The sequence below is a fragment of the Lycium barbarum genome, chromosome 11, assembly GCF_019175385.1.
Source record: "Lycium barbarum isolate Lr01 chromosome 11, ASM1917538v2, whole genome shotgun sequence".
NCBI lineage: Eukaryota > Viridiplantae > Streptophyta > Magnoliopsida > Solanales > Solanaceae > Lycium > Lycium barbarum.
In genome coordinates this window covers 101920848-101981795 of record NC_083347.1, presented here as the reverse complement: position 1 = coordinate 101981795, position 60948 = coordinate 101920848, and the positions used below count along the sequence as shown (strand labels likewise).

Below are 60948 nucleotides of genomic sequence, written 5' to 3'. Positions count from 1 at the left end.
AAATTAATAATGTCAAAAAAAAAAAGTGCACTCCATATTAAAAAATCAAACAATATTCATGTAATTTCCAAAGTATCTCATTAAGTCAATAATGATGGATTCATTGCCACGAGCGTATCAATTCATTAGTGGGAGCAAATGAAATTGCTTTTCTTCAAAAAGTTAAGTAGTCAAACCATATAATTTTTTTTTATATTAGCCTGAGATCTAATCTAGATATTAAACTGTTGTATTTGCTATTCCACCATGTCATTTATTTGTTATGTTCACTAAAATAAATATACTTAAAATATTTATATTTTAAAATAAGATAGAATTTAATTACTTCTTTATTTTTATTCTTACTCTAATAAATATAAAAAGAGATTAATGTCGTAACAAAAAATATATCAAATGGAGATCAAATAATGAATAAGGTAAATTAGTCAAATTACAATTCTAATTGACGTTTTCTTAAAAAACCATGCAAAAGACAACATGACAAGTAAAATGAGCTAAACCGAGAATATTTACCAAAAATTAAAAAATAGTATTTCTTCGTTTAAATAGAAAATCAATTTCTACTTTGTTTCGTCTTAAACATGTAAAATTAATTTAATAATTTGAATTAGAATTATCCAAATTAAAATTTGGTAAAAAAGAAAATAGTTTCCTTTTAAACAAGTCTTCTCTTTTAAAAAATATTAATAAATTTACCGATTTTATATTCGTAGTAAACATTAATATAATAAAATTTTAGATACGGAGCACAAACTATAATGTTATATTAATCGTGTTTTGAACATCATATATATATATATTAATCACTATTTAAAGATAACTACATACACATAAATACATTATAATCTAAAGTGTTGGGCCCGTGCCCGTGCTGTCGTCTAGTATATATATATATATATATATATGTAGTGGCCGTTTTAAAGGGAGTAGCAGCAAGTACTTGACAACACAATGGAAAAAAAGTCAGAATTTTCGGTGGAAGATAAGGAGGAAACCATAGTGAAAGGCACCTGTCCCATCATTTAATCCATCATACTCTTTTCAGCTGTTCCTCGTACACATCATCATGGAAAACTTTATTACGTACTTTACACGACCTACACTAATTATATGAGATATTTTTTTTATCACTAAATTATGAGATAAACAAATGCCCAACACAGTTAGTATTAGTGGCGCCAAAAAAAAAAAATCCACTCCATCATGACTTTATGAAGCTCATTTAATTCTTGATTTATGTGTTATACTATTCATAATGTATAAAAAAAATTATCGTGATTTAATTAACTAAATAATAGTTGATTATTAGCTTATTTTTTTAACTTATCATTTCATTTGTCACAATTTATATAATACTCTTTGTTCGTTCAAAAAGATATATCATACACTCATTTTTTTTAAAATAATATAATACTTTAAAACTCTTATTTTACTCTTAATAAGATAATTTATAGTCACATAAATATATATTTTTTTAATATATAAGCAGAAAATGTTTCTATTTTCCCAAAAATGCTAAGAGCCTAAAAGATGCTATATACAATATGTTCACATAGATTTAGGCCCCGTTTGGACATGGTTTAAAATCATGGTTTCAAACCATGTTTAGACATGCAATTTGAATATTTTAAGTTATATTTTCTCTTATAGATATAAAAACCCCACAAATTGTGAAAACTATCAAAACATTCTCAATTCTTATACAATCTTACCAAATGAGCAAATCATAGTTCATAACAAAATTAGTACACTACTAGAAAGTCTTTCTAAAAAATACAACATCAATTAATCAAACTTTAGTTCAATAAAAACGAAAGTTTAACATGAATAGTAATGTAACTACTCTTTAATATAATCCTCTCACATAAATTAAAGGTTGGTAGACATAAATAAAGGTTGGTGGAAGTTAATGATATTAGTAAATGGTTGATGGGGTAATTGTTAAAAATATCTACCAACTTATAGGTCTTTTTTTAATAAAATATAAACTTATAGATTAAATTTTATATTTAAAAAAATTGAAATTATGATTTTAAACCCCAAATTATGTCTTTTTAAATGATTTGAAATTTAAAACCATAATTTAAAATTATGAGTGAAAATGCATATCCAAAAGCTGATTTGAAATTATGATTTCAAATCATAATTTGAAAACCCTTGGCCAAACCGCTATTTAGATGGAAAAAAGGTATGCACGTAACAACATGAAGCGGTCAGCTAAAGAACCATTCAGAACTCTAATTGATGCATTTATGAACCAAGTCATAGAGCCGATATTTCCACACATATATGTAACACTTCTCCAATTTCCCGACTGCCAACGGAACTTAATCTGAATCATCCTCACCCACAGAGACAATCCTTGCCACACACAGCAGAAGTTTCTGGCGTTCGGCTGCAGGAACAAAATATACCATCATCTTCCAGACGTCGCTTTACCTTCTTAGTGAGGTATATATTGCGCTTTATAAAGGTAGAGGGCATTGATTGCCATTTATTTAACCAACTAGTCTCATCAGGCCCGGGCTTAGATTGCCAATTATTTAACCAACTAGTCTCATCAGGCCCGGGCTTACTCTATATATAAAAAGTAATATTTTAATTAAGGAAATATAATTTATGTTGGTAATAATTAAACTTCAAATAAGTATATTTTTAATATATAAAAGCAAAACTTTCATTTCACTCCTTTAATATCTTAACTTTTATTTTGATGCTTATTTATTACTTCAAATTAATGCGGAACCATAATTTGAAATATATGAGTTTCGAATCCTAATTTTGTTAATAATTTGTACATATTTAATGAACTTTTAAGACAAATACATAATTTGGACCAAAGTGCTACCGAATCTGATCAAATCGGTGGCTGACACTCTAATTCTGCTCTACGTCAAACTCATTTTGTGTTTAAAGGATTAATTTTAGTTAACCAAACAAGAGATTTTAAAGATAACCCGATTAACTGATAATATTGTCTTTATTTTAACATTATATGACATCATTTAATAATTTTTAAAACTATCTGAAAATCATTTTTGTACTAATCTTGGTAAACACATATGAGCTCATTAAAGTATAAATACAAAGTAAAAGAAACGCTTACATGTAAAAATCTATAATAAGCAACAAACGAAAACGAAGAAAACAAAGAGCAACAAGAAGCAAGAATATCTAGCGAAGAAATGACCATTTTTTAGGTTAATAGATAAGATCAATAGAAGAAAGCAACATGGATAATAAAGTGCAGCGGATGAGGTTTTTCCTCTCTTAAACAGGGGTTTCGGGGTCGAGCCTGGGTATGAAAAAATTCTTGGTAGGGAGCACTGCCCCGATTTGGCCCTATGCTACACGAATTTGGATTAGGCGAGCTCCAATGGGTACCGGATACCTAATAGAAAACAGGTAAGTAAGCAGAATGTTCGACAGCTTTTAAAAAGTAGACCATAAGAACAAAAAATAAATTTGGCTTTAAAAAATAAAATTATGACCTAAAAGTAATTAATTGAAAAGTTTAATATTTTTTGGAAAAGTTTTGTGAGGACTACAAAAGTCCTTTAGTTCTCCCTTATATATAATAGTAATCTGGAAGTTCAAAATCAACAAACACTATATCAAAAGAGACTTTTAGTAGCAATATATTTTCTTTTTAGCTGCAATAGTTATTGTCACAAAAATCTTTACCAGCAATTGGTTAATGCCATTAGATCTAAGCCTTTAGCAGCATTTATTATTAGGGCTAAAGTTTGATATTACCAGTAATAATTGATTCTAGAATATAATTACCACAAATTAATTGCTGCTAAAAGCATATTTTGTTGCAGTGAGGATCACCAATCTCCTTTGTTAGTTTGCTGAATACGTGCCCAATCCCACCATGAACATCAGTCTTCATAGCATGTCTCACTTCAACTGTTGACTGGATATACAACCTGAAAAGATGATCTGACCTAATGACCATTTAGCCTATTATTGCTCGTCCCAGTTAAATGTCAACCTTGACCGTTTTCCGGCGGGCAGCCGTTGGAGAAATGAAGTGTTGGTCGGAGCAGAGTTGAATATAAACGCGGGAGGTTACATTACATGTTCCATATCTTCTTTAAATTTTATGAGTTTTTTTTTTTTTATTATTCTTAAGTATAGTGCTAGACAAATAACTTCACTTAAATTAGAACAGAGGAAATATATTGGATTTTCTATGAAAAGTTACTAGTCTATTATAGATGGACCTAGTCGGATGATATAAGAATCTATAGTATAGAGAACTTACGATCTGTTCGGTATGGAGAAAAATGTTTTTCTCGAAAATGTGCCTTTGGAAAATAAGTGAATTTCTTACTTATTTTCTCATGTTCAGTTGGTTAGTGGAAAATAAGTGAAATTGCTCATGATAAATCCAAATGCTTTTTGTTTTGATGATTGTCAAACTAATTCAGAACCAGATAGAAACCTGATCTGTGATCTGCTCTCTGTGTATCTTGCACAGTAAGCAGAGACAGCTGTAAAGCTGAGCTACTCACTGCACACAAGTACAACAGTTGAGCTGGCCCATGCTTTATGTCAAATATTGAATGAGTGATCTCTATCCATCCCAAATGCTTCTCACTATATATACAATATGTTGCAACATGTTGTGTAACACTTGAAAAATCTAAAAATCACCCAAAAGGTGCAGTCGTTACAAGACTCTCCAAGTGTTCAACAAAGCCAATCACAAACTGAAGGACCTAATTCCAACACTAAAGATGCTTTAGTCTCCAGGTTTATTTTAAGCTTTGTTTTATGTGCTTTTACTTGTAAACCTACTCTTCTCTTATAAGAAGCTGTTGTAGGTATTTCAAATTCTTAGGCAGTCTACCTTTTAATCTATTAAGTAGTTTCCTTGGCTAGTGTTAGTCTAAGGTGTATTAGTTGGGTCCGACTAAGAGGTAATCGACCTTAGTTTCCTTGGCTAGAGTTAGTCAAGTGGAGGTATTTTCAATCGGAGTATTGCAAAAGCTGAGGGACTATGGGAGTTAGTTCCTAGGTTGCCACTATTGTAAGGGTTGAGGGATTATGGGAGTTAGTTCCTAACTTACAATATGTTGTAATCTGAAGTTGCTCGGTTAGTGGAAGTGAAATCCTACTGGGTAGGTCGTGATTTTTAATCCTTTGAACAAGGAGTTTTTCACGGTAACATCCTGTGTCCTTTACATACTATATTTCATAAGAGAACTGGTGCACAACCAGATCCCTCCATACTGTGTTTGGTGGACACACAGCCTACAACAGCTTACGTTGTCAATGTTCTTTTCCGTAATTGTTGGATTTTAGCGTTCACAGTATATAGGGAATGTAAATTGACAAAATTATATGAAAGGGGACCGTTTCGATCTATCTCTCCGTCCCAAAAAAAAAAAAAATGAACATAAACAATTTCTTAGATACGGTTGACCCACTTTCGACTAATCATTACACATATTTAAATTTATGTTCATAAAGTTAACAAGAAGAAAAGAAATGCAAGGACTAAAAGAATATGCAAACAATTAGAACGGCAAATGTCAAAATATAGAAATGCTAGAAAGGTACTCCCTCTGGTTCAAAATTGATAAATAGTGTAAATATGTAGTAAAAGAATATTTTGTAAATCTTCTATTTTAGGTTAGTATAGTTTGTATCCTAATAGGACATTGTAACTATGATATATTTACCAACTCAATCAATGAGAATGATCACGGAATTAATCTCTTTCATGGTATCAGATACTAGGGTTTCTTTTCCTTCTCTTCCGCTGCCCTAATTCTCCGACGTCCTCTACCCACTTTTCCGACGTCTTCTTCTTCTTCTTTGATTTCCGTCCATTTTTTCTTGCCTTTCATCAATGGTGATGTGGCGTGAATTTACACCATAATCGATGCTTTTTAACTATAAGTTTTACTTGTTTTTGAGCAAGTCTGTGTTATTTTACGTGGTTTTTGTCATGTTTCAGGTTATATGAGGTCCCTAGAGCCTAAGTGTGGAAAACAAGCAAAAAAGTTGCAAAACTGGGGATAACTGGAAGTTCTGGAAAATTTCGCGGAAAATTACTCTGCGCGATCGCGCCGTGTACTCACGCGATCGCGCCATAGCACGAAATTAATTCCACGCGACCGCGCCGAGACTTCACGCGACCGCGCCCACGCGCTATTTAAATGACACGCGATCGCGTCGACTCAAACCGCGATCGCGATTGAGGGACAGGGGACGCTGACGTCATGAACGCGATCGCGCTGTCTCGTGGCGCGATCGCACTGAAGGAATTATGAGCGTTTTCGACCAGAACCTGGGATTCGCCGATTTCTTCCATTCCAGTTCATATAAATAGAAAACTAGGGCAAATTTTCAGTTCATCTTTGGCAGTTTTTCATCAAGTTTGGAGACTAGTATTTACAACACACTTTGGGGTTGAAGATTTGAAGATTTGGTTGAGTATTTCTTAAGCCTTTAATTCATTTCTTCAATTCCTTGCTTTGTATTGTATATCTAAGTGTGTAGCTTTCTATTCCATAACTTGAATCTCGTTTATGTAAGTATTCTTGATTAAAGTTTGGTTTGAAACTCTTGTTGTGCTTATGTATTGAATGGTTCTTATTGCTATTGAAGTGGGTCTTTGTTGATTTAATTAATCTCGTTCTTGAATGTTTCCAAAGGGATTAGCTAACCCTAGGACTCACCCATTTACTTAGATTGAGCTTGGAAAAGGAAATCTAGGTTGGGAAAGATTAATTAACAAGAATTTGGGTCATTAAACTCATCTAATAACTTGAGCTCGGAAGAGGATAGTTACTTGAGGTTAGATTGATTGTGCCTAATATCACACTCTAAGGCTTGGAAAAGCTTAGAGTGAAATTCATTGATTTGGTTGGAAGACTTTCAATGAGATTTTAGATATCATTATCTATTGACACAAACCCGTTCTTAGTTGTAAAATCGTGAAATACATTGGATCGTTACTTGAGTGTAATTTCCTTTGTATCCAAACTTGTGGCCATTGATCATTTTACTCGCTTTCTAGGTTAGTTTACATTTCCGCATTAGTTATAATATTTCTCAAAAACCTAAATATTATCCATCGTTTGGCTTTAGCGTAGTTGGTGAAAGTTCCTTACTTTCTTAATCGCCTAGCATATTGTTCCCTGTGGGATCGACCCCGACTCATAGTTGGGTAAATATATTGCATACGACCGTGTACACTTTCTCTTTGAGGAGTGTATTTGGACGTTATCAAAAATGGCGCCGTTGCCGGGGAACAATTTGGCGTATTTGAGTTAGTTTGGGATTTAAGCTTGCTTGCTTTGGTCCAAATTCGTAAATATTAGTGTAGTTGTTTTCTTTGCTTGATTTTATTTTTATATAAAAAAAAATTTAAAAAAAAAAAATATGGCATCATTCCATGAAAATGGGTCGGATGGAAGTTGTTTATACTTTGATGACCCTTGTCCCTATTGTGGAGGACCCCACTCTTGGCAAAATTGTTTAAAGTCTCCCGGGGGAGGATTGTGCGCACAATCTCGAACCCATGAGTGGAGCATATGTGATAGATGTGGTGGTCAAAATGGCCATTGGGCTAATTGTGCTTATTTGTCCTTCCCTTCCCCGAACCCCCACTATGACGATTCTACTTTTTGTTGTGACAATGATAGGGAAATGGAAGTGGAAGAAGTTGAGAATGGACAAAATGGAGAGTTCAAGCTCATGATGGAATGCCTACTTGAAGGAGGAAATGAAAAGCAAAAAGCTTTGGAGGAGTACTTGGAAACTAGTCTCCAAAATGGCTTGATGAATGAATACAAAAACCTTCCGTGGGCATTTGAACAAAATCAAGAAGAATTCTCAAATGCTCAATATGAGGAGAGAATGCCCATGTTGGAGGCCAATCATGAAAAGGAGGAATCAAGAATTGAAAATCCTCCAAACGAATCCATTTTCATTATAGATGCCAAAGAAGAAAAGAAATTAGAGTCAACAGTTATCTTGAGAAAAATGGTGGAAGTTGACTCTAGTTTGGGGGAAAATGAGAATGTCAAAATCCAAAAAGATTTGCAAATTGGGAGGTTGAAGTCTCATTCCAAGCATTTTTCAACATTGGATTTGTATGTTGATATGGGAATTAAGCCACATACATCCATGTTGGATGGTGAAGAAGAAAGACAAGTGCCTTACATCTTGCAATTCGAAAGAGTAAGAAGGCAAAATGACATTCCTCATTTGAAAGCCAAGAAGTGCAAAATGAAGAAATTAACGTTTGGCTTGTTCATCTACTTACCACCCCCCATCGCTCGTGGTCACAAACTTGATTCCAAGTTAGGTGCCCAATTCATAAGCTCCAAATGGCGAGAAAAGCGGTAAAGTTGGTATCCGTCGTGCCGCGACGTTAACTTAAGCGCTTGGTGGGAGGCAACCCATCGTTTTTAAATTTTTTTTTTTTTTTTTTTTTATCATTTTTGAAATTTGATTTTTTAAAATTGTTTAGTTTATGATTTGTGACTAATCTGCAAAATTTCACAATTTGAATAGGTTGAGTTTTCAGAATAGCCACAAATCAGTAGTTGCTGGTTTCTGCTTATTTTCTGAACTGCTGGTTGTTTGCCGAATTTTACTCTAGGCGATCGCGCCACAAAATCACGCGATCGCGGCACAAAAAAAAAAAAAAAAAAAAAAAAAAAAAAAAAAGGACGTTACCCATCGCGATCGCGCCATAAAGTCACGCGATCGCGAGGAAGCCCGATTCCAGGTAACTAAACAGATAAAAGAAGGCAAAACGGCTCAAAACACTAATTCCTCCACTTTTCCTCCAAAATCTTACTTTTCTCTCAAACTCAACTTCAAAATTCCGGTAAATTTCATCAACTTGCAACCACAAGGTATGTGATTCCTCCATTATCTTGTTCCTAGGGTTGTTTTTATCATCTTTCCATGTTAGAAATTGTGAGTTAAATTTTTTTTTTTTTTTCTCCATTTATTTAAGCTTGAAAAGGTGATGAAATTGTTGAAATTCTTGTGATATAAATTGTTGTTTGTTGTTGAGTGATGTGAGTTGAGTGTTGGTTGCTGATATAAAAAAAAAAAAAAAAAAATTGGGCAAAACACAAGCTTGAAATCGTTGAATTGAAGGCACAAAATTGATGCCCATAACCTGTTTGTGAAAATGCTTAGCTGAATCTGTAACGATTCAGCGCGATCGCGGCTTGTACTGGCGCGATCGCGCTGAGTAAATGAACAAAATTGCCGCGATCGCGGCTGTTCCTCGCGCGATCGCGATTGAGGAATAATGCAAAATGGCGCGATCGCGTCGGCTCTTCACGCGATCGCGCTGAAGGAAAAGTAGCAGTTTTCAGACAGAATGCTCGCACAGAGCTGTTACAAGCTTGGGTGCCCAAATGTCCTTAACCCAACTCCTCATTATACATCATTGTAGGTGCTCATATGCATTGTGTTTGTTTTGTAGGTACTTAAATTCACAAAAATGGCTTCATCATCCAGTGCTGCCCAAGTACCATTGATTGAATATTATGACACCACCACCTTCCAGTCAGCAAAATGTTCAAAGCTCTATGATAGACTGCTGGGAAAGAGCTTCATTGAAGAGAGGGGCTTTGTAACAGAGAGTTTGGAAGAAAAGATGCCCGAGTTCTATGGAAGGTTGGTGACAAGCGGCTGGATACGCTTTGCAGATGAACCAATCAGGGCAAATCATACCCTGGTACGGGAATTCTACGCAAATGCTGCAGAGGCAGACATTACACATAGGGCAATTGTCAAGGTCAGAGGTGTAAATGTTCTGTGCAATGCCTCAAGAATCAATGCCTATTATAATCTGCAGGATGGTGACAACAGCGAGATGGCACAGATGTACGAAAACCTGCGGCAACAATGGTTTGTGACCCACCTTCACGGTGGGGAACAACCAAAGTGGCTCAATACAATGCAGAAAAGGATTGACTCTGCAGAGTTCACCGCTGAAGCCAAAACTTGGCTTGATATTGTCACATCCAGGGTGCTGCCTTCAAAACATGATTCAGAGGTGCCGCTTGAGAGGGCTAAAGTAATTTGTGCTGTGATGGAAGGATTGCCTGTTGACGTGGGGAGGCTCATTATGCAGGAAATCCGGGAGGTGGTGCTTGAACGGACCAAGAGCTTATTCTTCCCATCACTAATCACTTACTTGTGCTCCACTGATGGAGTGCCCACAAGACCAGGCGACAGAGAAAAAGGGCCTGGTGGACCGATTTATCCGTTGAAAAAGAGAGGGCCTGGTAATGTACAAAAGAAAAGGAAGATTAATATAGATGCATCATCATTTGAGCAGTTCACAGCTACTGCATCAGATTCTATGGGTGGGGCATCTGCCCCTTCCATGGCTATACCAATCTTGCCACCATTACAAGAAGCCGCCAGGCCTTTCCAATATATCTCCACCCAGGTCCATGGGGTGGACAATCGGATCCAGCAGCTAGTAGCTAGTCTCCCTGCGGGCCCACATGGCGAAGGCACATCTACAGCTCCCTCAGTTCCTATTGGTCCGACATTAGCAGGTGTGGTGGAGGACATGAAGCATATCAAAGAAAAGCAAGGAAAAATTGAGAGGAGGCAGAAAAAGGCGAGGGAGCATGCGAAGAAGCAAAGCAAATTCCTGAACAAAATGATGAGCATTCTGAGGAGTGTATGCGGAGCGCAGCACGACGAGGAGGAAAATGAGGACGATTTTGTCCTGCCAGAGCCCAGCAGCTCCAGTTCAGAGAGTGAGCAGAGATGATCATAGCACGCAGTGCTAGCAGGTATAAAAAAAAAAAAAAAAAAAAAAAAAAAAAAAAGTTTTTTTTGTGTGTTGATGTACTGCAGTGAGGACACTGCAAGTTTTTTGGTTAGGGGTAGGAACCTCCTCGGTTTTTCTTTGCCAGAATTCTTTTCCCGAGGGGAGTTTATTTTGTTGAAACTGGCATGTTTAGGATGTTACTTAGGTTGAATAGAATAATTTTGTTTTATTTGGTACGACTTGATAACTAATGGCATGTATTGTGTTTGTGCAAATTGTTGGACCCCTCGAAAATTTTTTTTTTGAAAAATGCATACTTAGAACAGTTATTGTCTGACATGATTGATTCTTTATATGACATTGTGATTATTGGGGTGTTGTGTGTGATGAATTACTACTTAGGAGGTCACAAGTGTGAAAATTATTGTCCTTATGCCGATGTGTGTGTGAAGTGTTAGTTTGATTCTGTTTATGCATGTATAATCTAGAACTTGCCCGGTTGGTCTTGTTTGAAATGCGAAAGTGAGTTTGGTTGTGAAATGATCTTAGGCTTTCTTTGTGTAAATAAGTCACTGTGCCTAAATAAGCCTCTCCAAAAGCTGAAAATACCCCTAGTTTCCCTTTTTGAGCCTTTTTGACCTTTTTCTTGGCTAGCTAATTATGAAACCTTACCCTTTGTGAAATTAATCCATCTTCACACCCGTTCCCTCCTTGATGCTATTAATTAGATGAGGCAAAATGTCTAAGTTGGAGGTGAAGTAAATGTGAAGTACATGTTCAAAACATAAGTTGGGGGTGGTGGAGTTTGCTAGTGAAGATTCGATGTGGTAGTTGCGTATATACAAAAAAAAAAAAAAAAAAAAAAAAAAAAAAAAAAAAAAAAAAAATCAGAAAACTGTAACGCAAAAAGAATTCTAGGTTGGTTAGAAGTAAAACCACATCGAGGTTGAAAACTGAAAGAAAATAAAGGGGTGGAAAGAAAAGAGGCGAACTAAGGTGACAAGATGTTGTAGTGTTCAAGGAGGGTGAGTCACTAATATCCAAAAAGTATCCGACCCGTCCCTAAACCTACATTACAAGCCGAAACAAGTCCTAATGAGATCACAACCGAACAATCCTAGGATGAGAACATAGAAAATAAGGGCAAGCCTATGGTATTTGCATGTGTAAATATGAATTTTCTTTGTGAGTGTGAGTGTTTTTCTCTTCTCTTTCGTCTTCGTCCCATTCTTGTCGTATATATGTGTGTTGGGACATTTTTTTGGTCTATGTGAGGGCATAAGGATGAAAATTGAACAAAATAGAGTGACCGCCTAAAGTAGCGTTTGTGTGCACAATAATATGTTCGATAATATGATGTCATTTATTGAAGCTTCATGGTTAGTTGTAGTGTTCTTGAGTTGTTTATGTTGCTTTAAAACAGAAATTGGGGTGGTCCTTGGAAGAAAAAAATGCATGCCGGTAGTTCAGAGTCAAAACCAATATAGACATTGTTATTTTATGATATCTAGGTATTAGATTGAGTCGTGGTTTTGTATCGCTTGCTTGAGGACAAGCAAATACTTTAAGTTGGGGGTGTTGATGTGGCGTGAATTTACACCATAATCGATGCTTTTTAACTATAAGTTTTACTTGTTTTTGAGCAAGTCTGTGTTATTTTACGTGGTTTTTGTCATGTTTCAGGTTATATGAGGTCCCTAGAGCCTAAGTGTGGAAAACAAGCAAAAAAGTTGCAAAACTGGGGATAACTGGAAGTTCTGGAAAATTTCGCGGAAAATTACTCTGCGCGATCGCGCCGTGTACTCACGCGATCGCGCCATAGCACGAAATTAATTCCACGCGACCGCGCCGAGACTTCACGCGACCGCGCCCACGCGCTATTTAAATGACACGCGATCGCGTCGACTCAAACCGCGATCGCGATTGAGGGACAGGGGACGCTGACGTCATGAACGCGATCGCGCTGTCTCGTGGCGCGATCGCACTGAAGGAATTATGAGCGTTTTCGACCAGAACCTGGGATTCGCCGATTTCTTCCATTCCAGTTCATATAAATAGAAAACTAGGGCAAATTTTCAGTTCATCTTTGGCAGTTTTTCATCAAGTTTGGAGACTAGTATTTACAACACACTTTGGGGTTGAAGATTTGAAGATTTGGTTGAGTATTTCTTAAGCCTTTAATTCATTTCTTCAATTCCTTGCTTTGTATTGTATATCTAAGTGTGTAGCTTTCTATTCCATAACTTGAATCTCGTTTATGTAAGTATTCTTGATTAAAGTTTGGTTTGAAACTCTTGTTGTGCTTATGTATTGAATGGTTCTTATTGCTATTGAAGTGGGTCTTTGTTGATTTAATTAATCTCGTTCTTGAATGTTTCCAAAGGGATTAGCTAACCCTAGGACTCACCCATTTACTTAGATTGAGCTTGGAAAAGGAAATCTAGGTTGGGAAAGATTAATTAACAAGAATTTGGGTCATTAAACTCATCTAATAACTTGAGCTCGGAAGAGGATAGTTACTTGAGGTTAGATTGATTGTGCCTAATATCACACTCTAAGGCTTGGAAAAGCTTAGAGTGAAATTCATTGATTTGGTTGGAAGACTTTCAATGAGATTTTAGATATCATTATCTATTGACACAAACCCGTTCTTAGTTGTAAAATCGTGAAATACATTGGATCGTTACTTGAGTGTAATTTCCTTTGTATCCAAACTTGTGGCCATTGATCATTTTACTCGCTTTCTAGGTTAGTTTACATTTCCGCATTAGTTATAATATTTCTCAAAAACCTAAATATTATCCATCGTTTGGCTTTAGCGTAGTTGGTGAAAGTTCCTTACTTTCTTAATCGCCTAGCATATTGTTCCCTGTGGGATCGACCCCGACTCATAGTTGGGTAAATATATTGCATACGACCGTGTACACTTTCTCTTTGAGGAGTGTATTTGGACGTTATCAAATGGCAGACACCAAGTTCCATCCTGCTTTGGCTGTCTCCAACATCAAGAATCACATCCCAATCATTCTTGAGATGGAAACGGATCATTATTCGGCTTGGGCCGAATTATTCAAACTTCATGCCCGGTCTCACCGTGTCCTTTCCCACATTCTGCCAACCAGAAAGGAGAAGGCTCCTACCACCGACGACGAAAAGGAGTTGTGGTCCACTTTGGATGCCACGGTACTTCAATGGGTATATGCAACCATCTCCACGGACTTATTGCATACAATCATCGAAGAAGACCTATCGGCAAAGGAGGCCTGGGATCGCCTCCGTAATCTTTTTCAAGACAACAAAAACTCTCGTGCCGTTGCTTTGGAACATGATTTCTCTCATGTCAAGATGCGGGATTTTCCAAACGCTTCGGCGTATTCCCAACGTCTCAAGACCTTGGCCGATCAACTTAAGAGTGTGGGGGCTCCGGTGACCGACAACCGCCTCGTTCTCCAACTGGTGGCTGGACTCCCAGAGGCATACAAGAATTTGGGTACCTACATCCGCCAAAGTAAGCCTCTTCCACCATTCTCCGAAGCTCCGTCAAGTTTGTGCCTTGAGGAAAAGGCGTTGGCTGAAATGCACGATGACTCGCCCGCGGCTATGGTGGCTAATTCCAAACGTGATTTTGATGACTCTTCTCATCTGGAAAATTCTGGTCGTTCTCACCATCATCGGGGCAAAAAATAACAACAAAAACCGCGGCTCTAGCGGCGGGAATAATAACGGCGGTGGCCGTGGTTCGGGCGGCGGCAGTGGCAGCCGACGCCGTGGAGGACGCCCCTCAGGTGACCAGCAGCAGTGGCAACAGCCCTCCTCACCGTGGGAGTGGGGTTGGATGCCTTAGTGGGCTCCCCCTTGCCCGTATCCTACCACGCAGTGGGCTCGGCCACAGCAGCAGTGGCAGCCGCCATCTTCTTCGTCTGGCCCGAGGTCGCTGGCCCAGCCTGGCATTTTGGGCTCGCGACCACAGCAGCAGGCATATGCAGGCGCGGGCCCCCCGACGCAATGGACTCCGACGGATATTGAATCGGCCATGCACACGATGACGTTGAACCAACCCGATTCGAATTGGTATATGGATACCGGCGCCACGTCCCATATGACATCCACAAAAGGTACTCTCTCGTCTTATTTTAATTTGAGCAATTGTAATACTGGCATTGTTGTTGGTAATGGTAATTCAATTCCAATTCGAGGTTGTGGTCATGCTAAATTGCCTCCCCCGAACCCTCCTTTATTGTTAAACAATGTCCTTCATGCGCCAAAACTCATAAAGAATTTGATATCGGTTCGTAAATTTACTACTGATAACTATGTGAGTGTTGAATTTGATCCTTATGGGTTTTCTGTGAAGGATTTCCGTACGGGGATGGCTCTCATGAGATGTAATAGTAGGGGTGCTCTCTATCCATTGTCCACCTTCAAATTTTCCACCAATTCACCGTCGACTTTTTCTGCCTTGTCTTCTACCCGTTGGCATGATCGTTTGGGCCACCCGGGAGCTTCTATTTTGGATTTTCTTAGGCGTAATAAAAGCATTGAATGTAATAGTTCTAGTTCATCTAGTATTTGTCATTCTTGCGTTCTTGGTAAACATGTTAAGTTGCCATTTGCTAGTTCTATTTCCGAAACTTTGTTTCCATTTGACATTATTCATAGTGATTTGTGGACTTCTCCAATTTTGAGTTCTATGGGCCATCGTTATTATGTTCTGTTTTTGGATGATTTTACCAACTATTTGTGGACTTTCCCTTTGGCTAGAAAATCTGATGTTTACTCAAAATTCATGGATTTTAAGACCCATATTTTTACTCAATTTGAACGTCCTATCAAGAATGTCCAATGTGATAATGGGAGGGAATATACTAATAGTCAATTCGGAAAATTTTGTGCATCCAATGGGATGTCTTTCCGTCTTTCGTGTCCTCATACATCCTCTCAAAATGGGAAAGTAGAAAGAAAAATTCGTTCACTAAATAATGTCATCCGGACTCTTCTTGCTCATGCTTCCATTCCTCCGTCTTTTTGGCATCATGCATTGCAAATGGCGACGTATCTCATTAATATTTTACCAAGTAAGCTATTGGGTCACAAATCACCTTTAGAAGTCCTTTACCAACGGAAACCATCTTATTCTCATCTCCGAGTCTTTGGGTGTTTATGTTATCCCCTTTTTCCGTCTACTACTATTCACAAGTTGCACCCTCGGTCAACTCCATGTGTATTTTTGGGATATCCACCAAACCATCGTGGCTACAAATGTTTTGATTTATCCTCAAATAAAATCATTATTTGTTGTCACGTTTTATTTGATGAGACTCAATTTCCGTTTTCCAAAATCCATACTCCGGCTCCCACCTCTTATGACTTCCTTGATGATGGCCTCTCTCCTTACTTGATCAATCATATAGCCGCCAGCCCTCCACCGCTGCCCTGTCCCCCTCCGTCGCTACCCGTGACTCAGGACCACGCCGACCCCTCCCCACCTGGGCAACAACCTCCATCGTCCTCTACGCAGGACCAGTCCGCCCCTCTCCCCCACCAGCTTCCCACCACCCTGCAAAACTCGACCATTTCTCCATCTGTCCAGCCCAATACCCATACATGCATGGTCACTCGTAGTCAGCGCGGGATTTTCAAACCCAAGCACCCATTTAATCTACATGCGGCGGTTACCAAGTCCCCCATACCTCGTAAACCGTTAGATGCGCTACGTGACCCGAATTGGAAATTGGCCATGGATGATGAATATGATGCTCTTATTAAAAATAAGACGTGGGATTTGGTACCCCGTCCACCTAATCTGAATGTTATTCGGTCTATGTGGATTTTTACTCATAAAGAAAAGTCTAATGGTGATTTTGAGAGGCATAAAGCCCGTCTTGTAGGTGATGGCAAAACACAGCAGGTTGGCATTGATTGTGGTGAGACTGTCAGTCCGGTCGTGAAGCCAGCAACGATCCGCACTGTCTTAAGTCTAGCTCTATCTAAACGTTGGCCCATTCATCAGTTGGATGTCAAAAATGCATTTCTTCATGGCGAGCACAAGGAGACGGTTTATATGCATCAGCCTATGGGTTTTAGAGACCCATCTCGTCCCGATTATGTGTGTTTGTTGCGCAAGTCCTTATATGGGCTTAAACAGGCACCGAGAGCTTGGTATAAAAGATTTGCTGACTTTGTTTCTTCCATTGGTTTTGCTAATAGCAGGTCTGACCACTCCTTGTTCATCTATCGCAAAGGGCACCACTTGGCTTACATTTTACTATATGTGGATGATATTATTCTTACTGCTTCTTCAGATGCTCTCCGCTGTTCTATTATGGGCCTTCTTGGCTCAGAATTTTCTATGAAGGACTTAGGTCCTTTGAACTATTTTCTTGGCATTGCGGTGACCCGTATGTTTCTATCACAACGAATTTATGCTACGGACATTATTGAACGTGCAGGAATGTCCTCGTGTAAGCCTTCTTCCACTCCGGTTGACACTAAACCGAAGGTCAGTGCCTCTTCTGGCGATCTGTGTGACAATCCCACTCATTTCCGGAGCCTTGCAGGTGCTCTTCAGTATCTTACCTTCACCAGACCGGATATTTCTTATGCCGTACAACAGATTTGTCTTCATATGCATGCTCCACGAGATACGCATATACTTGCTCTTAAGCGGATTATTCGGTATATTCAGGGTACTCTTGATCATGGTTTGCATCTCTACTCATCTTCAGTTACTGATTTGGTTTCATACACTGATGCTGATTGGGGGGGGGGGGGGGGATGTCCAGACACCAGACGCTCGATGTCGGGTTATTGCGTGTTTTTGGGAGATAATTTGATATCCTGGTCATCTAAGCGCCAACCTACTCTTTCCCGCTCTAGTGCAGAAGAAGAATATAGAGGGGTTGCTAATGTTGTCTCTGAATCATGCTGGATACGTAACCTCCTCTTGGAACTACATTGTCCGATCCCTAAGGCTACTTTAGTTTATTGTGATAATGTCAGTGCCATTTACCTGTCAGGAAATCCAGTCCAACATCAGCGCACCAAGCACATTGAGATGGATATACATTTTGTTCGTGAAAAGGTGGCGCGCGGCCACGTCCGTGTCCTTCATGTTCCGTCCCGATATCAGCTCGCCGATATTTTCACTAAAGGACTGCCACAGGTCTTATTTGAAGATTTTCGGGACAATCTCAGCGTTCGTAAACCTCCCGTTTCGACTGCGGGGGTGTGATAAATAGTGTAAATATGTAGTAAAAGAATATTTTGTAAATCTTCTATTTTAGGTTAGTATAGTTTGTATCCTAATAGGACATTGTAACTATGGTATATTTACCAACTCAATCAATGAGAATGATCACGGAATTAATCTCTTTCAAAAATAATTTTCCACTTAGCCTTTTGCACATTCCGTAGAAAATATTAACTCCAAAAAAATAAATATTTAACTAAACTATCCTTACGTAATTAATGCTTGATTACATAAATAGGGATAAATTTAAAAGAAAATATTTAATTCCTTTTTTATTATGTAAACGAACATTTATTTTAAATCAAAATATATAAAAAAATTAAGTGGACACTTATTATGAAGCCGACGGAGTATCTACAAAGGGTAAAAGCACCAACTCCCATCTCAAGTATTTAAAGCTTGAAAAGGAAGATGGAAAATTAAATACAAAGGGGCAATTAAGTTCATGTCAGGCAATTAATAATACTTAAATGACAAAAGCAACAACTCCAATTTAATAAGAACTAGATGGCGTATGCCCGTGCTGCGCACGGATCCAACATTTTGAATTATAGTGTATCTATGTGTATGTAGTTGTGTTTGGGTAGTAATAATATATATATTTTATATTGCTAATAAACATACATAAGTTTGCACTATTTTTATGCATATATATATATATATATACACACACTATGTTCAAAACACGATTAATATAATATTATAGTTTGTGCTCCGTATTCAAAACTTTATTATATTAGTGTTTGTTACGAATACAAAGTTTGCAAAAGTTTATTAATATTTTTTAAAAGAGAAGACTTATTTAAAAGGAAACTATTTTCCTCTCTTTGAGACAAAGCAATAGCAATATTTAAGCATCAGTTGATACTTTGAATTTTAATTCGATTAATTTAAAAGTGTAAAATATTCTATTGTTAATGTATGTAGATTGGACCTAAACAATACTTATTATTTTTTTATCAAATTTTGATTTAGATCATTCTAATTCAAATTCAAATTATTAAATTAATTTTACATGTTTAAAACGAAACAAAGTAGAAATTTAATTTTCTATTTAAATGAAAAACTACTATTTTTTATTTTTTGGTGAATATTCTTGGTTTAGCTCATTTTACTTGTCATGTTGTGTTACACCTCGGAAAATTCCCCGTTGATGCACAGTGAATAGACTAATGAAGAGCACGAAGTATATGGTATTTCAATAAGTAAGGGATGACATTTGATGACCCTAATAAATATTTCAAAGACATTCGGAGTAAGAGGAGAAAGTTTGCCAAGAAAGGGCAAGGCATACGATGCGTATCGGAAAGGATTTACAAGTAAAAAGTTAATGATGATTTAATAGCGTCTTGGAGAAGAATTATAATGTCCCTTAGATCGTTAATGAGGTTTTAAACAAGTATCAAGAAGGTTCCATAAGGATTGGAGATCAAACGAAGTGACGAGAACAAGATCAGAGAGAAGATGGGTTCCACGGCCGATTATACGGTTCGTATAATGTTATACAGTCGGTATAATGGTCCGCAGAATCGTCACAGTGAAGTCCCTCACTTGTGGGATTATACGGTCACTTATACGGACCGTATAAAATTATACAACCCGTATAATGTGTCGTATAATGGTCACAGAGGCAAGATGTTGAAGAGGTGATTTCACGTTCACTTATACGGACCATATAAAATTATACGACGCGTATGATGTGCCGTATAATGGACACAGAATCGAGAGGTTGAAGGGGTGATTTCACGATCACTTATACGGACCGTATAAGTGTCCGTATAATTCCCCGACGGATCAGATTTCTACGTTATTAAAAAGGGACCAAGTTCATTATTTCATTTCATTTTTCATCCAACACTTCAAGAACTCTCTAGAAACCCTCTCCACTCTTCATCCATAAGAACTCAAGGGAAATTTATGATCAACTTCATCAAACTAAGAAAACCAAGTGTAAGAAACTCATTAAAGATCATCCAAGTCAAGAAATTTCATTGGAGATGAACTAGGGTTTTGGCTCAAGTGAAATATTCCACCCAAAGCTTATTCCTACAACATCTAAGGTAAGTTTTATGATATTTCCATGTTATTTAAGGTATTGAGAAGTTAAAACACTTGGATTGTAAAAGGAGATAGAAAATGGGTCGTGAATGTGGGAATAGTGTCATTTTTGAGTAATAGCTTGGATTGAGTAATGATTCTTGATATGTTATGAATATAATAATGTTATAAATGATATTGAGAACATGGGATAAACATTGTATCTGAGTGAATGTAATAGTGTGCCATGACTATGGGTATGGATGACTTGAAGTGAATTGAGGAATATGGATAATGTAAGAGAATAAAGACTATGGTTATGACGTTGTAAATGTATTATTGATGTTTGGGAGTTGATATATGATATGGAGAAAGTCGTATAAATAAAGGAGATGCTGTCCAATTTTCTCTAGCTTTAGTCTGGTATGCTAAGTTATCGATTTCTAATGATAGTATAACTCTAATGAAGGTAGAAACGTGAGCATTGAAGGGGAACATGCAAGTGATAGAATAGTTGAACGGAAAGGTATGTAAGGCTAACCCTTCTTTGGCCAAATATCTAATCTTCTATGAGCCTATGATGTCCCCCAAATGATCATATCTTTAAAAGCTACTAAGCTCATGATTCTCGATATGTTACGATTGTACTAAATTCCTCCAATGATGAGTAATCCTCTAGGGATAGATGTAATGAACGACGATAGTAAGGATGCTAAAGATGCTTATGGGATTTTATGTATATGTGCCTATGTATGGCTATTATGAAACCCCGAGCTTATAAGGCCGGGTAGAATATATATATATATATTGCGTGCGCACCACTGCAGTTGGGTACGGACAACCCTGAGCCTTGGTAGGGCCAGGTATGTGTAACCCTGAGCCTTGGTAGGGCCAGGTATGTATAACCACCGAGCCTAGCCATGGTCGGGTACGCAACACACCGAACCTTCGTGGTCGGGTATGCTATGTAAATGATATGTATATGAATATGTGTATGAATATGAATATGAATATGTATATGAAAATGATTATGTATATGAAAATGTAAATGAGTACGGATATGAATACGGATACAAATATGGATGTATGTACAAAATCACGCATTAGAAATGAAAAGTCCCTATGGAAAGCAAGTAAGTGTCTATGACGTTGGATCTACTACCTCCCATCTTATGCTATTTCTTATGTTGCTTATTATGCTTCTATAATGATGTTGATCATGCTTTACATACTCAGTACATTCTTCGTACTAACGTCCTTTTGTTTGTGGACGCTGCGTCATGCCCGCAGGTGGCCAGGGAGACAGACTTGATCCATAGCTTCATTACTCAGGGACCACATAGCAGAGCTCCATTTCATTCGGAGTTACAGCTTTTGGTATTTATTCTTTTGTGTACATATTTATGGGCATAGCGGGGTCCTGTCCCGCCTATATGATATGACATACTCTCCTTAGAGGCTTGTAGACATGTGTAAATGGTTAGATGTATTTGGCCTTGTCGGCTAGTCTTGAGTATATCATTTTGTTAGCCTCGTCGGCTTATGTACATTGATATGGGCATTGTTATATATATATATATATATATATATATATATATATATGTATGTATCGTTGCCCAATGGGATTAGTATGAATAATGGATGGAAAGTATGAATTAGCTATGTGGCTCACCTAGATGTAAATGTGAAAGTATGATAAGAGGTGCCCGGATGGGTTAGCACCGGGTGCCCATCGCGGCCCTCCGGTTGGGTCGTGACAAAAGTGGTATCAGAGCAGTTTTGTTCTAGTGTGTGTCTACGAGCCGTGTCCAGTAGAGTCTTGGTTATGGGTGTGTTGCGCGCCACACTTATAAACAAGAGGCTGCAGGCATTTTAGGAATGCATGACCTTCTTTCTTCATAAGATCGTGCGATAGACTAGGCCCGTGCACAACACGGGCTATCGCTTACTAATAGTGTCCAAACAAGATTGTTGCAGCAAAGTATAATTGACAACGGCAATTTGAACGATTGCCCTTATTCGGGGGTGGTCTTTAAATTTTGCCCCTCAAATTGGTGGTATTTAATTTTTTCCCGTCGCTAAAACTCCTTGATTTCGGGTTCGAACACCTGTCAGTCTAAAATTTTAAAAAAAATTGCAAGGTAGAGTTTGGATTAACTCTACCCTTCAAGCAGAGTTTTGCTACCTTCAGAAACTCTGCCTCATCCGGCAGAGTTTGACCGCAAATTCTACTTAAGGTAGAATTTTGCCTTCAGGCATAAGACAAACTCTACCTTAAGGTAGAGGTTTGCATTAAGGCAATTTATTTTTATAAAGTTGGAATTTTGTAAAACTCTGTCTTAAGGCCTAACTTTATTTGAATAGGCATAATTTTGCTATGAAACTCTACCTTATGATTTTTTTTTACTAAGCCAGGACTTGAACACTAAATAATATGATATTAGGCGAAGGACATAAATTAAAGACCAGCAATTTGTGGAGCAAAATTTAAAAACCATTGCCTTTGAGGGGCAATCCGCACAAAAAAATGTTTGACAACACAATGGAAAAAAAGTCAGAATTTTCGGTGGAAGATAAGGAGGAAACCATAGTGAAGGGCACCTGTCCCATCATTTAATCAACAGATTCTTTTCAGCTGTTCCTCGTATCCACCATCATGGAAAACTTTTATTACGTACTTTACACGATCGACACTAACTGTGTGAGATATTGTTTCTATCACCTAATTATAAGTATCGCCTCACACAATTAGTGTTAATCGTGTGAGACGTAACAAAAAAAAAAAAAAAAAAAACTCACACCATCATAACTTTTTATGAGGCTCATTTAATTCTTGATTTAAGTTTTAAACAATTCATAATGTACAAACACAGTTTATCGTGATTTAATTTAATTAATTATAGTTGATTATTGGCTTATCTTTTAAGTTATCGTTCCCTTTGTCATAATTTATATCATACTCATTTTTCAATCTGTTCAAAAAGGATATATCATACTTTCATTTTTTTGTTTGAAACAATTTGATAGTTTAAAATTCTTATTTTACTCTTAATAACATGATCTATAGTCATATGAATATCTAGCTTACTTTAAATTTTAAAAGTTTTTCTGTTATTCTTAAACATCGTGTCAGATAAATAACTTCACGTAAATTAGGACAGAGGAAATATATTGGATTTTCTATGAAAAGTTACTAGTTTATTAGAAATGGACCTAATCGGATCATGATATAAGAATCTATACTATATATTACTCTAGATAACTTAAACTCGTTAATTCAAAACATTTTTTGAAGCTGAGTATTGTATGCATCTGGCGAGCAGCCAAGTTATAGCTACAGGAAGGTTACCCAACCCACAATCCATAAATTATGTTACCAGTAGAAGAATTGTGAAAGGCTAAATTATTTTTAAAAATTACCAACACTTACGCAGGTTTTTTAGGATTAAGGTGAACAAACGGTTATTATCACCTTATTTAGGGAGATGGGGAGATCGACGATGATGTTTCACATCGTATTGGTGCAGGATGGATGAAATAGGGGCTCGCTTCTGGAGTGCTGTGTGACAAGAAAGTGCCACCAAAACATAAAGGCAAGTTCTACAAAGTGGTGGTTAGACTGACTTTGCTGTACGGGGCGGAGTGTTGGCCAGTCAAGAACTCTCACGTTCAGAAGATGAAAGTCGCGGAAATGCGAATACTACAGTGGATGTGTGGGCACACTAGGAAGGATATGATTAGGAATGAAGATATCCGGGGGAAAGGTGGGAGTGACATCGGTGGAGGACAAGATGCGGGAAGCGAGGCTGAGATGGTTTGGACATGTCACGAGGAGAGACACAGATGCCCCAGTGCGGAGGTGTGAGAGGTTGGCTATGTACGGTTTCAGGAGAGGTAGAGGTAGGCCAAAGAAGTATTGGGGAGAGGTGGTTAGAAAGGACATGACGCAGTTTCAGCTTACTGAGGACATGACCTTAGATAGGAGGTTGTGGAGGACTCAAATTAGGATAGAAGGTTAGGAGGTAGCTTACTTCTTTCATCCTAATAGTTGTAGTTTGCTCATTCGTTTATTGCCATCTGATTTCTGTTTATATTGTTGGGTCTTGTACTTCGAGTATCTTATTTATTTATGGTAGCTACTATTTATCATGACTTTCTCGCTTTTGTTGCTTCTCGTTTTCATATTGTTTTGTTATGCTTGTCCTTATCTGACATTTTGTCTTGTTCTTGTTCTCTCTTGAGCCGAGGGTCTTTCGGAAACAGCCTCCTCACCTTTCAAGGTGAGGGTAATGTCTGCGTACACTCTACCCTCCCCAGGCCCCACACTGTGGGAATTTACTGGGTATGTTGTTGTTGTTGTTGTAAACGGTTATTATCACCTCCTAATATATGCATACTTATAGATTTAGTAATTTGATTAGAAGAATGCAACAGATATATAATTTGGAGTCGAAAGTTCTTAGTAAAATCATATGAAGTATAACTCAAGAAAGGCAGGATTATTCTAATAATTACATATCCGATTTGGCCTATGAACGACTATGCAAACATACGTTTCATGCTTGTTTGAGTAATAGCAGTGAGATTTCTCAATATCATGCTAAGAATAGTTAGGATTTCTACAAGAAGATGTCATTCGTTTGATGAGAAATAAAAAGGAACATCGAAAATTCGAATGGTTGAAGCTGAAGCAGAATCTTCTACTAGAGCATGAACACTGTATCCAGGACCGATGAAGTACTTACAGGCCTTGATCGTTATAAAGGGCGATGCTACTGTATCCAGCGTGTAGTTGGAAAAAAATGATCAATATATATATATATATATATAATAAGTCCACGGTTGTCCAAGACTCCAAATCACTGAAAGGTGGGTACATAAAAGCATGCTACCGAAATAGAGTAAATTCCCTAAGGTCACTCATGTATTGAGAATTGCCTACAAATATCACTTTTGTTTTTTTTAGGACTAGAATATCACTCAATTATCATTATTTTCCTCAGAATATACTAAGCACACAAAACTCTTCTTTTCTCCTAGTTGACATGTCATGTCACATAAAATTTTATTTTCTAAGATAATTTCAGAGACCCCCCTCACATTTAACCTTGTAATACTTACTTCCCTATGGTTTAAGATATTATGCTCACCTCCTATACTTTTAATTTTTTGTATCCAAACTTGTTTAAATGATAATCTTGCAACAATATTCCAAAAATACCCCTTTGTGGCACTAATATAGTTATTTAATAGTACTCCGACATGACTGATAATCCGAGCAATATTTCATTCAAAGTCTTTAATATTATGTTTGAATTTTTTTTATCTTGGATTCGGATTCATAAGACGAATACACCTAAGAAAAAAGTAAAATTATAAAAAATAATATAACCATTACTTTTTTCATCTAACATGAGATAATACATTTTTATTTTGATAGTTTTTTGGACTTAAGAACAAAAAATAAATCATGTTCAAATATAAAAATTAGATTTTCTGCACATATGCACCAGACAATATTTTACTTCTCTGGTAAGTATTTTTATAATAAACTAATTAACAATATTTTGTACTTAAATATTGCATATGTAACTGAAAAAATTACATCTAAACTTTAATATGTTTAATTTGTATAACAATTAGCAAGTTCTGTAATTTACAAGAAAATAAATGATGCATCTAATGAAAAGTTGTGCCCAATGGATCACTCTAGGTCGAATATTTTAATTCTAAAGTAATATATTTTAAAGGTTTTCGTCCCACAATTAAATATTCAATATAAAGCCAAGAAAGGGTAACTTTGAAATATTGGATACGTCTTATCATTACGAGGAGTTTGGTTACAAAAAGTTGAAAATAAGAGAGGTGAGCGTAATATCAGAAACCACAAGGGAAGTTAGTGTTATAAGGCTTAACTTAAGGGTAGGTTTATGCAATTATTCCTATTTTATTAAAAAAAAATAGAATCTTATGTGACATGCATGCCAACTAGGAGAGAAGGAGAGTTTTTTGTGTTTAGTATATTCTGAGGAAATTAGTGATAGTTGAGTGATATTTCAGTCCTAAAAGAAACAAAAGTGATATTTATAGACAAATCTCAATACATGAGTGAACTTTTAGGAAATTTACTCCACCGAAATACCTTTTCTATAATAAAACCTTTAAAAAAAAAATTTACATGATGATTTAGAAAAGAGAGAAGATATCATTTCAACTTTGAACCTGACACGAAAACTCACTTTAGTAACTAAACTTAAGTTGTATTTATATAACCCTCTTAACAACTTTCATTTCAATTATTTTTCACCCTGAAAAAATAATACCACTCTCACAATGTGAGGTGTATTACACTCGCGCCACGTCATTGTCATGTCAAAAATTACCAACCCTTCATTTTTTGTTTTTCTTTTATTATTTTTTCTCTTTCTCGTTCTTCTTCTTCTTCTTCTTCTTCTTCCTTTTCTCTTTCTTCTTCTTTCTCCTCATTCTCACTACACTTGTAGCAACCACCACCGCCGCCGCCGCCACCGCTGCTGCCATCACCACCAAAAAAGAAAATCATTATTATTACCCGTCCAAATTGGACAACTGCCTTTAAAAAAAAATCATCACCATCATCTTTAACCCACAACCACCACCACCACTATCATCTCCCCACCAAATTTCATCCAATTCGTTCTCAAATTAGTCCCACTTATACTCAGATTCGCCCAAATTGATTGTTTTAGTTGTTATTATTGACCATTATTAATTTGGACTAACTACCCTTCAAAAAAAAATATATCATGATCATCATCTTTAACCCACACCCACCACCACCATCATCTGCCCACCAAATTTCATCGAATTCCTTCTCAAATTAGTCCCACTTACACTCAAATTCGTCCAAATTGATTGTTTTGGTTGTTATTGTTGGCCATTATTATTATTATTAGCAAACTCATTTCTTTCATAACCATTATTCCATAACTTTATTTTTGAAAGAAAACAAAAATCAAAAATCAAAATCAAGAAACCAAAAAATGGTGAAAATGCAAAGAAAAGATGATGAGAATATAGAGAGAAAGAGGGATTTGTGAAGAAGAAGGAGGAGGAAGGTGGTGGGGGCGGGGCTGTGGGGTGAAGAAGAAGAAGGTGGGTGCGGGGCTATGGGTTTTGGCCGTTTGGTTGGGGTTGGGGGGTGGGGTGTGAAGAAGAAGGTGGATCTGTGGGGAGTCGGGGGGTGGGTTGTGAAGAAGAAGGAAGTAAATGTAGGGGCTGAATGGGAGTGCGGGGGTTGGGGGGTGGGTTTTGAAGAAGAAGAAAGTATTTTTATGATATTTTTTAATTGTATATTATTTTTATTTTATTTTTTAATAGTATATATATATATATCAGCGGGTCCACCTTTTTGTGTTTTTTACTCTCTTAATTTTTTTTTGCCACGTAAGCATTTGGGGTTGTATTTAATTAAGATGAAAATTATTAAGGGGGGTATATAAATACAACTTAAGTTTAGTTGCTAAAGTGAATTTTTGTATCAAGTTCAGTAGTGAAATGATGTCTTTTCTCTCTAGAAAATAAGACAAATTCATGCGTATGAGATTCAGATGTTCTTGGATTCTCAGCCTTGGAAAAATGATGCAATTATGGCGAGGGAAAAGATATCAGTCATTTCCTACTTTGGTTTTTTTTCTTCATCTTCTTGTTTTCTTTTTTCCTTTTTTAAATTTTTTTTAGGGATGTGGCATTTGAGAGTTCACGATCCATCCAACTTTAGCATTTTCGAACCATTTGAGATAAATTATAAAGATAAAGAATTTTGGATTATATATGTAAGAATAAATCACGGGGCGAGAATAACAATCGCGTACCTGTTAACAACGCAGCGGAAGAATTATTGAACTCACCACCAAAATAATTGCCCCAAATCGAACTTCGATTCACTAGGAAACAAAGTTAATATCCACGAACTAGATGTCTTTCTTGTTGCTTTGTGTGTTTGTTGGGAGGAATCTACGAGATCAATATCTCTACAAAGAAGAAAGAACTTTTTTGTCATGGAGAAGTTATTCTCCAGAAAAGTTACGAACTGAACTGCTTTTTTCTCTATTTTTTAATATAGCAATAGTTTTAGAAAGTTAAATAACTTCCCTGGTAACTTCCTCATCTTTATCTTCTACCAGGTTCGAATAAATTTCCTGGGATCCTCTTCCTTTCGAACTACAAACATGGGAATTGTTGAAATAGCTTTTTGATTGAAAGAGGATGATTCCTATAATACATTACTCCAGTCGAGTCCAATGGAATTTCAAATTTTATTTTGTTCAAAACGTGTTGCAGAATGATCTAGAAAGCAATTGATATTGATATAGTTTGCTTCAAACGGGTCGGGTCAGTTCACATGGGCGACCCACGACCCAATATCCAACATCTCCCACTTCGCACATGGTGGACTAGACCCAAACTAGTACCATGTTAATAACACACTAACTCATACAAACAAATAGTTCGTGCGACTTGCGAGCATCAAAAGCTATACCTTTTAAGGTTTTACAAGAGCTCTACGTAGGAATTCAATCACATGCGGAAAGAATTCACTACTAACATGAGGATCTTATTACTCGTAATACCCTAGATATCATTCACTAATCCAGTAGCAAGTTATCTGATCCCTCATCCCCGAAAGACGAAAACTCCAGTTCATGTATAACTTTATTCACAATTACACTTGTTACCCTTATGGTAAGTGTAATGGTCGACCTGTGAATACAAGTTACATTTTTTTAATCTTAGTTGTCTTCCCTTTCTACTCGAAACTATCCATCACAAATCAACTGCTTTCCTAGACATGCACTGCATTGCCGAATCACTCATAACTATTAGTGACATGCTAAAGTAGCATGTAACACCCCGTAAACTTGAACTAGGTGTGAATTTGTGAAGATCTAGTGTTAAGATGATATTTTATCTATATGAAACCATTCTTGATGAATTCGGGTGGAAGATGGTCCTTTTGAAGCCAAACCAACTAGTGAAGTTCTTAAGACCTCTTAAATTCGCCTAAGTTTTGATAGTTCTGTCTTCTGGGCGATTTTCATGAAAATGTGTTGCGAATTTGGAAAATATTCCTTGATGAAAGTTGTATATCTTTGAAATAGCTTTCCAACGGTAGGTCGCCCATCCCAAACAAAGTTGCGTACAAAAGGTTATGCCCGTTTTACTGAAGCCTGTCTTCGCTGGAAATTTTGCCTGTGTTACGGTGAGACGTTACGGACCGTAACACGTGTTACGGGCCGTAACATGAACCGTAACATCTCAAAAATTTCCAGAAACTCTCTGGAAATTTCCACCAAGGGACGGTCCAAAGGACGGTCCGTAACACGAAGGACGGTCCGTCCTTCAGAGGCATCCTATGGCCCGTTTTCACAAGAAAAATATAAATAAGACCCTTGTTTTGTTTATTCCGCCACTTCCTAAACAACCCTAAGGACGAAAATCATTCCCACAAGTCTTCAAATCAAAGGTAAGGGAATCCTTAACATTACTAAATCATTCTAACATCAAACCCATGATTCTTAACATGATTTTTGTGACCAAAACCTAGGGTTGCAACATAATTGTTCCCAAAGTGATTCAAGCTAGGGTTTGGGTGTTCTTCATTAGAAAAGTGATTTGTTAAACCTTGTTTAACAAATTAAGGTATGTCTCTTTTGAAAATCTTATTTTGGAATGCATGACTTCTTTTCTTGAAAGTTCTTTATTGAATAAAAGGGTGAACTTCTCATACAAAACCCTAATGTATGTCTCTCTTTTAAAAACCTTATTATGGATATATGTTTTTTTTCTCGAAAGTTCTTTATTGAATAAAAAGGGTGAACTTCTCATACAAAACCCTAATGTATGTCTCTCTTTTAAAAACCTTATTATGGATATATGTTTTTTTTCTCGAAAGTTCTTTATTGAATAAAAAGGGTGAACTTCTCATACAAAACCCTAATGTATGTCTCTCTTTTAAAAACCTTATTATGGATATATGTTTTTTTTCTCGAAAGTTCTTTATTGAATAAAAAGGGTGAACTTCTCATACAAAATCCTAATGTAGGTCTCTTTAAAAATAAAATCCTTTTTTAATATAAAGGTAATTTATATGTCTCTTTTGCAAACTCTCTTGAAAGATCGATTCTTTATAAAAGTATGTTTTGAATGATATGATGAATTAGTTTTACACTCTTGAAATCTATTATAGGTTTGATTAATGGTTAATGTGTGTGAGGGGACAAACCCACATTAAACCTAGATTGTAACAAACCCTACATATGTATGTGATATTATGAATGTTTTCCTCTATAGGAGATGCTTAATAATGATGGTTAAGGGTTGGTAATGATATTCTCATTGATGAATTAGGACATGGAATCCTTCGTAAAGAAGTTATACATTTTCAAAAAATTCTTTGAAATGATTTATCTTTACGATATGGCATAATGAACCTTAATGGTAAATGGTGATGTGATTACCTTGGGATGAATTATAATTCGGCTTTTATGTTATGAAATCTGTGGATGTGATTTTTCCTAGCCATTCGGGAGGATGAGTGGTCACCGGGGATTTCATATTCCGGTGTGCTTACGCCTATCCATTCGGGAGGATGAGTGGTCACCGAGGATTTCATATTTCGGTGTGTTTATGCCTAGCCATTCGGGAGGATGAGTGGTCACCGAGGATTTCATATTTCGGTGTGTTTATGCCTAGCCATTCGGGAGGATGAGTGGTCACCGAGGATTTCATATTCCGGTGTGTTTATGCCTAGCCATTCGGGAGGATGAGTGGTCAACGAGAATTTTATAATCCGGTGTGGTGCGTTGTGACAAGGGAACCCTACGGTCATCCCCTCGATGTGATTGATTCTTGGGCTTGTATAGGCATGTGTGATATTCGTAATCTCTCATGGAACGGTTGTTGACAATCATGATCAATTTGAAAGGCATAATTGAAAGTTGTAACTTGACAAAAGACTTTATAATCGGTTTTCATAATTCTTATTGAGATACACATGCTGAATACCTGTTTTCATATTGCTTAATGGTTTTGTAAAGTGTTTAACAAATGATATTAAGATTCACAAAGTGGAATGACTGTTTTTATACTATCCTTTCAGAACTGATTTCTTTATGTATTATTATATTTTATTTTTATAATATTGAGCCGAGGGTATTTCGGAAACAGCCGTCCTACCTTGGTAGGAGTAAGGTCTGCGTACACTCTACCCTCCCCAGACCCCACGTTGTGGGATTTCACTGGGTTGTTGTTGTTTTATAATACTTGTTGTCCCCGAGGCACTTACTGAGTACGAAAGTACTCAGACATACTATTGTTGTTTTTGATGGTATGTTAGTAACGGAGAAGAGCAGGTTCGTGATACTCTCGACGCTTAGGAGAACTTGCTGCTGTTGTTGATTTGGTGAGCCCACATTCTTGTTAGTGGGACACTTCCTGTTTCATTTATTATTCTAGATTTCCGGGCTGCGTCCCGAAGTTAGACGATTGTTGTGTCTCTCAAAAGCTCCATAGATAGTTGTCAGAATTGTGGGTAGATTATCAAAAGTCTCGTACGACTTAATGGGTGTTCGCCACATTTTAGACTATTACTTATAAAGACTCCCGCTGATTTAATTCATGTATTCATGATTTGTTACATTTAATTTATAAACTGTTGGAGGCGAATGTTGAACCTGGCGGGTTCAAGTATCATTATTGTGTTGCTTAGGTTCTTCCGATGTTGTTCATGACGTCGGATGCCGGTCACATCTAGGGTGGGTTTTGGGACGTGACATAGCAACATTGATCAGTACTTCAAGAAACAGTAAAAGGTCAAAGGGTATTCCAATGGAAAGTCAATATTACTTTCTGGGTCTCACACAATGAAGAAGCAGGGATCCATTCCCCATTAACCCACTGGTCGCTAAGCACACGTGGTATGAAACACGTGTTAAGGCATTCTCACCTTATATTAGTGCGTATATATCATTACTTTACTCATTCAACACCGTACATATCTTGGTCTAGACACCTCTAGATGTCTAACCCGAGTTTTCCTTTTAAACAATCCTCAAATCCAACTTTTTGAAAAAACTCGCATCTGGCTTACAAAACAAGTCATAAGGATGTTGTAATCCATTAGTCTGAGCTCTAGTCAAGACCACTTTATCAAAAGATATATATGACCTTGCACTAATCAAGGTTTCAATAGGTCTCATCTCTGCACATTCCTTGACGTCAGAGTCGATTGCCAATGTGAGAGAGCCGATCTTGCGCCTTGTTCGACACACTTATATCCTTCTTTAGGATATCATCACATGCATATAGAATATCAATATAATCTCAATCATAATTTCATCAATGAGTATATTTTACAATACATAAATATTAACATATCCTTCGCAAACCTAGAGCCACAAGATGTTTCTTAAATATGTCTCTAGATATTGATTTGGTAAGAGGATCAACTATCATATTTGCATAGTATGTATTGTAATGTTATTTCTCCACTTGCCATGATGTCTCACGAAGTTATATGTACTTGAAATCAATTTGTTTGGTTTTGCTATGATACTTAGGATCCTTTGTATATGTAATAGCCTCTTGACTATCACAATATAAAATTATTGAATTCTTAGAATTCTTCGCAATATGAAAAATGCTCAAAGAATCCTTAACCAAACAATTTCTTGTACTACATATGAAAAAGCCACGAACTCAGCTTCCATAGTTGAAAGAGTCATGCAAGTTTGTTTCTTACTTTTCCATGATATAACACCACCATTAAGTAAGAAAGCATAGCCAGATGTTGATTTTCTATCGTTCCGGTAACCACTCCAATCAACATCTGTATACTCTCTCAAGTGTAAATCATTTCCACTGTAACATAGTGAATAATCAACAGTTCATTTCAGTTATCGTAAGATCCTCTTCATAGCTTTTCAATGATCTCTTCCAGGATTGGACTGATACCCGCTTACCAGACCTATGACATAACAAATGTCCGGACGAGTACACATCATAGCATATATCAAGCTCCTGACAACACTAGAATATGGAACTCGAGACGTGTCTTCTTTTTCTTTTTCAGTCTCTGAAAACATTTCAAGGCTTAAAGTCTCACCTCTTGCTATAAGAGTGTCCATGAGTTTGCAACTATTCGTTCGGAAGCGTTCCAAAATTTTGCAAAGTTTTCTTTATATAAGTTTCTTGAGATAGACTCAAAAACTTCTTGGAACGATATCTTTGGATTTTAAGACCCAATGTGTAGTCTGATTCACCCATGTCTTTCATGTCAAATGACTTTGAAAGCCATGGCTTGATAGTTTTTACATACTCCAAATTATTTCCAGCAAATAAAATATCATCCAAGTAAAGGGAAAGAATTACAAACATTCCATTGGACTTCTTCACATAGATGCAATGGTCTTCATCGATCATGGTGAAATTACATGATTTCACCTCTTTATGAAATCTCAAATTCCACTACCTTGAAGACTGCTTCAGGCCATAATTAGATCTTTTTAAATTGCAGACTTCTTTTTCTTGGCCATTAACGATGAAACCTACAGGTTGTTCCATGTAACTTTCCTCGTCTAGTTCTCCATTGAGAAAAGTTGTCTCGACGTCCATTTGGTGTAACTCTAGATCCAAACGTGCAATAATAGCCAAAAGTAAGCGAATTGAGATAAACTTCACAACTGCTGAAAATGTTTCCTCATAATTTATTAGAGCTGAGTAAACTTTTTGCCACCAATCGTGCCTTGCATCCTTCTATTGACCCGTCCTCTTTGCGTTTAACTTTGAGAACCCATTTGTTCCCAATAGCTCTATGCCGGGAGGAAGTTCAACCAGATCCCAGACTTTGTTGGTTCTCATGGACTTTAATACTTCTTTCATTCATCCACTCATCTTTTCAGGGCTCGCTAAAGCCTCAGTCACAGAATTAGGCCCATCCAATCCTGTGGAAGATACCAAGAAAACGTGATCTTCAATCCCATAAGATTGTTTAGGTATACCTTTTTTTGGTACTCTTATGTACTTGAAATTCAGATTAATCATGTCACGACCCGACGAGGGGCCATGACGGGTACTCGGAGCTAACTACCGAGCACCACCTCATTCTAATACTCATCAAACTTATCTTGCATACATTTATTGCCCTCACACATCTAATCATAAGGAAAACCATTTTTCCATTTCAAGCATATCTGCCTTTATATACATAAGCCCTTCTGCTATCAAAATAATATATATACAATGAGGGAAATCATGAGACCATATCACTCACACATACGTATCTACGAGCCTCTATTAGAGTACTAGATATAAGACCGGGACAGGACTCCGCCGTGCCCAAATATGTACACAAAATAATAAATCAAATAGCACCTTCGGAATAATGGAGTGCTCTTGTAAATATGCTAGTCAGCTCCTATGAATCCGGATCGCCTCCCTGTCTACCTATGGGCATGAACACAACGTCCAAAGAAAAGGACGTCAGTACGAAATCAATAAATAAGGAGACATCAAATGGAGAAAAAACGGTAACTGACTGTCACTAAAGAAGGAAATAATGCATGCTAACTTACTTCATAAACATCATCATGTCATGTATGCATATACATATATAAGCTGCCCGACCATATAGGTATGGTGTGATAATCATTAGCCCGCATCCAGGCCTCCCGCGTCCGAGATAACCATATCATGCCGCCCACTAGTGGTGTCTGCCCATGCCATCTAGACATGGTGTATACGCTGCCCGCCTTAGCGATGCTGCCCAGCTATATAGGTACGGTGTAATATCATCATCATGTACTCATCATAATGCATGCATAGGAACTTAAAGATAACTATACTTTATCGGGGTGACATAAGGTCGTGAACCCCCAATTCCATTAAGGAGTTTCATAAGCATTCTGCCTCTCCTTGAAGGAATTAGCATATAAGGTGAGTGTAGCACAAAGAAAGACATCCATTAATTATAATTAGGATCATTAGCTTTGTAGAAGCACGTGTCATGAACTTTAGAATCTTTAGACTTAAGCTCATCATCATCATTATCATACTCATAACGTAACTCTTATCTTTATCTCATAAGAGGCTCTTCATGAAATAGACTCATAATTTCCGGAATTTAAGAAGGTCATGGAGAATAAGGGAAAATCAAGTCATAAGATTCATGTCTTAGAAAGGAAGGGACTAGCCTCACATACCTTTTCGTTTAGCTACTCTATCACTTGAACGTTCCTCTCCAATACTCACGTTTCTACCTTCAAGAGAGTTCATACCAATATTAGATAATCGATAATGTAAACACGCTTGAACTAAAGCTAGAGAAACTTGGGCAGCATCTCCTTTGTTTATACAACTTTCTCCATATCATATATCAACTCCCAATCATCAATGATAACATTCATAATATCTTAATCAATAACTTTTGTCAAGTTCATCATTATCCAACTCCCACAAGTCCCTCTCAAGGTCATCCATAATCATGATCATAATACAACATTACATTCATCCTCATCTAATGTTTCTCCCATGTTCTTAACATCATTCATAACATAATTATAATCACAACATATCAAGAATCGTGATTCATATTAATCTACTACTCAACAATGTCACTATTCTCATGTTTATAACCCATTTTCTACTTCCTTCCATAACCCAAGTCTTTCAACCTCTCAATACTTTAAACAACATGGAATGATCATAAAACTTACCTTTGATTGAGTAGGAATGAGTTTTGGATAGTAATACTCCACTTGAGGAAAACCCTAGTTCCACTTCCAAAGGGATCTCTTGCCTTGGATGAACCCTAGTGAGCTTCTTGCACTTGATTCACTTGAATTTATGATACGAACCTTTGATTTCCTTTGTATTCTTGAAGATGAAATATTTGGAACCCTCTAGAAGTCTTGAGAGAGATGGAGAAGTGGAAAGAATGAGAAAATAAGAGTGGGAACATCATTTTATACTTGAACTTAACTCAGGCCGTCGGGACTTCCACGGACACTTATACGGTCCGTACAACATTATACGGTCCTATAAGTGGCCATACTTCACCATCAGAGAAACAACATGTCACGACCCAACCCCGTAAGCCGTGACTAAGTACCCGAACTGGCCACTCGTATACACACCCGTTAGCTACATGTTCAGTTCACCACAAACACCATATGGAACTTATAACGACCAAACCATGGTCTCAGAACTGTCGCATAAATATACATATAAAGGCAAGCCGACAAGGCTGCTACCAAAACATGATAATATCTGCAAGCCGGCGAGGCTGCTACAACGATAGAATACGCATACTGATAATACACACACAACTGATCACGTCTGAATACGACCCACACACATGTCCACAGACCTCTAAGAGTTTCAACAGTGAAATATGACGGGACAGGGTCCCGTCGTACCCTTAAACAACATATGCATATATTTAGATCAAAAAGGATCTATACCAAAGTCTGGGCTCCAGAACAACGGAACTCTCCAAGATAGCAAAAGGGAAGTCTTAAGCTGGCGGTTCACCAAAACGTGTATCCGTACCTGCGGGCATGAAACGCAGCGCCCCCCCCCCCCCCCCCCTCCCGAAGAAAGGGGGTCAGTACGGAATATGTACCGAGCATGTAAAGCGTGAAATACAGTAAAAGGATCATAACTGAAATATGGAGTACAGTAAATGTGTACAATATCCAGAATACCAAAACACTTGCCTTTGTAACATAATCATACTTGTCAATATCATACATCGTATGCATATATATATATATCGTACCCGACCCTTTAATGAGGGACTCGGTGAATAAGATCATCATATGCCCTCCTGGCCGCCATGACATGTAATCATATCATTATATCATCATATCGTCATATCGTCATATCATCATATCATTATATACATATATACCGTACCCGGCCCTCTAATGAGGGACGCGGTGAACAATGCAGTGAAATTGTGCACGATAACATACCCGGCCCGGGACTCGGTGAAAGATATATTGAGGTATGCACGAGCAGAGTAGTGAGAAACTATATGCAATTCAAAACGTTTTTAAGGACTCAATAGAATAGTCAACACGAACCATCGTTCGCAAATTCAATAATAGTCATATCATTTACCTTTCGGATGTCCCTGTGGATTATATCAAAATGGAACTTTGAAATCATATGTACATATCAAAATATATATATAAAATGTAAGTTATGAGAATCAAGATCATTAGCCATCCTAGTGGTCCTAGGAATAGGAATTCCTTTGGAATCGTATATATATCGTATATTCATTTCACAACGATCATGCCAAAACAAAAAGGCTTAACTTCACATACCTTTAGCGCTTATTTGTCACACAATATGTATACGCTGCCCAATAATACTTTAACCTATATTAAGACGCCAACAACTACGGTTAAGCTACGGGGAGATTCAAAACGTATTCTAACGTTAGTAACTCCTTTCTAGATGTTTAGACGACGTTTTCTCTTGTAGCCAAAACAACTACATACAACCAATCCCACATCAATAATTATACGTTCAATACCAATCCGGACAGCCCACACAACATTCCAAACATCCCACATTCACAACATTCAATAACGATTCACATACGGCTACTACATTCTCAAGTTATTCCTAATAGTTCGTAGCCTTAATGTTTGCATGTAACAACTTTATAACAGCCCATTCAACATACAACACAATGCATAATCTTAATTATCATTAATCTTCCAAGATCAATAAGAACAACAACGACGTGTCAAAACAGCCCGTATGCGATTTCAAATCAGTCCATACCTTACAACATTCGATAATAGTTTACATGCGGTTATGACACCTCTATTTTATTCTCATTAGTCTATAGTCGTAATACCTCATCAAAATGATTCTATTACAGCCCAATTACTATGACAACATGATGTATACTCTTAATTATAATTAGTTTTTCCAACTTAACAAAAACAACAACACATCCAAAACAATCCCTAACCAACAACATAAAGATGCTCGGAATTCTTGCAAACGTTTACGAACATATTAAGCAAACCACATACGATTCTTACACATTATTTCATGTCTTATTTTCATATAATTTCAGTGAATTATGACCAGAAACCACACGACATGTACACCATCAATTCATACGCAACTAAGCTACATTATCATCACTATAATCCTTACAACAACCCACAAACGATTTTAGTTCCAACTCCAACCATTAAACACCTTCATTTCCATCATAAAATTTATGACAACAACAATCAAAATATCAAGTAAAATCAGTTCATTATCTTCCACACAAAACAGTCCCTACACGGTTTCAACATGCTTCAACATCACACACAAAATTTCATGGATTCAATTTATATTCATACTAACACAACTTCACCTTTAACCTTCCAATTCTTTTCATTGTTTTTACCATGCAATCTATGATAGCATCAACCATAATTACTAAATAAAATCAGTCCACCATTGCCACTAAAACAGTCCCTACGGCCACATTAACATTCCAACACCAACATTCATGATTTTATGCATGCAATTCATGTTCACCAAGTTACAACCATACTTCAACATCAACATATATAATTCCATGGCTACTATCATGTTCCAACATCAACACATATCATTTCATGCATGAAACTTATATTTACACATCTACATCACCCTTAACACATGTAAAAGAAAGTTAGATGTTACCTTGACAATTCGACTTCTCAACTTGGCTAGAGTTTGTGAATTGAAATGATAATGGTTCTTGTTGCTCCAATTACTATCTTCACGTTTCTAGGGACCTTCTAAAGTGTTGAAATTCTTGAAGAAATATTTTTTTGGTCAACACACAAAGAGCTCAATTTCAGCCCTAGTTGGCCGAGAGCCTCTCTCTCCGTCTCTAGGTTTTCTATTTTTGTGTTGTGAAGTTGAAATGAGAAAATGATCTCACTTAGTCATCCATTTGATTAAACTAAAATGCCTACAAGTTGGACACATGCTCCACTCATGACATTGAGCCACTCAATTAACTTTGCACTTAAATTCCATTTCTTTTCTCCTACAACTTTCGGCTACTTGGCCGATTGACATTTCATTTTCTCCTTTCCATTTAATTGTTTACAATGTAATTGCATGTGTAGTGGATGAATCATACACTAACCTTTGTCATTTGCAATCATACAAGGATGAATTGTCAATATTTAAATGTGCAATGATTCTTCCAACTTGTATGCCTTCATAAACTAATGTATGCCTTCATAAAATAATGGATGCCTTCAATATTCAAATGCATGCCTCACACTTTTGCTCCCCCAATTTTCAGCCACTTTGACCGAACCTCACATTTATTTTTCTTCCAACTTAGTTGTCCACAATACAATGCAAGTGTAGTGGATGAATCAACATTTAAATGCATATTTGTATGTCTTCCATAATAGCCTTATTTTAGATGACTTTGAGTCATCTTTATGCATTGGCACGTTAATGTTCATATTGGTTCATTGTGGTCACAAATTTTTAATTAACACCACAATTAAGTAGTTCCTAATCTCCAATAACATTTTTATACTAAGTAGAATTTATAACCAACTAGTTCTAATTTAGAAATTAAGAATTAAGGGTTTCTATCTCACGTTGATTCCTTCGCGAATAACTCGACGTATAAAATACGGGGTCTAACACAACATTTCTGTTGGGTGTTATACGGACCGTATAATTTTATACGGACCGTATAAGCGGTCGTATAACCCCATTTCTCAGAAATTATTTTCGTCGTTCGTTTGATTTCCAATCCTTATGGAACCTTCTTGACACTTGTTTAACACTTCATTACCAATCTAAGGAGCGTTATAACTCTTATTTAAGACATCATAAAGTCGACATTAACTCGATACTTTACACATCCTTCTTCAAAATACAACTTGGGCTCAACATTCTTTAACGAACTTTCTTCTCTTACTTCCAACGTCTTTGGAATCTTAATTAAAATCGTTAAATAACCTTTCTTACTTATTGAAACATCGTATACTTCGTGCCCTTCATTAGTCTATTCGCTGTTCATCGACAGAAAATTTTTCAAGGTGTAACATATCAAAAAGATTTTCGGGTTTGAGAACTCACACTCTCAATCGGATCAAGCACAATATCTTGATCAATTTGATTATCAAACGTGTTAGCAGACATTAGCTAACTATCTGAATTCAACATTTCATAAAGAGGCTCTCCATTCATTATATCGCTCTACTTTGGAAAATCATTTTCCAGGAATATGACGTCTCGTGATTCTGTTTCAGTAACACTTCCATCCTTTAATCACAATTGAACACATACCCTTTGGAGTGTTCAAAGTATCTTATAAAGATACATTTTTGCCTTTTGGACCTAGTGTAACAAACTTGATAAATGATCTTTTACATATGTAGCACAACCCAAGTTCGCAGATCATTTAGGTTTAGTTTCTAACCAGTCCATAGCTCATAAGGAGTGAAAATTACTGATTGAGAAGACACTTTATTCAATATGTAGGCTTCAATCAATAACACATCTCTCCAACAGGAGATAAGTAAATTTGTCTACGCCATTACGGACCTTGTCATGTCTAATAGTGTTCTATTCCTTCTTTCTACAACACTATTTTGTTGAGGTGTGTAAGGAATAACTAATTGTCTGGCACTGCCCTTTTCATTACATAATTTATCAAATTGTCTTGTTAGATATTCCCGCCTTCTAATTGATTCTCAACTTCATTCATATATCTTCTAAAGCATCCAAGTGCTTCAGATTTATGAGAAATCAAATAGATATAATCAAAGTGCGTGAAATCATCGACAAATATAATGAAAAAAGAAACACAACAAACTTAGCCTTCATATTTATTGAATTACAGACATCGGAATGAATTAATTGCAATACGAAGTCAGCTCTCTTAGCCTTCCTAAATGGTTTATATGTAATCTTTCCGACAAGATAATGTTCACAAGTTGGCATATCTATTTTGCAGAAAGAACCAAGTGTCCTTTCCTATCGCACCAATTCATTATGTCTTTCCCAATGTGACTCAATCTTGCATGTCATGTAATAACAACAACATCGTTGTTACTCGAAGAACATGTCATAACGTGTTAGTCCACATAATAGTCATAAGTAAAAGGATTACTATTTACACCAAGAAACCATCATAAAGGTGTCCAGAACCAGACATTTTCTAGAGTAATTTTCACAATATTATTGTTGAAGAGAAACGTAACACAAGAAGAACAAACATTAACTGTTGAAGCACTGCAATTTTTATCTTTCTTCTTGTAATACCACTTTTCCTTGTTAGAATTCAGTAGGTTGCTTTCCTTCGAGGATCCATCTTTGGTCTTCTTGAACCTTTTTTTAAGTTTCTTGCCTTTGAAGCCGGGAAGTTTTTATACCACTTGAGTTGACACATGAGCACTAGGTTATTGTTTAGAAGCACCAAGCCGCTCATCTTCAAGCTCCACATGATGGGCGACAATAACAACTGTATTAATGTCATCATTATAGGTCAAGCTAAACTTTGAAGATTCTCAAATATTGGGAAGACACCGGATCATTGCATACCCTTATTGCTCATACAATAGAACATGACCAACACTTTTAAGTTGTGTGAACAATCATTCCAGACATCACCCTTTGGTGTGGCTTGACGTGATAAGCAATTTACTTCTTCTACGTGCCAAATTTGATTGTCAATTGCATCTAAGGCGAGGCAAAATTGTACTGCCATATACATCATATAAGTGTGACTACATGGCATGAGCAGTAGGATATGTTTCACATCATAAATGAGATCATTAACAACTGCTCTTACAATAATGCCACATTTAAGTATCAAGATCTCTCTCATTTTAGGCAGCGTTATCCTCCTCTGGGTGATACATCACGAGGTTTATACTCTTTAAAGCATCTTGCTTTTCCAATATAAACCATATCTTACTGCTCCATGTATCATGAGATTGTCTATGGGAGAAGATTGATAAAATACGAGGCGTAAGACATGTCCTTAGAATCCAAGGCTTTTTAAGCTTAGCTTCTATGTCCTTTTTCTCCTCCCACTTGGCTTCAAGCGCCAGAGTATATACCCAAAGGGACTAATTTGGACCATAGCATGACCAATATTATCCAATCTTCGCCCTAATACTCTTGGATAGAATCTCTCACTATGGACAAAATATCCCAATAGTCAACCCATAAATAATGAGTTATTAATTCTGCTAATTTCGCCCCGAATAGGCAAAGATGTGTAGTCGGAAAAAATCACTTTCAACTCTATAATTTATTCATGTTTTTTTCTCCCTTCCCTATGACAATCTCTCTCATCCCTAAAGATCCTTCATATTATCGTTGGAACATTAGACCTGACGATCTCAGAGTCATAATCATCAGTACCAATAATTGTCTTTGTCGACATACTCTTCTATGTTGTTCCTAACTTGCTCTCAATGTCACTCCCACTTGGAGAATCATGAGCTTGTTCCCTTCCAGGCATTTTTGAAACGGAAAACAAGAAAACAACTAGAACGGTTCTGACCATTCAATGTGACAACATATGTTACAATTACTTGTAGAAGAGAAATAAATCCAAGGATCATATTCTTATTTATAAATATTCGACTCTTCTAGAACCACTAATATATCAATCAAAGAATGATTAAGACTTTGTTAAATTAATTCACTTCAAAAATTATAATAAAATAATAAGTGATACACCGGCTGACCAATTTCCAATATAATATGGCAGACCAAACATACTTGCAGAAAGTACCAATTTCACGTTTTCTAATTTCCACACAAAACATTTTCACTTTTAGTTCATATAGAACAATGCAGTAAGGATCACCACTGGTTGGTTTTTTAAAAAAAAAAAAAAAAAAAAAAAAACCATGGGGCTTATGTGATGAGAAGCCCCACGTGACTTCTTCCTCTTCAAACATTTTTTTTTTTAAATTCAACTAATTTTTAAAAAATTAGACTATTGCCCTCAACAATGTTGCGTCTGCCGAAGTGGCTGAATTTGGCCATAGTGTTCAACACTTTGACTTGTAGCGGCATTAAGTCTCCATTTTCAAACACAACTCATAAAATATAGCGGAGAACTTATGATTTCATGTTATTTGTCAAATAAATTGATCTCATCAATGGAATAATTGAGAGACGTATTGGTTCTACAAATCTCTACATATTGTTAATAGAGATTCAATCATCATTACGCACCACATGTCAATCACTACACCAAGACATCATAAAAGTAATTCGGATAACAATTTGTAATATATCTGACGAAGGAGTCCACGTTTTCATCCAAATTTTTTAGTCACAGATTAGGATTCAAATAAATCTGGCTCTGATGCCAATGTAAGAATAAATCGCGGGGCGAGAACAACAATCGCGTACCTGTTGACAACACAGCGGAAGAATTATTGAACTCACCACCAAAATAATTGTCACGACCCATTTTGCTTAGGCCGTGCGGGCACTTACCTTCCCACCTCGGTAAGCAAACCCTCAACCCAACAATGAATAAATACACGAAAGAACGAATTTTAAACATCGGAATAGAAAAAATACGTAAGTCTCACGATATATCTATATGTAAGTAGTAGAAAGTGTGAAAGAATATAAACACCCCCAGGGTCTAGACTGAATAATACAAGAGCATTTAAGGAGAATAGTACAATCTGGAATACTAATACATAAATGTCTATGTCTCTGAAGTAACCGTATGACATATGATAGGAAAGTCTTCAAGGTCAGCGGATGCCATGCTCACCCTAGAAACTCGAGAGAAAGCTGAAGCACCGATCAGCCACGGGTCACGGAAGTGGATCTAACTTGGTACTTCGCATTTATAAAAGAAAGCGGCAAATGCATGTCAGTGCAAACAACAGTACTGGTAGGCATCATCGGCCGACTAAGCATAGTTAACACAATTCAGAAGATAAGCAGATAAGCAAGGAAACTAGCAAGTATAAGACGGTATAATCACAACCGAGTATCCGTCATTGCCTATGTAAAGCATCTAAACCCAAATATGTCAAGTCCGAATATATCTGATCCAATCCAATCATCACAACCCAATCACCAAGCATCTCAATCAAGTCATAATGCAATACAGTGCAATAATAGTATGAATGCAATGCAATGCCATGCAAATGAGGTGTACACATGTACTCCGGATGGAAATATCGACGTCTCGGTAGCACAACCCAGCGTGACTCGTGAAGTCTAAGTGCGACGCGTCTCAGATCTTTTCCCAATAGACAGACGGGACCCCAGATCTTTGCCCACGGGGGGTTCTCACGGGCACCACCCTGGGGGACCCGCAGAGTCCATGCACTAACAACGATTCCGGAACTATCATCTGATATTGGCCATGCAACAACGATGACGGAATGGATCATCGGACATCGTCCATCTCACAATCACTCAAGTAAAAGAGTATGTCAAATATCAGTTTCACACAATCAACGATTCTGGAATTGAACCTCGGACATCGGCCTTCTCACAATCACTCAAGTAAAAGAATTTATCAAATATCAATTTCATACAATCAACGATTTCGGAATTGATCTTCGGACATCGGCCTTTTCACAATCACTCAAGTAAAAGAGTTTATGAAACTATCAGTTTACACAACCAACGATATCAGATCATCACCGGGTATCAGCCATGCATCATGAATGTGTGAGAACACGTGCAATGCGTATATCAATCATCAACAATCAAGTTCAATAGCACATGTACCAACAATGGGGTACGCCAAAATGTATCATATCATAATACCAACAGTGGTATGTGATGTGCCGTGAAATTATGGCATATCTAATGCTTTATTACTCTAAGTTTTACTTGTTTTCAAGTAAGTTTATGTAAGTTTGATGTGTTTTGTGTGTTGTGCAGGTATTTCGAAGTAAGAATGCTCGGCAAGCGAAAAACGAGGAGATCAAGTGATCTATACTGATACGCATTAAGGACGAACCGTCAACATGCTCGATGGCCCGCCAAGTTGTCTCGTCAATCAAGTTCCTACAGAGTGAAATATGTCATCAGACCGTCGACCTGCACTGTTGACATGATCGACGATCGTCTGCGTCGACGATGGAAGTTCTGCGAATTGAAACTATGTCATCAGATCGTCGTCATGCACGTCGACATGTCGACTACTCTCAAAGCGCAACGACGATCCGTCAAAGTGCAAGCCGGCCTGGACAGGACTTGGATTGATTATTCCGAGTTTAACTTGTATAAATACCTGTTTAGGTTTTATTTTTCAGACATTTGGAGTTTTAGACTTGTAGTAATTAATTTTGAGTTGTTATTACTTTTGAAGATTTTCCAGACAAATACATTCGATACTTTCAAGTTTTATTCATAGGTTTAATACAAAATTCAATTATGCAATCTTCAATCTTTTATTGTTTTCTTGTTGCCATGAGTAGCTAAACACCTTTACTAAGGTTGTGAACCCAAAGATGGGTGTTTTGTGATTGGGGATCGTGAATGATATACGCATAATGGATTGTTAGGGTTTATTTGTTCTTCGTTTTTATCAAATAGTTAGTGATTGCAAACATTAGCTAATGCCATAAACTTTTAGTTTATTTGAGAAAATAACTAGGGTTAGGTAAGAACAAATAACAAGAACTCAAGGCTTTAAACCTTGTTTAATAAATTTACTTACGAATAAGAGGAATTTACTTGGCATAATTAACCGTTCTTTATGCATTCTTTCTTATCTTTGGAAAAGACATAGAAAGAAATAATCTTTTCTTATTGAGAAATAGTTTATATTCAGGTAGAGGTTAAGTGCATCCATACAAACGGTCCATTAGAAGTATATCAAGATCGATACCCATGATCATACACTTTATCTAACGGGGACACAACCTTGGTTCTTTTTACCCATATATTTACAACTTTAAATTTCTAGTCACTTTAAATTAGTCCACAAACCAAAACAACTATAAACCCCTTTTTCTGGAATACACCAGGACCGCAAGATTAGTATAATACTTATTTAGTAAACTTTTCATACCATATTCTTTGTGGGATTCGATCCCAATCTCGTTGGGTTACTATATTTGACATTGTCCGCTTTACGCTATTAAAATTGTAAATTTGAGCGTATCAAATTTTGGCTCTGTTGCCAGGGAATAGGTTTTGAAATTACTAAATAGTGTTTACTCTTCTTAAAGTCTTTGTCATATTCCAACACACCTTGTTTGCTATCTTGTAAACCAAGTGATCATGGCTAACAACGATCTTCCAGTCAACAATGTTTTTGTTGATGAGTTAGAAGCTGATGAAGACTTTGCATCTATAATAATTCATCCGAGGGTGACTGCTACAACTATCAAGTTTGATAATTCCCTCTATCATACGCTCAAACAAGAGGGATACTTTCGGAATGCAGTTGATGATGACCCTTACCAACATATAACAAACTTTCTGGATGTGTGCTCTCAGCATATCCAACAGGGTGTGAATCAAGAAGTAGTCCGGCTGGAACTCTTAAAATATTTATTAGCCGGAGAAGCGAGAAAATGGTTCACAAAGCTACCCTGAAACTCTATTGCTACATGGGAAGAGATGGTCAAAGTGTTTCTCAGGAAGTGGTACCCCCTGAGTAAAAGAGCTGAAATTCATGATCAAATTTACGAGTTCAAACAACGTAATGGGGAACAAATTTTTAAAGCTTGGGAGAGGTACAAAGAATATTTGAATAGGAGTCTAAACCACGATTTTCCAAATCAGATTTTGAAGGATAAGTTCTATAGAGGCTCGGATCCTATGACCCAAGTGATAGCCAACAACGCTGCTAGCGGGTGTTTCAAGAATAAGTCTTATTTTAATATTACTGATATACTTGACCGATTGACTACACACAGTCAAGCATGGCATTCGAGTACTTCTGATGGGCTATCACCTGGGACACCATTGATTCAGAATATCGTGAAAGATACCCAGGAAACGCAGCAGACGTTGGCATAATTGGCCACTAGTCTTTCTTTACAGACAAAGAGGCTCGATGAGAGGGAATCAAAGAAAGTGAACGTATGTGAAGATATCTCAGGCATGCCGCTTGGAAAGTACCAAGTCCCAGAGAGTCCATATCAAGAGGGTCCCCCTCCGTCAATTGAGAATGTTCAATATGCAGATTACATAGCGAAAGAGGATATTCCTAGGCCAATTCAGAGATACTGGAGACCTCAACAAGGGCAAGTTGCATACAACAACAACCAAGGGAATTACAACAACAACCAAGGGAACTACAATAATGATTATGGTGGACCGAACCAAGGGAGATACAACAACAACAATAGTAACTTCGGGAACAGAAGTTCCAACCCTTACATTCCACCAAAAGGGCAGCCTAATGATCAAGGTAGTTCGAGGTTGGAGTCAATGCTTGAAATAGTGTTAGCAAGTCAGACAAATACTGAAAAGACATTATGTGGGCTATCAGAGATAGTGGTTTCTCATTCAGCAGCTATTCAGAACCTTGAACAGCAGATGCATGATCTGTTTAGAGAACATCATCCTGCCAGAAAAGGTGGGCTTCCTAGTGATACTATTCCAAACCCGAAGAATGGTGGTGGCATAGAACGGACTTTTGCTATTAGCACTAGGAGTGGTAAAATACTTCAGTGTGCTGACAAGAAAGTGGTTGATTTGGATCCAATTATTGAGGAAGAAGAGGTGCACTCTGATATGCCTATCGTTGATAATGAGGTCCATGGTGAAGAAACAATTGCTGATACTTTAGAGGTTGCTACTGACACACGCAAACACACGATAAAAGGAGCTCTTCGCCCTTTGACTCAGATGTACAAAGCAAAGCCTTCCTTTCCTCAGAGGTTGGCAAAGAAGAATGATGATGCTAAGTGTCAAAAGTTCTATGATCAGTTGAAGCGGTTAACAATGAATTTTCCATTCTTAGATGTTATCAAAGAGATGCCCGGATTTGCTGAGTTTGTGAAAGACCTGCTTATGAAAAAAAGGTTTGTTCAACATGAGACAGTGAATTTAACTCATCGTGTGGGTTCAATTATTTCTTCCACCACAGTTCAGAAGAAGGGAGATCCAGGGGCGTTTACTATTCCATGCAATATTGGTCGCCATGCATTCGCCCGTGCTCTGTGTGATAATGGGGAAAGTATCAACTTGATGCCCCTTACTATTTTCAAACAGTAGAATTAGGGATGCCTAGAGTGACTTTTATGCGATTACAGATGGTGGACAGATTTATTAAGAAGCTAGTTGGGGTTATAGATGATGTGTTGGTGTAAGTGGGTAAGTTCATGTTGCCCGCTGATTTCGTTATTCTTGATTGTGCGGTTGATAGAGATATTCTCATTATGTTGGGAAGACCCTTCCTTGCTACGGACAGAGCGCCTATGGACTTTGAAAAGAATGAAATCAAGTTCCGAGTGAATGATAAAGAAGTGACTTTCCAAGCAAGCAAAAGGATGAAGTTGCCAAGTGCTTATGAGATTATTTCGGTTATTGATTCGTTTGATGGGATAGATGATGCTGTCTAACATAAAATGAAATAAGAAAGCTTGGGAGAAGCTCTTGCTGCAGTTCAGGTGAACTTTGATGCTGATGATATGGAGGGATATGTGGAAACTATAAATGAGCTTGAGGGTTTAGGTTCTTACACTTACCACTCAAGAAAGCTTGATTTTGACCTTGCAAATAGAACCACTCCACTAGCTAAGCCTTCTATAGTTGAGCCACCAAAGCTTAAGCTTAAGCAGCTCCCATCACACTTGAGGTATAAGTTCCTTGGTCCGAATAAGACATTTCCAGTGATCGTTTCAGCATTATTGACCGAGGAACAGATTGAGCATATAGTGGAGATTTTGCGCGGGTACAGACGTGCTATTGGTTGTACCATAGCAGACATTCAGAGTATTCCTTCTAGTATTTGTGAGCATAAAATTCAGCTAGAGGAGGACAGCAAGCCGAGTGTTGAACATCAGCGGAGATTGAACCAGAACATGCAAGAAGCCGTGGAAAAAGAGATTATGAAGTGGTTAGATATTGGGGTAGTATATCCGATTGCAGATAGCAAGTAGGTGATTCCTATTCAATGTGTTCCCAAGAATGGAGGTATAACTGTGGTACCTAATGCAAAGAATGAGTTGATTCCCACTCGTACAGTTACTAGATGGCGTGTTTGCATGGACTACAGGAAGCTGAATACTGCCACTTGTAAAGACCATTTTCCCATGCCGTTCATTGATCAGATGCTGGATAGGCTGGCAGGGAGGTCTTACTATTGCTTCTGAGATGGATAATTGGACTATAATCAAATCAACATTGCCCTAGAAAACCAAGAGAAGATGACTTTCACTTGTCCTTATAGGACTTTTACGTTCAGCCTAATGGCCTTTGGGTTGTGTAATGCACCAACCATTTTTCAGAGGTGCATGATGTCGATCTTTTCTGACATGGTAGAGGACTTCTTGGAGGTATTTATGGATGATTTCTCTATTGTGGACGATTCGTTTGATGATTGTCTTGGCCATCTAAGTCAAGTGCAGAAAAGATGTGAGGAAACAAATCTCGTGCTAAATTGGGAGAAGTGTCACTTTATGGTGAAGGAAGGGGTCGTCCTCGGTCACAAAATATCTGAAAAGGAAATTGAGGTCGATCAAGTGAAGATAGATGTGATTGCAAAACTTCCTCCACCTATCTCAGTCAAAGGTGTCCGAAGTTTCTCGGGACATGCTGGGTTCTACAGGCGCTTCATTAAAGATTTCTCCAAGATTGCTAACCCGATGTGCAAGCTTCTTAAAAAAAAGGCTAAGTTTGAGTTTGATGACAAGTGTTGAAAGGCATTTGATGAATTAAAGGAGCGCCTCACTACTGCTCTTGTTATTGTTACTCCTGATTGGTCCTTGCCTTTTGAGTTGATATATGATGCTAGTGGATTCACGATAGGTGATGTGCTTGGACAGAAGCACAACAAAATTATGCACCTGATCTACTATGCTAGTAGGACACTTAATGCGGCGCAGATGAACTACACGATGACTGAGCAAGAACTGCTTGCTAGTATATGCTTTTGAGAAGTTTCGGTCATATTTGTTGGGGTCCAAGGTCGTGGTGTACACTGACCATGCTGCGTTGAGATATCTGATGGCAAAGAAAGAAGCTAAGCCTCGATTGATTTATTAGGTGATTTTGTTACAAGAGTTTGATTTTGAGGTAAAAGATCGAAAGGGGTCCAATATTCAGGTAGCTGACCATCTCTCTAGGCATGAGGAAACTGGGGTGCCAGCAGAAAAACTTGCTATTGAAGATGCATTTTCAGATGAGCAAGTGTTGGCGGTATCTATGCAACTGGCACCTTGGTATGCAGATTTTTCTAATTACTTGGTGACTGGTATCATTCCTGACGAGGTCAAATCTTATCAGAAAAAGAAGTACTTGGCTTACCGGATTGCTTCCAAGACTCCGATTGGACTTTGCCTTTCAAGCTAGTTTTTGGTAAAGCATGTCACCTACCAGTTGAACTTGAATATAAGCCATGTGGGCCTTGAAGAAATTGAGCATGAATTGGGAAGAAGCGACCAAACTCAGGTTGTTTGAGCTCAACGAGATGGATGAGTTCTGCTATCAGGCCTATAAAGGTGCAGCGTTACACAAAGAGAGGATGAAGCAGTATCATGACAAGAACATCCCGAAGCACGAATTCTACAAGGGTGACCCTGTACTGCTATTTAATTCTAGATTGAAGCTGCCACCGGGCAAATTGAAATCACGGTGGTCAGGTCCCTTTGAAGTGGTAAATGTCTAACCCCATGGAGATATTGAATTGAAGTCCGAAGATGGAACTCGGACATTTAAGATGAACGGGCAGAGGGTGAAGTACTACCATGGTATGATTTCGGGGAATAGAATTGTTGACCGATATCGGTTGAAGCACCTTGGAACGAATGCTGACTTGGCGAGTCCTGACCAAGAGTAAATTGGTAACACCGTCGTGCTGCGACATTAACTCAAGCGCTTCTTGGGAGGCAACCCAAGTTCAAACTTCTGTAATTTTGTTCCTGTAGGTTTTAGTTTATTTTTATTTTTATTTTTTTAACGGGTGTTGAGTGCGGAGGAACTGAAACTCGAAAAACCAGCAAAGTAACACCAGGGCACAGAGATGGGTCGTCGACATGTCGATGGGATGTCAATGTACAATGACGGTATGCAGAGTTGGTAATCTGAGAGTTACCAGCTGCTACTTTGCAGGTAAGCAAGTCGACGAGTAAGTCGACGGACCGTCGACGACATCGTCGGTGCACAAAGACGGTTTGTCCTTTTACTCTTCAACTGGGGAGTACTTTTAGGTCGTAAAAATGCAGTGATGAGCCGTCGACATGTCGACGACTCGTCCAAAAAAAAGGGGGGGCTAACCAGTCGCGTATATCTATCAAAATAACGGGCAAAGATTATAACTTTTCAAATATTTCCCACAATCTATCTTTAACTCTCCCTCAACCTCTCCACTTCTCCATAACTCTCCATAATTGCTTCCTTAAAACACCACCCATTACAATCCCTAACCCCTAAAGTTCATCTCCACTAAAATCTGCAACCTTCTACCCTAATTCACAAAAATTTAGGAAGTTTTTCTTCAATTTTCAGTCAAGTTTTGTTTTTAAAAGTTCCTCTTATAATCAGGTATAGTACATGATTTTCAGCCCTTTCTTGGTTTTGTTGTAGTTATTTGTTCGAAAATTGCTAAAGAATATGCCTAGGATTCCTAAATTAATTGAAAAGTTTGATTATGGGACCAGGCTGTCTTTGATTGTAATGAAATAAGTTGGGGGTGTTTTAACTGGGATAATTGTGTGATATTTGTGATATTGAATGCTAAGGGTAGAAATTATGACTTAGGGTTTGTACTTGTTGAATGAAATCCATACTTAAATTTACAAAATTAGGAAATTATTGGTTGGGGGAAGGAAATTTGGTATGACTGTTGTTAGTAGGACTCGTGGGGATGAGAATATCGTACCCCTATTGAGTTGGCGGGTATTTTGATCAACTTGTTGGTTCATTATTCCCGCCAATGGTCTGTAAAAGAGGAATTCTGTTAATCATGAAATTTGAGGAGTGAAGTCTGAGTAACTCCAACGGGTTGGAGGGTATTTCGATTAAAAATCTCGATTTGATATCGTTATACCCTGCAAACAAAACCCGGATAATTACCAAAAGTCAAAAAGGTCAAAGATGAGGGTGAAGTCTGAGTAATCCGAAGCCCCAAAATCCTAAATATGTTAAATAATTCAATTTTAGTTCTCTGATTGATTGGAGTTAAAAACGCAAAATCGAACTAAAATCTGCAGACTTATAGTTCTGCTGCCAGGGTTGTAATTGTGTCGATGGCACCATCTACAGGTCGACGGACCGTCTCTGTACAAAGACGGTACCATCGAGTTGTTCGTCGGTCTGCAGACTCCAACATCAGAGAACTGAGGCTTTTTTTTCTTCTAAACATTCACTGTGTTTGATTTCACTCGTACAAATTGACTATATTTTAGTTTTTGATGATTACAGGTATGGCGCCACCCAAGTTGACAACGACCCGAGGGGGTGGGTCGAGATAAACTCAGAGAACAACGGGTCAAAGGAGGCCCAATAGCGATCCCACATTTATAGATGAAGCCTCGAATGATGAGCCCGAGGTTATGCCCGAGAGGAAGAATAGGGCTGCCGTTTCCTCTTGGAACAGGAAAGTCACTGTACCGGCTCCTACACTACCCAGTTTCTCCCAGTCTGACGAGAAAGGATCATCTACATCTGGGTCCGGTGATGGATCCGAGGAGGAGGGTTCGGAGGTTGCCTCTGAAGATGCCTCACTCGCCGCACGGGCATAGTCTACTGAGGATGCTGCTCAGTACTCTTAGGCACCTTCTAGATCACAAACCCGTCAGAGCTCGCAGCCTGGTGATGATGATGCTAATAATGATGAGGCTAGGGCTCGGGAAATCAGAAGCAAGAGGCTTGAGGACCATTTTTCTGTTGAGGGTGCCGGGGAAGTATATGAGTATGGCATTAAACTAAAAAGTGACGACACCCAGCATGAAAATTGCACCATAAATGAAGAGCGGTGGCTCAATTTTAAGGGGCTAAAGATCTTACCCAAGGTCAGAGAGCTCATTCGCCATTATCATCTAGAGTTTATGCAGGAGCTTCCTGGGGATATTGTCCAATTTTGGTCCGCGAGACATATACCGCATATGGGGCCTTGATCAAGAAAGAGGCGCCAGAAACTGCGAATGTTAGAGCCGCTGAGTGAGGTTCAGATCAGAGAGGTGAGTGTTGATATATCTACCCAGGCCATCAACAAAGTATACTTCGGCGATAATTACACCGCCCCGAGGCAGACAATTGAATTGGAAGACAAGTTGTTGAGACGGAAGGAACAGTCCGTCAGGGACTGGGTAGCTACAGTAGTAGGTCGCCCGAGCAAGAGGGCCGAGTGTACTAACTTGGAAAATCGATTAGTGAAGACGTGGTTGACTTTGGATGGCAAGTTTTGGTGGAGCGCAGTGCAGTTGCGGCTTCTCCCCACTCAGGCCGATAGTGCACTTACGGCTGAAAGACAGGTGGTTGTTGCTGCATTGATGTCTAGATACCCGATTAATTTCGGGGCATTGGCGAGTACTGAGATTCAGTTGAGGGCTTCCTATCCCAACACTTCACTGATATACCTATGCCTGATTACAGAGCTTGTTCGGAGGTCACAAGTGCATTTTATTCCTGATATCGACCACCGAATTATAGCTTCGTCGGTTCGTTCTGTAGAAAAGAGCAAGAAAGAGGTCGTCGATGATGGCCAAGGGGAAGAGAATGGGTTCCCGGTGGCACTTGAAGAGGTATCCCTACCTCAGGAGCTGATTCATCCAGGGGCCGCGGGTGACTCTACACAGGAGTTACCCCCTACTACTACCTCTATTACTGAGACTGTCCAGACTTCAGATTCTGAGATTCCAGCTACTGATACTGGTGATGCTTCTATTGAGACTCAAACTGTTGTTCCTGAGCCACAGACTTTAGCTCTACAGCCCCCGAGGCTAGCCCCGCAGCCAACGGGCCTAACTGCATAGCCCCAGGGTACAGCCAGAGTTGACCCTTATGCTTTCTCGATGGAGAATTTCAGGAAATTTGCAAAACAGGCGGCTACAGCGGATCAGCAGTCAAAGTTCATGGTGGCCCAGCTCGGTGGTTTTGTGAGACAGCGAGTGGGTGAGATTGTAGAGCCTATGAGGTCGACACTGTCAGCTCGGCTGGATGGTTTTGAGATAAGATTGATAGCATTGGAGATGGCCCGTCCGACCACTTCCACTGATGCTTTGAGGGCAGAGTTAGAGCAACTTAAGGCTCATGTTTTGTTGTTAAAGGCTCGTGACCCGAGCCTAGTAGCAGCCCCACCATCAATTGCAGAGGATATTGAGGAGGAGCTTCCCGTGGTGCAGTTAGTTGCGCCTACCGCAGTGGGTGGTCAGGGAAAAAGAAAGAGAGTGGCTATTGATGAGGAGGAGGAGGTAGAGATGGTAAGAGAGTGTACTCGCTCGAGGGGTCCGGGTCTAGAGAAGCAACACATGGCAAATGCCATTCAGAGATCGCTTGTGGAGAATGTTCCTTTTGGGACCACGAGAGCCACTTTGAGCAGTGATGCCTCACATACCGATGAGTTGCGAGAGGAGCAGCGCGCCTAGTGCGCCATAGGTATTCCTACTCCCTTGTTTTACTTTTACTGTATTAGGGACATTGCAGATTTTTTTAGTTGGGGGTGGGAGTATTTGATTTGTTTATATTTTATATATGTGTTTAGGACCCCCTCGGCTTTTCTTTGCCATGGTTCTTTTCCTGAGGGATTTATTTTTTGTTGAACCTGGAAGTTTAGGTCGTGTTTAGATAAAGTAGAGTAATTTTGACTTATGCGGTGGTGGTTTGATTAACTCAGGGCTGTCTTGTTCTGATTTGAGAAAAAGTACTCCCCTCCGAAATTTTTTAAAACGTGGACTTGGTGGTTTAATTGACAAGCATGCTTCTTTGTGTGACCTTTAGATTATTGAGTTATCTTGTGTGCAGAATTATAGTGGGGAGACTAGTGTGCTGACAATTCTGATGCCATGTGTTGTGTGTTTTTGTAGATATATTTTCTAGTTGTGTATGTAATCTAGAACTTGCCTGGTTAGACGTGCCTGCAGTCTGAAGATAAGTGAAGCTGTGAAATGATCTTAGGCCTTGTTTGTGTTAGGAACCCCTTGTTAGCCTAAATATAAGCCTACCCGTAGATTAATATCCCTTGTTAGCCATTTTGAGCCTTAAAACCTATTCTTTGACTAGCTGTAATAAGCCGATACCCGTTCTGAATATCCCTCTCTCTGCACCCGATCCCTCTTTGGCTCTAAAATAATAAGAATGAGGCTAAAAGCCTAAGTTGGGGGTGATAGGTGGAATAAGGGGAACATGAGGAGTAAGCCTAAAGGGGGGTAGAAGTGAATTTCTTAATTAAAAGACATCGGTGTGGTAAGTGTAAAGAAAGAAAGAACGAAAAAACAGAAAACAACAAGAAGAGAGAGAGAGAGAGAAAATAATAATAATAATAATAATAATAATAATAATAATAATAATAATAATAATAATAATAATAATAATAATAATAATAATAATAATATAGAAGTAGAATAGCAATAAAACCACACCGAGGCAATAAAACGAAAAAAAAGGAAGAAAACAAAAGGCGAAAAGGGTAAAAGAAAAGAATAAGATGTAGTGTTCAAGGAGGGTGAGTCACAGTTATCCAAATATCCATCCTACTCGTCCCCGAGCCTACATTACAACCCTGGAAAAGTCCTAGTGTGATCACAGTCGAACTGTCCAAAGTCGAGGGCACTGAAAATAAGGGCAAGCTTATGGTATATGCATGCTTAGCTGGAGAAGTTCTTTGTGAGTGTGAGTGTTTCTCTTCTCCTTTGTATTTTGTCCCATTCTGTGTGTAAATATATGTTGGGACATTCATTGGTCTTTGTGAGGGCATGAGAATTTGTTAAGTGACTGGCTTCCCGTAAGTCTTGATTCGAGTGCACTATGGTTTCTGTGATAACTAGATGTCATAAATTGAAGCCTCATTGTTAGTTGCAATGAGTTCGTGATTGGTTTTGTCTTTATTCGGGGGAGAGTCATTATGATACACATGATATGCCGGAAGTTAATTGCCACAACTACTGCAGACAGTTTTACTTTGTAATATCGAGACATTTATAGATTGAGTCTATTAGTTGACTTGCTTGAGGACAAGCAAAGACTTTAAGTTGGGGTGTTGATGTGCCGTGAAATTATGGCACATCTAATGCTTTTTTACTCCAAGTTTTACTTGTTTTCAAGTAAGTTTGTGTTAGTTTGATGTGTTTTGTGTGTTGTGCAGGTATTTCGAAGTTAGAATGCTCGGCAAACGAAAAATGAGGAGATCAAGTGATCTATACTGATATGCATTAAGGACGGACCGTTAACATGCTCGGTGGCCCGTCAAGTTATCTCGTCGATCAAGCTCCTACATAGTGAAATATGTCATCAGACCGTCGACCTGCACCGTCGACATGATCGACAATTGTCGAAGTGCGTCGACGATGGAAGTTCTGCGAATTGAAAATATGTCATCAGATCTTCATCATGCACGACGAGATGTTGACGACCCTCGAAGCGCAACGACGACCCGTCAAAGTGCAAGCCGACCTGAAACAGGTCTGGAATTGATTATTTCGAGTTTAACTTGTATAAATACCTGTTTAGGTTTTATTTTTCAGACATCTGGAGTTTTAGACTTGTAGTAATTAATTTTGAGTTGTTATTACTTTTGAAGATTTTCCAGACAAATACATTCGTTACTTTCAAATTTTATTCGTAAGTTTAATACAAAATTCAATTATGCAATCTTCAATCTTTTATTATTTTCTTGTTGCCATGAGTAGCTAAACACCTTTACTAAGGTTGTGAACCCAAGGATAGGTGTTTTGTGATTGGGGATCGTGAATGATATACGCATAATGGATTGTTAGGGTTTATTTGTTCTTCGTTTTTATCAAATAGTTTGTGGTTGCAAACATTAGCTAACGTCGTAAACTTTTATGTGCTTCGCTATACTAAGTCTCACCAAAGGTAAGCCATAACCTACTTGGATTGTCAAACTACAATACCAACAACTCACTCTTTTGCCTTGCCCTTCCGCTGAACCTCAGAACCAAAGTAGTCTCCAAGATTCTCCTCCAAATATCCTTAAGAGCAGTTTCTTCAATCTCAAATATCGAAATGGGACATAATGAGGGTCTAGGGTCTTTTAACACTTCATTAATATTACTAACTGCCCGTCATCCGCTTTAGCGGCACTGGGACTGCCCCAGCAGTACCGCTTCAGCGGTAACTTGACCGCTTCAGCGGTAATGACCAAACGTCATTGACTGCTCCAGCGACAGGGTACCTCTCCAGCGGTGCCACTGTCACGGTGCTGGTGCAGCCAAAGCGGGCACTAGACACCAGAAAACTCCCAAAGTTTCTCAATTCGATCCGATTTTCCGTCTAGTTTCCGAGGCCATCTACTCGCATGCCATACACATAGACCCACATAAAAATGTGCTACGAACACGCCCGTAGCCTCGAAATTCCCAACGGAGGTCTCGTTGACCGAGCCAACCCCCGATGTCTTAATCCCAAATTCCCAACTCAAGTCCTGAAATGCATCCAAGTGCATTGGGAACCGAACCAAATACACACACAAGTTCTGAACGACCATCCGGACCTCTTGGAATCGACGAAATTCTGACAAAGGTTCGTTTGCCCAAAAGTCAACTTTAGGTCAACCATTTTTCACTTTAAGCCTATATTTTCATAAAAGTTACCTGAATCCGATCTAGACACCTCGAGAAGCGTGTCAACGGTCCCCTCGGGTCACAAGTGAGATAATCAATGCTCTGAAACGGGCGAAAATGCCTAAAAGACTATAACGACTAAATTGGTCGTTACAATAATTGCCCCAAATTGAACTTCGATTCTCTAGGAAACAAAGTTAACATCCACGAACTAGATGTCTTTCTTATTGCTTTGTGTGTTTGTTGGGGGGAATCTATGAGATCAATAGCTCTACAACGAAGAAAGACCTTTTTTGTCATGGAGAAGTTATTCTCCAGAGAAGTTACGAACTGAACTGCTTTTTTTGTCTATTTTTTAATATAGTAGTAGTTTTAGGAAGTTAAATAACTTCCCTGGTAACTTCCTCATCTTTATCTTCTACAAACGGGTCGGGTCAGTTCATATGGGTGATCCACGACCCAATATCCAACAATATATATTTAGGAACTAAAAAAGTGGTTGGTCAAAGGGAAAGGGAAACTAGAAAATTCGGGGAATTGACGTTCCCCAAACCATTAGACTTCCACAGAAGAGGAGTCCCGTGCCATTAAAACCTTTCTCGAAAATCTAAGAAATATCCAGTTCAATTCCAACAGTGGGTAGGATTCACCAGCCGCTAGACGAGTAAATCTTTTTTTCTTCACTTTTTTGTTACAATAGTAAATATGCATGAGGAGAACTAAAGAAGAATTAATTGTCTCTTGAACCAGAGCGGCCAGCTGAATGGAAAAGCCGGTTAAGCAAGGGCTTTAGGCCCCAAACTTTTTTAGACTCTAGTTTTTACGGGTAATAGGAATATGTATTAAATATCCTTTGAAAATGTTGAGTATTTAATGTAAAAAAAAAGTACTATAATTTTTGTATGAAAAATGTATTTGAGCAATTCGAAGTGTAAGAAAGTTCGCTTTTCTACTTAGCGGTAAAAATTGAGATCAATAGATGATGAGAATCGAAAAAAATATAATTAAAAGTCTCTTAAAGCATAATACTAATCACTCTGATATTGATGGTTTAGAATTATTTTTCGAATTAAAAGTAGAAGATAATACTCTAATTGATATACTCAAATCTCTTCCAAATACCTATATATATTGCTTAGAATAATACTACCTATTCGTGTAACAGTTGCCTTTTCACGGAAAAAAGTTTTTCAAAATTAAAATTGATGAAATCCTATTAAATATCGACAATATCTCAAGAGAGATTAAATTAGCTACTTTAACAATTGAGAAATAATTAATAAACAAAATCAATTTTACAAAGTTATTGATGATTGTGTATCTCAAAAGCCTGGGAAAGTGAACTTCCAATAAAAATATGAACTAAGTTTATGTTTATTTTGGTGGAAAAAAATTAAAATCTCTCATTAAGGTTTAGTATTAGGCAACATTCGGAAAAAAAAAAGAGTATTAGGCTTCAATTTTATTGAGGCGCCCTTGTCTTGAATTGGAAGCCAAGTTTAGCCGGTTTGGCCTAAATAGTAGTTGACACATCAATATTATAGCTAGACTAGGTGCACCTTCGCGACTGACGAATCATCCCGACCTGACTGATCATATAAAACACCAATTTAGAGAATTTAGAGGATGTTTGGATGGACTTGTACAAAAAAGCTTATAAGCTTATAAGCTAAAAGCCATAGCATATAGCTTATAAATATCAAGTTCTCACAATTATTCTATTCATACCATTTCTTGCAAAATCTTAGCTATGTCACCCTTATTCTTCACGTTTTGCTACGCTGGTTAGTACGTGTACACATTAAAACTTAAGGGCGTCCCTTACTAAATAAGATCATTATTCCCTCCGGATAAAAAAAAGTGTCCACTTAGCTATGTGCATACCTCTTAAGAAAATACTAACTCCTAAATAAAAATAGATAATTTGACTAAATTACCCCTAACTAAATAGGTATTGAAATTTGATCACTTAACACTTAATAAGGACAAATCTAAAAAAATAAGGTTAATTCTTCTTAATTTAGTAAGTGGATACTCTTTTTGAATAAGAAAATAAAGACTAAGTGGACACATTTTTTAATCCGAAGGGAATATGATTTATCACCTCCTATTATAATTGTCTATTACCTTTCTAATTTTTAATCATCACTCATGCTCACATGAGACTATTTCGGCTACTACATTATGATGTCATTATTTTAGATTAATTTCTTCTAAATTTTGTGGTACATTTGAACTATAAACTTATTTATTATTTTGTTCTACTCATGAAAATGTAATCAATAAATTTTATTCTTGAATTAGTTATTAGTCTATTTTACAAAGATAGTTTCGCAATAAATATTAACTTACTAAGTATTGGTTAATTTCATTAAGTAGCATCCTCTCTAGGGGTTGTAACAAGTTTTGGTATCACTAACAATTTTTGTTCCAAAATATTTGTCATTCCAGAAAAATCAGGTAAAATTAAATTTTCTTTTCAACTTTACTCTCACTCCAATAATATGAAAGTAAGGACTAAGGAGTAGTATTAAATTAAAATCAAATAATAAATAAAAATATTTAATGAAATTATTTTTTTAATTAGCATTTTCTTAAAGGATGCAAAAGGAAAAAGTGACAAAAACGGAGTGACTATTTCAATTTATTTCTAATTACGTTGTCAATGTTCTTTTTCGTAATTGTTGGATTTTAGCGTTCACAGTATATACGGAATGTACATTGACAGTCATATGAAAGGGAACCGTTTCGATCTATCTCTCTGTCCCCAAAAAAATATGAAATAAACAATTTCTTAGCAACAGTTGACCCACTTTAGACTAATAATTTTACATATTTAAAATTTATGTCCTAAGTTGTTTTTTTTTTTCAAAAGAAAGAGGAAGAAAAGAAATTCAAGGACTAAAAGAATATCGGCAATGTCAAAATACAGAAATGCTACAAAC

General features: G+C 37.6%; 1 protein-coding gene across 1 annotated transcript; it reads left to right on the top strand.

Moving 5' to 3' along the window:
• The first annotated feature begins 8090 nt into the window (after positions 1-8090).
• LOC132619026 (uncharacterized) lies at positions 8091-13068 on the top strand. The gene is made up of 2 exons (XM_060334016.1): positions 8091-8885; positions 9470-13068. The coding sequence occupies exon 2, from the start codon at positions 9488-9490 to the stop codon at positions 10775-10777; it is 1290 nt and encodes a 429-aa protein (XP_060189999.1). The 5' UTR covers positions 8091-8885; positions 9470-9487; the 3' UTR covers positions 10778-13068.
• Positions 13069-60948: the final 47880 nt, after the last annotated feature.

Excerpts from the sequence above, each read along its gene's own strand:
- LOC132619026 (XM_060334016.1), top strand. The coding sequence starts at position 9,488 with ATGGCTTCATCATCCAGTGCTGCCCAAGTACCATTGATTGAATATTAT.